Source organism: Equus quagga, chromosome 7 (genome assembly GCF_021613505.1).
Source record: "Equus quagga isolate Etosha38 chromosome 7, UCLA_HA_Equagga_1.0, whole genome shotgun sequence".
NCBI classification, from domain to species: domain Eukaryota; kingdom Metazoa; phylum Chordata; class Mammalia; order Perissodactyla; family Equidae; genus Equus; species Equus quagga.
This window is the reverse complement of record NC_060273.1, coordinates 2513721-2584173: the sequence shown is the minus strand read 5'-3', so window position 1 is coordinate 2584173 and position 70453 is coordinate 2513721. Positions and strand designations below refer to the sequence as shown.

At 49.4% G+C, this 70453-nt stretch overlaps 2 protein-coding genes and 1 pseudogene across 2 annotated transcripts; all 3 read left to right on the top strand.

Annotated features, from left to right (window-relative positions):
* Positions 1 to 24855: 24855 nt before the first annotated feature.
* LOC124241946 (twisted gastrulation protein homolog 1-like) lies at positions 24856 to 41764 on the top strand (annotated as a pseudogene).
* Positions 41765 to 46211: 4447 nt separating this feature from the next.
* Positions 46212 to 48241, top strand: LOC124242159 (zymogen granule protein 16 homolog B-like). Its single transcript, XM_046666843.1, has 4 exons — positions 46212 to 46262; positions 46354 to 46436; positions 46664 to 46769; positions 47766 to 48241. Exons 2-4 carry the CDS (start codon positions 46382 to 46384, stop codon positions 48112 to 48114), a joined length of 510 nt encoding a protein of 169 aa, XP_046522799.1. The 5' UTR covers positions 46212 to 46262; positions 46354 to 46381; the 3' UTR covers positions 48115 to 48241.
* Positions 48242 to 63225: 14984 nt separating this feature from the next.
* LOC124242161 (zymogen granule protein 16 homolog B-like) lies at positions 63226 to 65321 on the top strand. Its single transcript, XM_046666844.1, has 4 exons — positions 63226 to 63335; positions 63427 to 63509; positions 63736 to 63844; positions 64845 to 65321. Exons 2-4 carry the CDS (start codon positions 63455 to 63457, stop codon positions 65152 to 65154), a joined length of 474 nt encoding a protein of 157 aa, XP_046522800.1. The 5' UTR covers positions 63226 to 63335; positions 63427 to 63454; the 3' UTR covers positions 65155 to 65321.
* The last annotated feature ends 5132 nt before the right edge of the window (positions 65322 to 70453 follow it).

The following is a 70453-nucleotide window of genomic DNA, read 5'->3' as shown; positions in this document are numbered from 1 at the left end:
CCACTCATCAAGCCATGCTGTGGTGGCAACCCGCAAACAAAATATAGGAAAGATGGCAACAGATGTTAGCTTAGAGCGAAACTGCCTCACCAAAAAACAAGGAATATTTCAAATAAAAAGTCATAAGAATTATAATCATCCTCATCAGTTCACTTAGTCTCATGTAATCAACTCTTGATCTTGACCTTCTGTTAGCAGTTTCATGAAGTCATCAGTTTCTCTGTTAAAGTTCTGTGATTTCTTACCCAGTTAAGTTTTGTACTCTTAAGGTTTATCAGAAAGCTGCGTTCTAGAGCAAGTGTCAGAGTCCTTTCCATGAATTTCTCTGAAGATGAAATGTAATTTGCAAAAGCATCATGGGAAAACAATAACTGTCTGTAAATGACAAAGCACTTCAAAATGGCAATTGACAAAGTAATTTGGTTAATTTTGTGACATACAACACTTTGAAATAATAGCTAGTTTTATGGCTGACAACCAGGACAGATCATAATTTTAGGAATGTTATATAATTTTTTAAATATTTATGTCAATAAAATTTACCCACCTAATACCACCCAAGCAGGTTTATCATCAGTTATTTTACAGTGCTTCCCATGTAATTTAACATGCCAAATAAGCCTAACTAGTTTAGTATCTTCTTTATAGTAAGAGAGAGAACAAATTTCTTTGAGTAGTCCCAGGGTCAATTGGAAATTCTCAAAGTTTCCTTTTTTTTAAGTCAAAAGAAAGACTAATTTTGGGGGAAGCTCTTCAAAAATATCAAAAAGTTTTAAAACACTTCATCAAATAAGAAACAATATTTAGTTATCCGTTTAATCAAACTGACAACAGAAAGAATTTTTTAAAAGACCTTAATAGAACTCACAGTCTTTTTGAACATAGGAAATTATTCTAACAAAACATAGTTTTTCTGTCTTTTAGGTAGACTTACTCAAAAATAAAGAAAAACTTTTTATAACCTCTTTATCAAGAGCACACGAAAAGTTCAAGAAATTTATCCTCTAGGAGAGAGAAGACCAAATTCTAGTTTTTCACCAGCTTACTTTTGACGTTAAAACTCATTTACTTAATTGGACTTACTTTTAGTCTTAGCCAACTTGACTGTGCATAGAACTCCTCAGGGTTTTACTTTCACAAACTTTCTGTCACTTACTTTTTTACATTCAGAATTTGTACCAAGTTTTTTTCCCTTTTTATTTCCTAGTACTTTAGGGGAAAGTTATCTTTCTTAATAAACCACACTAAAATATCTCTATTCTTTACACCTTTTTTACTAGAAATGTACATCTTACTTTCCTTGTATACAAACTTTCTACAAATTTATACTTTCTCATTAAAAAAATCCCTCATCAAGTACAAGCCATATTTATCAACAAACCCAAGCCTTTTTTTTAGTTTTAGATAAGAAATCAAAAGCAAACAAATCTATGCTTAATTAGTAACTTCTAATATTTTCTCCTATGTGAAAATGATAAGATACTCAACACATTTTTATCACTTAATTTAATTTAGCAAAACTCTAAAGTTTTAAGTTACCAAAACCCATTTGGAAGCTGTTTTTTCAAGTATATAGACCATAAAATATAATCATTGTACCCCAAAACTCTTACCCATTTTCATCTATCTAAATCATTTGAAGAGAAAGTCAGAGTGATGTGATGAGAGAAAGACATGACCCACCATTGGGGCCTTTGAAGATGTTGGAAGGGCCAAAACCCAAGGAGTGCAGGCGGCCTCTAGAAACTGGACAAGGAGGATAGTGGGTCTTACTCTCAAGCCTCCAGGAGGAAGGCAGCCCTGTGGCACCTCGACTCTAGCTCAGTGAGATGCTCTTCAGTATTCTAGCCTACAACCTGCAAGACAATAACCTCATGTTCGTTTAGGCCACTCCATCTGTGGTCATCGGTACAGCAGCAAGGGATAGCTGGTGCATTACTTAAGCCCACATTCCTGCTAGTCCAGGGTGAAAACCAGGAAAAGGAAGGGGGAGAATAGGCAAAAAGGTCGCACCAATCCACGGGACATGAAAAGAGATTTAAGATGACAGTGGGGCAGGACCAGAGAGCAATCTGTCACCACTGACGCAGTGGGCTTCAGGCTGTGAACTGAAATGGATGTGAACAAGAGAATAAACAAGAAATTGCAAGATGGTAGAAATGAGGGGTAGGAGTCATGTTTTTATTCCCAGCAAGAAAAGAAAGAAGACAATCAGAACTCTAGGGTGACGAGTTAGCACAGGGCAGTAAACTCCAGGTCCAGAATTCAACAGTGTGGCATCCTCTTCTTGCCAGGAACCTGCCAGGCTGTCCCAGCCCTGCCAGGGAGAGTGAGGCCCACCAGATCCAACAGCACCAGGGACCCACATAAGGTTTCAGTTGGGGGAGGATTTGGGGTTCAGGGGGGATCTGAGCACAGGAGGAGCCCCCAGTGGCATCTCCCCACAAGTGCACAGCTCCAAGGATGTAAGAAGAAGAATCTGATGAGAGCCCATGTCTTGGGTGACTACGTCTCAGCCCCAGCTGGCTGGGGGGGCTTCTGTTACAGACATTCAATGTTGTCCTAGGTAGAAAGGGAAGCTCCTTGTGAGGCCAGAATCAGCCCCAGGAGCCAAGGAGCAGGAGGGAGAAGGAAGGCCCTTGGAGGCGGACAGCATGTCCCACTCATGTCACCAGCCCTGTTTTCCTAGGCCCAGACCTTGGGCACACTGTGTGTCCAGGAGGGGATGAGAGATGCCCAGTGATCCCTTCCTGGGCCTGGCTTGAGGCCTGTAGGGCCAGCAGGGCCCAGCCCAGGAGCACCTGAGTCAACAGCAGAAAGACGAACAGTCCCAGCCCTGTGTCCACGCTGGGAGAGGGTGCCCAGGACACGGTGGGGGGAAGAGAACAGGACAGCTGACCGGGCCCAGCCAGAGCCTGAAAGGACATGGGACCCAAGCTGAGGACCCCCAGGCCCAACATGGGCCCTACTGAGGGGTGAGGGTGGGTGTGGGAAGTGCAATCTGCTCTTCCTGGAGCTGATGACCCATAAGTGAGCAAGACAGACCTGAGTCATCCTCAGGAAGGCCACTCTTATTGGAGGAGAGTCCAGTCAATAAATGAACGAACAAAACCCAAGAAATACTCAGGCCTGGCCTCTTTCCAGGTTCCGGGGCAGGCTGGCTCAAGCCAGGCTGCATGAGGGGGGATGACCTGGGTGGGTGAGTCTTCCGGGCCTCCAGCTGAGCAGGGCTGGGGGCTGATTCCTGGGGTGCCCCCTGGACAAAGTCCAGGATGGCCTCTGAGGGCCTCATCTCCCCCTGACCCTCACTTTCAAGGAGGTCTCACACACCTGGACTACTGCATCCCTCCCAGGCCTCTCTACAGTTTGGGACCATACCTGGCCCTGGAGGAAGTCCTCATGTCACTCCTGGCTGGTACCTGGGGACAGAGCTAGAAAAGGAGAATCGCCATCCTGTGCAAACAGAATGGAGGATGGCGCTGCCCTCAGCCTGGCTGCTTCCTCCATGGGTAGGACACCCTGGACCCTGCCACTGTGCCCCTAACCCCCAGCAGGGGAAGTGGGCTGAGCCAGCCGTCCTTCATTCCCACCCTGCCCTGCCCCTCCCTCCCTCGCACCTGCCCCCCACTCAGTGTGCCCCTGGGAAACCTCAACTGAGAATGGAGGTCCACCCTTCTTCCTCTAGGTAGACCCTCTCTTATCTGAGAAACAGCCCCCTCAGGCCATCAGGAGACCCTGTGGGTGGCCCTTTGTGTATTATTTAGATTCAAACATGTCCCAAACCATGCAGTGGCCAGGGAGAGTGAAATACATAAAGTGCTGAGAACCATACCCGGCATAGAGGAAGCACTGTGCCTGTGCTAGTTACTGTCATCATCTGTCACCATCATCATCATCACCATCGTCATCTGAGCCCAGCCGGCAGGAGGGTGAGAGGAAGAGAGGTCCCAGCTCCTGAGGCCCCAGCGTGAGAACTGCGCCGAGAAGACCTTCGTCCCCCTCCTGCTGCAGGTGGGTCCTGGGACAGCCCCGCCCTCCTCCTCACCCTGGGTCCCCTTCAGCAGTGGTTCCCAGTGTGTGTTCCGTGGAGTGTTATTTCCAAGGGCTGCTAATGGACTTTGTTTGTGAAAGGATTCTAGGTCGCAGACTTTTGGGAAAGCTAACTTGGTTTCTGTGTGGCAGGGCTCTTCACTGACTCTGAGAGGCTCCAATGCATCAGGAATCTGTACGAGGGCATTTCCTGGGTGACATTCCCCAAACTCACGGGGCCCTGGACCCCTTGTTTTTGGAGAATTGCACAAGGGACTTGTGACATGCTGCCCCACGGTTTCGAGGGCCACCCTGGATCCTGGCGGTTCTCTTGGGCCCTCCCTCTTGTGGGATCCCCCGAGCTGACATCATCTCAGGTGGATTTTTCTCCAGTAAAGTCTCTCCTTTCATCACCTGTCCCTGCCATGTGCCCCATTGGACATGAGGGGGCGGTGGTGAGCTGAGACTTCACTGCCCAAGTTGTCCAGGTGTTCACCTAAGGTGAGGAAGTGACGTGGAGTCCTTGATTCCTCGTTGGATGTTTGCCAGATAAGGCAAGTACGTGAAAATGCAGGTAACTTAGGGTGCCTGAAACAAGGCTTATTTCCAGGCACTTATTTCTATGTCCTGCCAACACCCCTGCCCCACCCCCCGACCAGCTGCCATCACCTCCGTTCTCAGTCTCTGGGCTGAGCAGCTCTCTGTGTAGAGTCCGTCTTCACTGGGCCTCCGGTTCTCTCCACCCCCAGGAGGTCTCTGCTTACTGAGCCCTATAGACAGGTGCAAAGCCGCCATCCAGATCACCTGCCCACAAAGGAGGCTTGTTTTTCCTTTTAATGTGAGAGTTGGATCATGGCTGGAGAAGTTACATATGCCCTGTTTGGGCTGCTCATTCTCAGGCTGATCACACCACTGCCCTGGGCTGCTGTCTAAGACAACAAGAGAAATGGTTCCACACTCGCAGAGCCAGACTTCTCTGTAAGGTGAAAATGCCTTTACAATGATTATAAAAGTAATGCATTCTTGTTAGAAAATGAAAGTCAAGAAGAGGAGCCTAAAGAAGAAACTTAGAAATCATCAGAACCCCACTTTTACTGGACATTTGGGTTGTTGACAAATGTCATTAAAAATGATACCTTCATTTAAATACTTATTTACAAACCTTGGCAGACTTTCCTAATAATTTCTTGGGATAAATTTTCTATGAGAGCAGTGCTTTAGTCAAATGGGCTTTTTGTTTTAAGGGTTTTAACCATGAGAAGCTCCCCAGCACACTCCCCCAGAAATTTAAGAACCCATTTCCCATGCTGCTCCTGACACTGAAGACTGAACTCTTATGTCCTTTGAGAATTCAAAGGTTAAAAAATACATAACATTTTTATAAAGATTAATCACTTTGTTTTTGGAAAATTTGTACAATCTTACAAAAAAAATTGAAGTAATACAGAAAAGAACAGAGAAGAAAAGAGAAAAATGTCCTAAATCCCACCAACTGGAAATAGCTGTGGTTTTGTTTGAATGTCCTTCCAGAAATCCATCTGGAAAGGCATGTTCATGGACAGGAAGCTGGAAGGGAAGATAGGGTGTGGGTCGGGATGGAGGCCTGACACACAAGCCTGCTTCTCCCAGGCTCCTGCAAACTCTAGAGATCAATGAGGAGATGTTGACAAAGATAACAGTTCTCTGAGGGTGCTGCCCCCAGCGATGCGCTGGAGCCTTTCGAAGGAGAGAGGCTGATGGGCTTCAGTTGATCGGGGCAGGGGCCACCATGGGGCGGGAGGTGGGGCTCAGGGGACTTACAGGTGGGATCTGGTCCATCTGGGGTCCAGGAGAGGCTCCCAGGCAAACGTCAGGCTGACACTTGGGTGACTCGCGCAGTGGGTTGAATTGTGGCCCCCAAAAGATATGTCCATTCGGAACCTCAGAAGGTGACTTTCTTGGAAACAAGTCTCTTTGCAGATGTAATTAAGGTAGAGATCTTGAGATTATCCTAGATGGAATGGGACATAAATCCAGTGACAGGTGTCTTTAGAAGAGACAGAAAAAGAGAAGACACAGAGGTACAGGGAGGAGGCCGTGTGCAGACGGAGGCAGAGACTGGGGGGATGTGTCCACAAGCCAAGGAACGCCAAGGATGCTGGTGGCCACCAGAACCTGGAGGAGGCAAGGAAATGTTCTCCTTTAGAGACCTCCTGGGGAATATGGCCCTTCCTACAGCTTCATTTCAGATTTCTGGGCTCCAGAGCTGGGAGAGAATACATTTCTGTTGTTTGAAGCCAAGTTTGTGGTCATTTCTTGCAGCAGCCCTGGGAAATGAATATTCTCCCCTCCCAATTTTGGTGAGTTACATAATTGTTTGGATGTGGGTAATTTTTATAACTGTTCTGTTCTACTCTGTAACCAGGATTCCCACAGATATTTATTTGTTCCGTATTTAAACAAATTAAATCGGCCACAAAAGCTCTTTACGTTGACTCGTCTGAGTCCAATTAATTTGATTATTCATTTTCTTCCTAAAATGGCGTACAGTCGCAGTTCTCCCTACGTTTTCCTATGGTTAAGAATGTCTGCTGTGAGCAGCAGCTGCCTGGAGGCGGGAGGGGCGAGGTTACCTGGGAGGGAGCAGGAGAGGGCTTTCTAGGGGGAGTATTGTGCTCTGTATCTGGAAAGAAGACTGGGTTCCACAGGCATGAGTGTCTGTCAAACCCTGTGAGGATGCACTTCCAGATTTGAGATTGCATTGTACGCAAAGTGTACTTCCAAATGGAAAAATCTAACTATAAACCCATCTACTCAATGATACACAAGCTACAGAGTCTGAGGGGCAGTGTGCTGAAGATGTCTGCACTTTACATTGAAATGCATCAAGAAGTGAGATGGGTTGATGGATGCGTGGTTGGTTAGATGGACAGATACCCAATGACATAGACAGAATGCGATATCAAGACTTGGAAAGACAGTGAATATATGAGTGTTAGCTGTAAAGATCTGTCACCTTTGCAATAAGTTTGAAAAGTTTTATAGTGAAATGTTAGGAGGAATGTCCGTTGAGTTTGTATTTGAAATATAACTCACCCAGGTGTGTACTCATCTTCTGCCATCTTGGTCCATCTGGACCCTCTGCCTTTGCTGTGGTCTGGAATGTTCTGAGTGCTCAGCATGGGCAAAGTGCAGTTGGCGTTGGCTTGCTGTGGGGACTGAAGTCAGGAGTGGGTCCCCACTCCAGTGTCGTCCTCACAGGACTCCTACCCTCTCCAGCCTACATAAGTAGGGCTTGACCATTCCTAGGAAGGAGATGAGCACCTTATTGAAAAGTGGATTGATGTGGGCCCAGCTTTGAAACCATTTAAAGCCTGGCTCTGAAAAGGAGGGCGAGGGCTGTCTGGCCCAGTCCTCAATAATAAGGAACCCTCCTCCAAAAAAGTTTGCTAATAACCTGCACAGAAGCTCAATTCTCCCTCACCATAACCTCACCCAGTGGGGTCTGTTGGGGATACATTTACAGGGGAAGAACCTGAGGCTCAGAGCAGCAAGTGATGTGCATTGAAGGACAGGGTCAGAATCTGTGTGACGGATCAGACCCTCAGGTCAATAATAACGTAGGGGGCAGGCAGAATGCTGAGCCATGACATTTATTACTTCATCCAGCAGAGGATGGTCCCAAGCAAGGAAGTGGGAGCTTGCCAGCAGAAGCAGTGTGGAGTTTCCCCCAGTCACAGGCAGTTCCCCAGGCCCCAGGAGCGGAGGTCAGGGTGATGAGAGGACCTGAGGTGCCAGATAGGAACCAGCCCCAGGGGTGGCTCTGGAGGGTGCTTTCTAGTGTAATGGACAGAATGTCTGCAACCCCCCAACACTCATACACTGAAGCCCTAACCCCCAGTGTGATGGGATTTGGAGGTGGAGCCTTTGGGGGTGATTAGATTTAGATGACATCATAGAATGAGCCCTCGTAGTGTGATTAGTGCCCTTCTAAGAAGAGAAGGAGACCAGAGCTCTCTGCCATGTGAGGGCACTGTGAGAAGTCACCATCTGTGACTAGGAAGAGAGCCCTCACCAAAACCACCTCTGTTGGCACCTTGATCTTGGACTGCCCAGCCACCAGAATTGTGAGAAATAAATCTCTGTTGTGTAAGCCCCTAGTCTGTGGCATCATTACCGAACACAAACACAGGTTTGTTTACCCACTGCACAGTAGGGCCAATAAAGAAAAAAACTGAAACACTATGCTTGTGGCAACGAGAGATTTACTATTTTTGAAAGGCAGCCAGCTGAGGAGATAGGATTTAGAATTCAGATCCACCATCTCAAAAGGAAAAAGGAGTTTTTATCTGGGGTTTTAGGTAGGGGAGGGAGAGCATGTGGCCATGCTCATTGGCCCCTTCCCACCAGCCTGTGTTTGGCCTTGAAGACTGAGTTTCTTTTCCCTTGACTGCCTGGACTTCTCTGGTTGGTTTTCACCTTCAGCTTGCATTTGGTCTTGTGAGGCTGAATCTTGATGTCTGGACCTTGACTTCCTGGGAAAGACAGCTCACTCATATACTAAGGAGGGACAGAAAGACCTGGTTAGTTTTAAACAACAGTTGATTATGGTGAATATGCACAGCTGCAGTTATCAAAGCTCATCTCAAAGTTTTTGTTCTCTTCTTCTGGCCCAGGGAAGATTATTATCTTCTTTGTGCTTGGTTTCAATCCCCACTTTCTTATGATAATTCCTCAATCTTGGGAAATGGGGGCAAAGACCATTTGAGCTACTTCCTGCTGTGAAAGGACCACGAGCAAGATCAGAGGAACAAAACAGTTTTACCTTTATTTTAAAATATTTTTGGGTATGAGGTGGGAAGAGAACAATATGCTTTGCATGACTAATATTTTAGTATTTTGATCAATGACTTTGTAATAACATTTAAGTTTGCATTTTGTAATTATATAGGTGACCACACAGATTAGCAAAGTAGACAGCCCAAATTTAGTATCCCTTCCATAACTGACCCCAGTCCGTGGGGAATCTGGGAGAAGAGGTCTGTAAACCAATCAAGGTTCATGCCTGGAATCTCAGGTGAAATCTGATGTAGCCAATTAACCTGTGACTAACAGTCCAACAAGTAAGGTAAGAACCTAGGAGCCATTTATTACTTATCTTTAGAAAACTGCCTTTTGAGCAGCAAATTGCAGTCTGTCATGGATTCACTTGACCATTCGGAGAAGTCCATGTCTAGAGTATGAAGTCACCCAGGGTTTGGGTGATCCCACTTGTGATGTACTTCTATGGCATGCTTCATGTTCCCTGTGGTATTCCTTATATGGTCCCATCCAGCAGGGATGAAGTCCAGGATTTCAATAGAACCCAGTCTATATGACAAAGACGGTGCAGAGAAACATCTGACAACGTTTAGCTCCTTAATTTGAGTTCCTCCCAGGTCTTTTGGATCATCTCTAGAACATAGAAAGGGTCTCCCAAAGTTAGGCCTAATTGTGTAAGCAAGTAGTCAGGTATTTAATCACAAGCATTTCTAAAGAAACAAAAAGAAAAACAGAGTTAATGGTGGGAGCAAGTTATAACCAATTTCTGAGCACAGGGTCAGTCAGTCAAGAAGATCTCTGGAAGTCAGGGTTGATGCATCACCCGCAACTTAAAATGTCTCCAATGATGTTATCAAGCATTCAAGTAAACCTTTTGAGGGGCTTACACAGAAATAGGCATGAAGGTGTTACCGAACCTGAAGTGAGTTCACTCACCTGTTGCGCAGCAAGCCAATCTCTGACACCGGGTGTAGTGGAAGAAAGTAGGAATTTTATTTTTGCACAGTGCTGAGCAAGGAGAGAGGGCAGCTAACACTGAAATCCCAAACTCCCTGAAAAGCTAAAAGGAAGGGTTTTCATTTGGGGTTTTAGGTAGGGGAGGGAGAGCATATGGCCTTGCTGGTCGGAGCTTTCCCACTAGCCTGTCTTTGACCATGAGACTACTTGCAGAGAGGAGGAAGCCTGTGACCTTGCTGGTCACCAGCTTTCACACCAGCCTGTATCTCTTTGCGGGGGGGAGATAATCCAGGTGCTGTCTTTGACAGTGTCTGTCTCCATGGAGCATAGTGGATTCTGGAGCCAGGAAGCCAGAGAGTAAGCGGGGAATGAGTGTTTCGGTTTTAACCCCATATATGCTGGGTTTAATGTGGGGAAACTGATATCAGGGTTGGAATCAAAGGTTGTCCAAACATTGGGTATCATGGTGCTGTCTCTTAGGTTTATATCAAGTTGTCCAGCTTCAGTTTGCAGGGCTTCAGTGAAAAGGGTGGTTTTAGTTCTCACTGATTCCAAGTGAAAAGGACAGAAAAAATTGAAAACATTAACTTGGAGACCTGTACTACATACTTGAGGAAACTAGAAGAATTCAGGACCCAATCCAGTTCACAAACAGAAAACAAAAACCTTGAAGACAATTAACAGAACTAGAATCCAACATCCACAAATGTGCATTATACTCTCTATTGAAATATACTTTTCTACTCTAAAATCACCCTCATTTTTACCAAAGATAACCAAATGAAGACTCATTGGTTTTCAAAATAAGTCTAGTTTCAATAAATGTGGCCCAATTATTTACATAAGTACAGCAAGAATAGCAATTGACATTATAGGCTCTTTTAAATCTGCTCTGTGGAACTTTTCCAGGGAATCTCAGATTGAACTTTAAAGGCCTCTCAAGGCCCAGAAAGCCAAGCTGAGGACTTGTCTTTAGACTCTGCCTGCAATACCTACAAATTTGGATGAATTCCTCTCTTGTGGAGGTCCCCCAAAATTTCCTCAATTTCTCTGCACCTGCCAGAGAAGTGACTTTCCTTATTCACCTGGTAAGATCACAGGGAACCCTGGAAGCAAGGTCCCAGACCAATATTTCCAAGTGGCTTTATTTGACAGAGTCCAATTTTTGTTCCTCAAAAGCTGTCTGGTCATATCTGAGTTGCATGTTTCTCTCAAATTTGACATTCCAATCAAAGCCTTGGTAATATAACCTGTGTTTCCAATTGTGTCCTGCTATGAGGAGAACAGATTCTTATTGAACTTTTGCAAATAACTATATTGCCATGAACATAATAATACTTACTCATCAAGAGTTTTCAAATTCTGGAGTGATCAGATAGGGAGAAAAAGATAAATGATTCAATTTTGCTTACAAATGGTTAAAGTCATAGTTCCTTAAGAGAAAGAGAAAAAGCTTTCCTTAAACCTAAAAAACCAAAACATTAAAAAATCAACAATCTTTCAAACAAAAAGTCACAAAAATTATAATCATTCTCATCAATTCATTCAGTCCCATATCAACTCTTGATCTTATGTTAGCAGTTTCATGAGGCCATGAGTTTTTCAGTTGCAGTTCTGTCATTTCTTACCCAGATCAGTTTCATAATGTGAAAGTTTAGCAGAAACTCATATTTTAGAGCAAGAATCAGATTCCTTTCCATGAATCTCTCTGAAGATGAAATATATTTGCAAAAACATCAGAGTAAAACAACAACTGACTGCAAATGACAAAACATTCAAAATTGGCTATTGACAAAGACACTTGGCTATTTATGTAACATAGAACTCTTTGAGATAATATCTAGAATTATAATTGACAACCAGGACAGATAAGAATTTTTGGAATGTTATAAAAACAATTTTAAGAATACTTATATTAGTAACATTTATACAAACAATTTAACTTAGGAAGGCTTATTATAATTTATTTGGTAATTTAACATACCAAACAAGTCTAATTAGTTTAATATCGTCCTCTTTATAGAAAGAAAGAAAAAATTCTGAGACAGAAGTGTCAGGCCTGGTTGGAAATTCTCAAAGGTTCCTTTTTAGGTCAAAAGAAAGATTTTAATTTTGGGAGAAGTTTGTCAAAAATATCAAAAAGTTTTAAAACATTTGGTCAAATAGGAAACAATGTTAATTATCCATTAATCAAGGTGACAACCGAAGATGTCAAAGGCAGAGGGTTCACACAGTCAAAAAAACCTTAATAGAGAGATCTCAGTCTTTTGCACATGGGAAATTATTTTAGGAAAACATAGATGTTCTGTCTTTTAGGTAGACTTACTGAAAAATAAAGAAAAAGCTTTTATAACTTCTTTGTCAAAAACAGACCAAAGTTCAAGAAAATTATCTTTTTAAGAGAGAGAAAGCCAAATTCTAATTTTCACTAGCTTACTTTTGATATTGAAACTCATTCAGCCAACTTGCCCATGCACAAAACTCCTCAGGATTTTACTTCCACAAACCTCCTGTCACTTACTTTTTACATCCAGAATTTGTCCCATGCCTTCTTTCTTTCCATCTTTCCTAGTACTTTAGGACAAATTGATCTTTCTTAACAAAACAAACAAAAAAAATCTCTATTCTTTATACCTTCTTAACTGAAAACATACATTTTACTTTCCTTGTACACAGACTTTCTAGGAATATGTGCTTTCTCATAGAAAATTTCACAGCATGAACACAACATGTTGATCAACAAACTTCAGCATCTTTCAGTTTCTTTGAGATAAGAAAGCAAAAGCAGACAAATCTCTACTTAGTAATCAATTTTTAACATTTTATCTTGTGTGGACATGACCTATATATTCAATAAATTTTAATCAATTAACTTAATTTAGCAAATCTCTGAAGTTTCAAGATAAAAATATTTTAGAAGCTGTTTTTCAAGCGTATATACCATAAAACAATTACACACAAATACCCTTAGTAATTTTTATGTATCTGAATTATTTGTTTCCAGGAATTATGTTTATATTGCTCTCAAAAACTTCATCTGACAATAAGGAGTGAGTCATCATCTTGTTTTATGTACATACACCATAACACATAATTATCATTTAAAAATTCCTCCAAGAACTTTTATCTTTTTCACATTTATTCACTCTACTTGTTCCCTACTAATTATATTTAGATTATCTACAAAACCCTCATCAGACAGAATCAGTTATTACTCTAACTTATTATTTTTTCCTGGACAAATTTTATAACAGAGATAATATATTTGCATCATATCTAATGTTAATAACTCCAAAAACATATTTATTTTAATTCAACCAACAAACTTAAACAAGCTCTTCATTTATCAAAGATCGTTTTGTATCACTTTAACTTGAAAGACATCTGGGCTAGTTTCTATTACATTTAGAAATAACTTGTAAAAGTGTTTACTCTAAGCCAATTTAATGGAGCTCCTTGGAAGAAGACAAATATGTACAGAGACAGATAGGCACAGACAGAGATCTTTAAAGTTTTAACTAGGTCTCAGGTACAAAACTCAGAAGAATAGTTGAGTCCAAACTATTTTTTCAGGCAGATGGACCTACTCAGATGGTCAAAAATATTTACTAAAGATTCTTTTTGTTGTTGTTGTCAGGATCCTTTCTACAGCTGTTTTTGAAAGAACTTTGTCTTTTAGAAGTTTCTGTCTATTAAGCAAAGATAGCATCTCATCGTGAGAGGTTTTGAATGCTCTCTTATAAGGGTAACCCCTTAAGGTGGCCTCGTCTAAAACAGAGGTTGCCCAGAACAATCATTATAATTCCCAATTATCACAAAAGTTACTTATTTTCACTTGATTAACTGTAGATCAGGAATTTCGGGGGAGTTGAAGTGGAGAAGCTCCGTGAGAGAGCAGCTTTGGTTTCGTTTCACTGGCAGGGCCACTGACACCCTCCATTCTGGCATGTTTAATTATGTAATTATTTTCTTTTAAAGAGGCAGTAATGTATTCCTGATTTCATTTAGAAACCTCAAAAAATTAAAATAGGCTTCCCATTGGTTGTTTAATTTTATAGCTCCCTTTTTCCAATTGCAAATGCAAATACAACAGTTTGAGTAAACTGAAATTGCCCCATTTTGGCAATTCTCTCTGGAGTGTAAAGAATATTGTGGCCATGTGGTGTAACAAAAGAAAACTATCTTTTTCTTAGGCATGGGCTCATAGGTGAAGTCAGCCCATTAGCCAAGAGGCAGCCCAGAGGGCTTTACTTGAGGACAGATGGAGTTCCCCCTATTTCAGCACTACAAACATGCAGACACTCACAGACAGGATCCCAAACAGAACTGATACTCAGACAGGATCCCACACAGAACAGACAGGTGCACCCAACAGATTCCGGGTAGTCCTACACCATGTCTCTCGTTAGTCGGCACCCAGAATCACACAGGACTGTCCCTCCAGGATTTCCCCTTCAAGACTCAGGGAGTTCATGGCAGGCCTGGCTGAGGTGACTTACCCTACTCCAGATTGAGCCCATCAACTCAGCAGAAGCAAAAACAAACAAACAAAGCTAGAGCCTGTTTCATTTCTCCAGCCACTGGGGAAGGATTGAAGGCAGTCAACAATTGGGAGAACTCAGGGGACAGTCCCCGGGAGAGAGATCATCCTGGCAGCCACTGGGAGAGTCCCAAGATTTCTCCTCGAGTAGACTAGCCACCAGCAGAGGCAGGTACCATCTGGGCTCAAGAAATTTGTAACGGAGCTAAAAGGGGCTCAGTCTTCTCACCTCAATCCCGTGTCAGTCAGTTTCGAACAAGTCAGTGGTTGAGAAAGTCTAGTTGATAGGATTAGCTGGCATAAACAGAAGATGGCGGACAAGCGCCCTGAAGAACCATCTTAAAATCATACAGAATCTTGAGGCAGTTATATAGGGGAAATGGACAGGGAAGGAGGGGGTTTAGGGATATCAAGAATCAGGTGTGATCAACTTCAAGGCACCATATTATCTCTTTCTTTTATCATTCATGATGGATACCAATGCAGAATTTTTCTTTCTGGAGGTTGTCGTGTTCCTGGGGAAATCAGAGAATAAAGTTATTGCCTTATCACAACTGGGAGATACATGTAAAGAGTCAGAGACCTAGCAGATCATGTATTTTGCAAAATGAGAGGTGCTTAGTCATCTAGGCTACATGCAGGCTAGAATGCATTCACAGAGACTAGAGAGCCAGGATCATATAGAGTTACAATACTGCTTCCTTTCCCTGTGATGGCTTCCCTCATGATAACTTAAGATCTAGCTGTTACAGGGTTTGTTGTCAGGGCCAAAGCAGAGATAACAGATACGTGTGCCAGGGAGCCTCAGGGAACTGGTTCATAGGCTTCCTGCCTTCCTCAGTCAGGCGCCTGGGTAAAGTTCATTTTATTTTCAACACTTGCACTAAGGGAATTTTAATGACGTAACAGATTAGATAAAACGTGTGGTTGGTTGCTCTAGTTTTCCAATAAAAGTATTGAGTTTCTCTGAGGAAGAGTGGAGAAAAAATTCTTAGCTTAGAGTGCGTCACCAGGAAGAATCCAAATGAAGGAGAAAGTAAATGGGGGCAGGGGAGAAGAGAGTTTCCACAATGCAAAGCCAAATTGTCCCTCAAGGTGGGCCTCCTGACCTGGCTGTAGCCACTCAAGGGTGAGCATGGGCACAAAGGCCAACTGTGGGCTTCACTTGGGTCAGAACAGAAATGCTTCTTTCCTCTTGATCATCCCCTCCCTCACCCAGCAGGATCTTCCTTCTGACTCCTGGGCCCAAGGGATCAGAAGAGGCCACACGGAGGAGCCAGCTCTCCCATTTGGCCCCATGGGTCTCAGCCAGGCCAGACCAACCACAGGACCTGATCCAGGCACACAGGCTCCAGCCCCAAACGAGGTTGGGACTCCTCCCAGAGGGTTTCAGGGAAACCCTGGCCAGCAGCAAGTGGGCTGGGGATGGAGGCCTTCTTCTGTGCTGTGCCTCAACCTGAAGAGTTCAGAAGGGTATCCCTGAGCCCTACATCTAGAAAGCGGGGCTACCAGGAGTGCCAGCCCAGCCAGCCAGCCCAGGGCCCACCTCTTCTGGGAGGACAAGACCCCGTTATTCCCCTCCAGGCAAAGTGAGGTCTGGTGCACGCCTGAGGAAGGGATTATGGCCTTGTAAACGCTCAGTACATCCCCTTGTGGGGAACCCTGATACCAAGGGACAAATGGCCTGTGTTCAGTGTCCTGAGCAGGTTCAGGGCCACCACTAGGCCAGAGTGGATGAGGAGGCAGGCCTTCCCCAGGATCGGGGACTCCATGCAGGGGTGCATGAGTGTTTGCATGTTGCAGGGGAGCTTGTGCAAGCGGCTGTGTGTAGGGATAGCTGGGCATGTGTGTGTGTGTCTGAGGGTGCACACATGTTTGAGCATGTGGTGCACATGTGCATTGCCAGCACATGTCACCACCTCCCTTGTCACCATCCTCATGTACTCTATGACGATGTGCCTCCTGTGTGCCATTGGGCACGTCCCCTCCTCCCCCCGTCCAGGCTGGCAACTGTCTTATCCTCCAACTCCCACCCAGGATGTGCTTCCTGGAGTGCTGGCGCGGAGATCCTCCTTCTGGGTGCCAAACCCTGCTAGCCTGGAGCTGCAGAGAAGGCACCTGAATTGGCAGCAGTAGCCACATTCGTGCCCAGAGGCTGGTCTGGGACAGGACCACAACCATCTTTGTGTGGCCAGTCCGCTTCCTCAAGAGCTGTGCTTGTGAGCTCTGGGCCTCTCGGCCTCCTCCCCACAGGAGGGTCCTGGGGCCGCAGGAGTGGAGCTGCCGCCCCTCTGCAGGCCACCAGCTGCTGTGCCTCCCTGGCCCAGCTTCTGCTGCATTTGGGGACCCGAAGGCTGCTGGGGAGGTGAGGGGCATCGGGAGGAAAATGGGGGCCCTCACCTTTGCAACAAGAGGCAGTGGAGTCCTGGGCCCTAAGGAGCCTCTACAGGGAGGCCAGTGCAGGGCCAGGAGGAAGGGCATGGTAGTCAGGACCAAGCACCTCTCTGCTCTGGTCTCCCAGAACGGCCAGTTTCTCATCCCACCCACAAGGCCAGCACCATGGACAGGGCTGCGTCTGTGCCAGGGAAGGGAACAGGCACCCAACAGGGAGCGGCTGGAGGGCCCGAGAGCACACATTTTAGGTTTCCCGGGTCATAGAGTCTGTCACAACTACTCAGCTCTGCCCTTGTAGCATGGGAGCAGCCCCAGAAGACATGGGTGTGGCTGCACCCAGAACACTTATTTATGGGCGATGGCACTGGATTTCATAGAATCCTCCTGTGTCACGAAATGTTATTCTTCCTTGAAGTTTTCCTAACCATTGAAAAATGTAACAAGTGTTCTTAGCCCCTAGGTTGAGCACAAACAGACGGAGGGCACAATTTGGCCTGCGGGCAGTACTTTGCTGGGCCTTGGCCTAGGTACCTGGTGCAGATAATGGAGGTACCAGCTAGAAAGGGCCTCCACCCAACCCCCAGTACTCCCAGCACTGCCATCCTGATTATACCAGTGTCCCCAGTTCCTAGTGAGACAGCACTTCCGGGGTGAGTCTGCACACACACAGCCTTCCTGTGCACCCCTTTTCTCTTGTAACCAAATGGGGGCATTCTAAACCCTCCAGTCAACATCAGGCCTGTCTCCTTGGGCAACGTATCAGAACAGCAGGTTGTGGCATCCCTTCTTCACGCCTGTGTAGTATTCCACAGTAGTGATGACTGTCATTTATGTAATGGGTCCCCTTTAGAGGGATAATCTGTTCTTTCTAAGCTTCTGCGATTTTAAAGGATGCTGCAAGTAATAGCCTTGCACACCTGCCCATAGGGCATGAAGTCTTAGGTGTCCAGGCCCTTAGATGGAGAAGGATTGTACCTAATTCCCATAACACCCCAGGACTAGGTTCTATCGTTACCCCATATATTGGATGAAACAATCAAAGTGCACAGAGGTGACAGGCTCCCCAGATCTCTTGCCTCATCAGTAGGAAAGACACAATTTGGGCCACAATCTGGCTCCAGTGCCAACAATCACCCCCTATTGTGATGACTGTGACCCTGTGCTTCTTCCCAAACGTCCATGGGACCTGCAGACAGCCTTGGTTGCAGCCCAACAAGGAATCCTGGACATGCCCCACCAGCAGGGCCAGCAGGACCGAGCCTCTGAGAAGCAGCCTGTCACCTCCCAGATAAAGTCTGACCTTGGCCTGGCCCCGGGCACTCTAGGAAGGACTGGCCTGGAGATCTCCCTCTTCCTATCCTCTGTGCCTCCTGTCTCAGCACTATGGCTGTCCCGTCATCCCACACCCCCGAGCTGGTCATCTCCAGCTATGCCCAGACTCGTCACAGAGGGAAAGTCACTGACATCTCCAAGTGACAGACCACGGAAGGCCAGTACCTGGAGTGTCTTTCCTACCTGGTGCCAGGCACATAGGACTGGATTGCCCAATCTGGTTCTCTGAGGGTCAGTGGGGAGCTAGCCTTGGCTCCTCAAAGCCCATGGGACACAAGGCTCTGCCTAGGCCTCAGTGAGGTCCTGACCCCGCTTCTGTATAAAGCAGGAACCCTGGGTCCCACAGAGCTTCCATGGGCATCTGATCTACAGCCCCCTCCCCCCATGGCATTGACCTGTCTGGCCAAGCTGGGAAGGGCTCTCAGCAAACCCCTCCTCCTCTGAGACAAAGATCTAGTCCAGGTGCTGAGGAGAGAGACCCACAGGTGACAGTGAAATGTCTGCCAATGTCCCATCTTGTTTGTGCAGGCCACGGGGCCAAGAAAACAAACACAGCAGGTCCAGGAGCCTCTCCCAGGATGGCTCTGGAGATTCCCCAGGAAGAGTCCTCACCTCCCAGCCCCTTCCTGTCCCTTGGTGCCCCTTGCTCCTTCCTTATGGATGGGCGCCCACAGAGTGTGGGAGGGTATAAAGGGCTGGGTGGAGGGCGCTCAGGTACAACCAGACTGCCCAGTGACAGGACTCTCCTGTCCAGGTAAGATGGGGCTCCTTCTCCATGGATGGGCCTGGTGAGATCGGGCGGAATCCCTCTCTGAGAGTCGGGTGGACTGTCCTCCTCTCTGCAGGAGCCTTGGGACCTTCCAGCCAGAAGCCATGCTGCTGTGGCTGACCCTTGCCCTCCTGTGGAGCACCACCTGCTGGGCACAGCGTTAAGTCTGGCTGGGTCAGCCCCCTCCAGCCTATCCCTCTGGTGGCCACCCTCCCCTCTCTGCATCCCAGAGATCCAAGGTCTGGGCCCTGCCCTGGTCACGGACTAACTCTAGTCTCAGGACTGTCCCACTTGCCTGGAGGGGCTGCATCCAATTCTGGGCAGAGATAGCCTGCATGTCACCATGTGGTTTATTTTCTCTCCCTGCCTGCTTCTTTCATCATCTAGAGAATTATGAGCTTGGAGAAGACCTGTATTTCAGTAGCACTCCAGACTATGAAAACGACATCACTGGGATTCGGGTGTCTATAGGTGATTCAGATGTGATTAAGAGGTGAGTAGGAGCCGGGCCATGAGCTCTACGGCTGTGCCCCACTCATGACAAATCTCGGGAAGGTGGGGAGGGGGCTTAGCGCATCTTCTCCCAACATCCACACTGGGTCCTGATGACTCTTTGAGGCCTGTTGGGTCCTTGGAGTCATGGAGCCACCAGCCATCACATTTCCCTTTGTCCCTTTTCCTCAGCCGCCTCCTTTCCAGCAAACCATTCATATCAGAACAGGTTAGGGTCAGAGAGGAAAGGAAGTGAGGTTCCGAGTGGACTGCTGGCTGAACACAAGTCGGCAGAAGTGTGTAGAGGCACAAAGCCCAGGGAAGCTCCCCAAATGTTGGGGTGCTGTCCTTGCTCAAGGCCTGGGGCAGGTCTTGGCTCTGCACTGACGGGGTCCCGGGGACCTGGGAGAGGGAATGGGCCAGAGCAGCCAGCACCAAAGGGGACAGAGTGTGGGTGGAGTGAGGTGAGGACAGGTAGGTCACAGGAGAGGCACCAAAGTGGGGCAAGGACACAGAGAAGGCCAGATGGGCAGAGCTAGTGGGACTCCCAAGGTGAGTGTGGGAAGTCACCTGCTTCTCAGGCCTTTGACCTAGGCAGCCTGACTCGGGCTCAGGAAGTCCAAGCTGGGCCCAGGGACAGCTCCCCGCAATGACAGAGACTGGCACCCCCTGAGGGTCACGGGGACTGGGCACTGGGTCCAGCTCTTCTTACGGATGATCCATGAATGTTCCAATAATCACTCCCACTTGGAAGATGAGGAAACTGAGGCCCAGAGAGGCTGGGTAACAAACCCAAGATCACAGAGCCCAAAGGCAGCAGAGCAGGGTTTCGAGACCAGCATGTCTGTGTCAGCACCCAGATTCATGTGCTCAGGGACTCATGCTGCAGTGACAGCCCTGAGCTCTGGTGGCCAGGGAGGGGTGGCTTGGGGTCAGACGACGCAGGGAGCAGTGAGTCTCCTGGGTCCCAGGTGTCCAAAGCTCCCCCTTTCTCCCAGCATCCAGCTGAGATATGGATCCTCCTGGAGAGGAAGTCATGGCGTCCGAGGTGGGAAGACCCAGGAATTCCTGCTTCGGCCAAGGGAACACATTATAGGTGTCTTTGGTGCTCACAAGCGTTATCTCCGGCACCTGGTCATATACACCAACCAAAGGCGCTTGGCCGAGTTTGGGCAGGCAGTGGGCAGCAGATTCTCTGCCCTCCCAGGCCAGACTGAGATGGTGCTCGTGGGAATCTTTGGCCTCTATAATTCCCTCGGCATCACAAGCATCGGCTTTCAGTGGGAGGTTCCTCGAGTGGAGTAGGCCACTGCAAAACAAGTACCACCTGATAGCCGGAGAAATGAGTGCTCCTGGGTTCCCAGGGATGGGGCACAGGTCACCCTGCTGAGGCCCTCTGGCACATGGTGGGCTGACAGCACTGGAGTATCTGAGTGGGGACCCTGAATCAGAATCCACCAATAAATGAAGTTTTTGCAGGAACAGTGCGTCCAGGCATGGTCCTTGGGTCTGGGGTACAACCCAAACCTTCTGAGCCTGTGGAGGGTGAGGCTCTGGGGCTGAGCTCAGTGATCTGAGCTGTGGGATGAGGCAGGAGGTGGGTCTGACACCACAGGCCTCTGTGATTCTGCCGAGGATGCGGGACCTGCCCATGCAGACCCTGGGCCGATCCAACAAACTTTGAGGATTCCGGGCTCCAAGGATGCCCTGTCCCCATTCCCCACCCCAAGCCCATCCAGCTGGCCTCTGCCGGCCCAGACTCAGGTCCAGGCTTCCTGGAGTGTGCAAGGGGCCCCAGGGAAGCCACTCATTCATTCATTCATTCAGTCAGTCAGTCCCTCACTCACTTAGCACACAGTTGCCAAGGCCTCACCCACACCAGGCTCTCCTGGGCACTGAGGGTGTAAAGAAGAAGACGCTGGGCTTCCAGCTGAAGGGCACCCCAAGGGACAGAAGCAGAAGCAGACGGAGACTGTTGGTTGTGGCATCTGCATTGATGGGGACACAGGCAGGGCGTTGTGCAGAGGCACCTGCCCAGAGGTGGGGAGGTGGGGTGTGCCTCAGGGAAGCCTTCCTGGAGGAGGCAACGTCTGACTAAGTCCTAAAGGCTTCGTGAGAAGTGGACAGGTGGAGACAGGGGAGCAGGGCATCCCAGGGGAGGGGTCAACATGGGCCAAGGCCAGAGCCAGAGATAGCCACGGACTGGGCCACTCCATGTGCGTGAATTTGTTATGGAAGCATCGGGAAACAAATGTAGCCCCAGACCTTGCATGTTCTGTGTACCCCATCCCACACCTGGATGCCCACGGCAGCAGTCGCGAGGCCTGAGTCCCCGAGTCCTCCAGGGACCAGGCTCCAAACATTGGACCACAACCCACAGGAGAAACACACCGTACACTGTGACACGAGCACGCACCCGTCCAGAGAACTGTGACAGCCAAACTCTCAGGGATCCTGCCAAGTGCAGCCTGTCCCCTGAACCCCTGCTCACAGCAGCCCCACGAGGACAGAACTGCCAGTATCCTTGTTTCCAAAAAGGAGGAAACTGAGGCATAGGGAGCACAGGGGCTTGTAGCAGGAAGTGGCAGAGTTGGGATTCAGTGTGACATGGTCTAGTTGCAAAGTCCAGGCTCGTGACCCCAGATCAAGGCAATGATTTCCCTGAAGATCCTCATCTTTCTGCCTGAGGTACAGGATGACATTTTTCTCCTCTCTAATTTTAAAGGCTGGTTGAGAGCTCTTTGTGGTTCTCAACCTGGATTCTGTGGGAAAATTTCAGGAATTCATGAACTTGGATGGGGAAAAAATTACCTCTTCTATTTCATTGTCTGCTATAGGAAATTTCATATTTCCTCCAAGTATACATGTGACCTCATATACCCCATCAACAGCACCCGTGACCTTCTTGTATCAATTACAGTTCAGTTGTTCCAGACATTCTGAAATCTACACACATCACTCCTTCACAATTGAGGGTGTTTTCAGACCTGCCTGTTCACCTGCCGATAACAAGAGCGCCAGTGTTTGTAGAGCGCACGCAGGTGGAAACACTTGACCAGCCATCTGAGGCTGCTTTGCAGGGAGCTCCTTTCTTCTCATGGGGGGCGAAGCCATGGACGGGCAGGGGACTCTCATCCCACCCTCACAGCTGCTCTGGGAAGCCCAGGGCCAGGTCTGGTGCATAATTCCTTTCCTGCCCCTGGCTTTCTAAAAGGGAATCTGTTTGCAACACTAGAGATTCTTGACCCCTTTCTCAGGCACCCATCTTTCTTGGGGCTGGCAGCTGCCAGGGGGACCTGCCTCCTTATGCCTCCTGGGGTGGCAACAAGGAGGACCAGAAATGGGACAATGTTGACCTGAATAGAGACAGCACTGATCCCCACAGCAGTCACTGCCTTGTGACCTGATCAGATAGGATGAGAGGAGGAGGGGGAGGACAGTGGGAAGAGGAGGGGGAGGGGATGGAGGAGGAGGAGGGGGATGAGGCACAGGAGAGAGGAGGTAGAGGAAGAGGGGGAGGAGAATGCAGATTGGAAAAAGGGGGGGAGAGGGGAAGCATGGCCCAGCTCAGGTGCTGTTTGCAGACTAACGGCAAAGCATGCACACTCCGTGGCCCAGCGGATCCATCCTCGTGACAGTTCTTGAGATTTCCTTCAGAATGGCTCCCAGGCAAACACTGAGCGCATCCTCTGAGCCAAGCCCTCCCGGGGACCACGGAGACAGGCGGTAGCGGAGAGGATCCTCATGATGCAGTCCTCGCCTAGTGCTCTGCCAGGGGTGGAGGGGGAACAGGGGGAGCTGGGGGCTTCCGGACCACACCCCTCGGTGACAAGGACCACCCCGGGCCACGTGTGTGTGAACCTTTATTCAACACGGTAGAGCATTCAGGGTCGCTCTGGCCTTGCCGCCCGGTACCAGCCCAGGGTCACCTGGTCTCCGGCCCCGCCGCTGACCCAGCGCACCTGGCTGGAGGAGGCCGCGCCCCGGCACTCAAAACTGCGCAAGGTCGGACCTGGACGTCGCAGGCGATCCCGCTGAGACTTCCTTCCCCGCGCGGTGGTCGGCTGTGCGGTCACCGCGGCGGGTCCCTCTGCAGACAGCTGCTCCGGGGCATTCTCCACTTGAAGCCGATTTCCCAGAGGCGGAAGAGCCGGGTGCCCGAACGTGGCCTCGCGTCCCCTGCTGGGGGTCCAGCGCAGGGGCCGGATGCAAGCGCGCGCGCTGCTGGCCACCGCGGTGATGCGCTCGCCCGTCCACAGCAGGAAGTCCTGCGCGCGGCCGCCAGGGGCTCCGTACCGCGGGCTCCACTGCGCCCCAAACCTCAGCTGGAGGCTGGGAGGGGGGCGGCCTCCGCTGGCCCCACCTCCGCCACGCCTCCGCTCCATCTCACCTTCCAGCTCTGCCTGCCCTGGGCTAGGAAGTCCATCCTGCCGTCTACCCAGTGCTGGCTGGACTGGCAGCAGGCTTAACCCCCGGGAGTGGCCATGTCTTTCCCTTATGTGTCAATTCTCTGGCCCTGGGGCTGCCCCACTGGGTCTTCTTCCCATTCCTAAGGTCCCCTTCTGTCTCCCAGAGGCTTTGTCACCTATCCTCAGACCAGTGATCACAGCCCCTCCCTCTCCCTCAGTCCCCAAAGAGTCTGGCCCTGCTGTGGTCAGACTCTGGGTTCCCTGGCTGCTTCTGACATTATCCTGTGTGTCCTAGTGGCCAGGGTGGACCGCTGTGAGGTGGCTGGGGCAGAGGCCGCGGCGAGGGTGTTCTGGACAGTGACCTGCTGCACCAGTGGGAAAAGAGTCTGTAAGATGGTGGGGCAGCTTTCCCACTGCGGCCCTCCTCCTGGGGCTGCATCTTCCCCAGAGTCTGCCCAGCTCACACTGTCCCCTCTCTCGGCCCCTCCCCCAGTCCACCTGGAGTGAGGGGGAAGCAGCCACACTGAGACTCTGCCCCCTCACCTAAGCCCAGTGGACCAGAGGTGGACCGTGACCCAAGCTGGGCCCTCATTCTCAGGGCCAGAGATGGGCAAGCCAGGCTCTGGGTGGGCCTGGTGTTGTGACCTATGAGCAGGGACTCATGGGACAGCCATGTCTCCTTGGTGGGAGGGTACACCTATGAACCAAGAACAGCAGAAGAGATGGAGAGGCGGCCTGATGGCTCTAGCCAGGGTCTAGTCCACTCTGGAGCCAGCTGCTTCCTGCTCTTACATGCAAGACACACCCCAAGAATGTTGCCAGATAATATGCAGGACACCCAGTTAAATTTGAAATTCAGAGAAATAGCAAATAATTTTTTAGTGTAAGTATACATCAAACATTGCATTTTTAAAAGTATAACTATGTCCCAAATACTGATTTTTTTTACTGTGTCACAAATACTGCATGATACATACTTATACTAAGAAGAATGCATGCGTATCTGAAATTCAAATTTAACTGCATGTACTGTATATTTATTTAGTGGGTTTGGCAACCCTACCCCAAGATACCTTGGGCGTTGGGGAAGAAGGAGAGGCCCCTGGAGGCAGAAGCTGGTGGGCGAGGTGAGGATGGGGCCTGTCGGGGAGACGGCCCTGGAGGACAGAGCAAAGGAGCAGTGGGGGAGACAGAGCTGCAGGTGACGAACCGGGGGAGACGCTGGTGGTCTTCCTAGCCTGAGCGGGTTTCTGCCGTTTACTAGCCAGGGAACCTAAGGCAGCCAGAAAATTCCAGAGAGGCGATCCTCCAGATGGCACCATCCTGACACCGTGAAGCTGGTCCTTGGGAACTTCAAGGCTTTTTCAGCAGCCTCAGTCAGAACTGGCTACCCATCCCCTCACCCCCAGCCTGTGTCGTTCCCTCTCCCTCCAGCATCCTGGCCCTGGGTGGTACATCAGGCCAGGCCACGGGGTTGAGTGTGAGGGCACAGGGGTGAGGTCGGGAGGAAGCAGAGGTGGAAGGGCAGGGCCTGCTCTAGGGGCTCCGGGGGTTTGAAAGCATCCTCGGAGAAGCAGTGTGGAGTCAGCACATTCGGGGACCATGTGCGGACTCATCCCAGGGCCCCGGGTCTTACTCACCCCTTGATGAGGCCCATTATCCCCACGAAGACCCGATGGCCTGGGTCTCCCCCGCTCTTCCCCTGATGTAGGGGTAGGAGCCGCCTGGGCCCTGCATCTCTGGAGGACGGTGTGTACCAGGAGAGAGGGAGCAGGAGGGGAGGCAGCAGCACAGCTCCTGGGCCCGAGCCCGCCGCTTCAAACGTCTGCTCCAGCGCTGTAGGGGGCAGGTGTGGAGGCCAGGGCTGCGTGCTGGGCTGGGACGGGAGGGGCTGGGACGGGCTGGGTCTTACCATGGGTGCCGCAGGCAGCCCCTGAGAGGAGTGGGAGGGCCAGCAACAACAGCATGGCTTCCAGGCAGTGTCCAGGGACTTGGGCCTTCAGTCATGAGGGGTGGGACGTGGAGAAAACTTGAGAGAAGTCTCTGGGAGGAGAGGTCAGGGGTGAGGGGTCGTGCGGCCCCTGAGGCTGCGTGAGGAGAACTGAGGGAACCTTCTTTTCCTACAGGCTTCAAGGGCCAAATGAGAAACAGCATCCAGGGCTATTTCTCGGATGTGCCACCTGCTCCGTCGCTCAGAAGGGCGTCTGCCTGACTGGATGCTCCGATGTCCCCATGTTACATGCACCACTCAAGGTTGACATAAGGGAAGCCAACTGTAGGGAAAAAAAAACCATATTGTAACTTTGAATGACCTTGTTAACTAATCCAGCTGGCTATGCGCCCTCCGGGAGATATTCGTGCTCTGTAGGTTTTATGGCCTCTCCCAGCTGCTCTAAGTTGATAAGTGTCTTCTTTCAAGTTCCTTAGAAATGTTATGAGCCCTGGGCAGAGAGTCTATGCTGAGAGCCATCATCAGTGACAACTGAAAGATCCGGGTATAGGGCCTTGCTGCAGTCTCAGATGCATAGCCTGATAAAAGATTATCAGGAACTAAGACCAGATGCCTTCCCCACCCGGAGACCATCCCCCTGTATAACTGCCTGTAGTCCTTGTTGTGTAAGATGGTTCTTTCTGATGTTAGTCAGCCATGTTCCCTCTTGCTAGCAAACCGTAAGAAAACCCTTTCTCTCTTACCACCTTGCCTCTTGATTATTGGCACATCTTGCGGCTGGCAGATGACCCTCCCCTTTGGGCATAACAAATATGGCACCCTATATGGAACCTTAAGTCCTGCTCATGGCCAGTCCATCTTGGGTGGGCAACTGGTCAGATAAGCCCCTTGTGCCTGCCGAGGCTCTCCTTGTCCTGGGGATCTGACCTTCCTGCTTTCCCATACCAACACCAGCTGCCTCCTACTGACTGTGGTAGGAAGAGAAGTGGCTACATCTGGGGATTCCACAAGCTCAATCTGGAATAGGGTAAGTTGCCTTAGGGACAGCTGTGAACTCCCTTCCCCTCCATCTGGGGTCTTTCCATTTATGGCAGGACCACCTGGGGTCCAATAGGACCATCTGGGCATGCATTCAGAGTGGGAACAGTTGTAGGACTTGTTACCCTAAATCTGAGGATTAGTTCATTGGTGTCTGGTTTTTCTGTGTCTGTGTCAGTAAACAGCTTAAAGTCGGCAGTTTGGGGACTGAGTTTCTCAGTGATTGCCACAAACTCTCTTTAGAAATTACCTTGTTCGTTATGGCCGCCTTGGGAAATGTCCCTTAAAATGGGGATAACTGTAAACAGCTGGCAAGACAACCTGGGATAATTTAAAATTACAGTGGCCATTTTGGGCTCTTTTTGAGCCTCCAAACCAAGGAACAAGGAAAAGTCTTTAATCTTTCAAGAGTCAAAGGCTCCACCCCTGGGAACTCTCCTGTGGTTTCCAGGCCTGATCACCCCAGCGACCCCGAGAGAGGTGGCCTCTCTTGACAGTTCTTGTTTCTGGTTTCTGTCAATCTGTTTGGCACGAGTGATTCCAGGTTGGCCCCTGGGTCGGTTATTTAACTGACAATATGAACTCTGTTTTGTCTCCTGTCAAGAGCCTGTGAGGATTTTAGGCACCTACTGAGTCAGTTATGAGGACAGGAGACCTGTATTAATTCTGTAAACTGTCCCGCTGGGGTTGTGTGCCCCAGCACGGGAACTGTTGTTTATGTGACCCTTATCTTGATAACCTTTGGAAAGAAGCCATGAGGGTGGGGCCTGATCACCTCTTTCCCTTATTTGTCTGTATTGTTCGTCGCCTCCTTTGTTGTCACCAAGTCAAGGTTAAGTTCGAGCTGGACCTCCTGTAAAAATCGAAAACCTGAAAACCTTTTGCCAGGGACTTAACTCTTGACCCTGGTGTTGGGAGCCCCAGACCCAGACCTACTCCAGGCCTTTGCCTTTTGCCTCCCTGCCTTCCCTTCTGCTGGCTCCAGGATGAAGTGCCTGGGCCACGTGGGACTTAACTAAATCTTATAACTGTGTTGAGGGCCACAGTTGGGCTCTGCGCCCTTCTCTGAGCTGCTGTCTTTTGGATGCCTGCTTTACTGCCATGGGGAATGCCCCAAGCATCCCCAGAGACTCATCCCCTTGGGGGGATGCAATTTTAACTAATTGCAAACACTTTCAATTGTGTGGGTTACACCCCAGAAACCCCATCTTGGAGAAAACTTGACTGCTTTCTCTGTGCCTTTATGATGTACATTTTCTGCTCCCATCTTCTCTAGGACCTGAGAGCCATTCTTTGAAATGCAAATGTTTCTCATAAACTAGTAAGTTTTGTATTGCACCTAATTCACAAAAATTTAATGGAAGCTATGAGGTCTCTGTCTCTGTTTACCTGTGTGCTCGTGTATGTCTATGTGTATGTCATATATGTGCGGTATTTTGCCTCCAGAAGATGTGGCCAAAATTAAGAGCTGTATTGAAATTGGCTTAAAGTAAGTGCTTACATAAATTATTTCTAAATGTAATAGAAACTAACCCAAATGTCTTTCAAGTTAACATGATATAAATTAATCTTTGGTAAAGCAAAGCTTGTTTAGGTTTGTTGGTTTGATTGAAATAGGCGTGTCCTCATAACTGTCAGTATTTGGAATGATGCGGACATGCAGCCTAGGTATACTAGTCAAACAAGCTCATGTTGCCCCGTTACAGATTCATCAGCAAAATGACAGCTTTAAATGTTAGCTAATGTCTAATGGCTCATGAAGTTTTCATGGGTAATGTAAACATAATTGTCAGAAACAAATGATTTAGACATATGAAAATGGGTAAGAGTTTTCAAGTATAATAATTATGTTTTATGGTCTGTCTACTTGAAAAAAGGCTTCCAAATTCTTTTTGGTAACTTAAAACTTTAGAGTTTTGCTGAATTAAGTTAAATGGTAAAAATTTGTTGATTATCTAGGTCATTTCCACATAAGATAAAATATTAGAAGTTGATTGTTAAGCATAGATTTGTCTGCCTTTGGTTTCTTATCTCAGAGAAACTAAAAATGCTTAGGTTTGTTGATAGATGTGATTTATACGTGCTGAGGAATTTTCTCTGAGGAAGCATGTATTTCTAGATAGTTTGTATACAAGGAAAGTAAAATGTATGTTATCAGTAAAGACAGTATAAAGAATAGAGTTATGTGTTTGTTTTCTTAAGAAAGATAAATTTGTCCTAAAGTATTAGGAAAAGAAAAAAGGAAAAAACTTGGGACAAATTCTGAACATAAAAAAGTGACAGAAAGTTTGTGAAAGTAAAACCTGAGGAATTTTATGTATGTCCAGTTGACTAAGAGTAAAGTAAATCCAATTAAGTAAATAAGTATTTTTTTAAAGATTGGCACCTGAGCTAACATCTGTTGCCAATCTTCTTTATTTTTTCTTTTTCTTCTTCTCTCCAAAGCCCCCAAGTACATAGTTTATATTCTAGTTGTAGGTCCTTCTGGTTCTTCTACGTGGGATGCTACCTCAGCATGACCTGACCAGTGGTGCCATGTCCATGCCCAGGATTTGAACTAGTGAAACCGTGGACCACTGAAGTGGAGCAGGTAAACTTAGCCACTTGGCCATGCAGCCAGCCCCAAGTAAATGAGTTTTAATGTCAAAAGTAAGCTGGTGCAAAATTAGAATTTTCTCTTCTCTCTCTTACAAGGATAATTTTCTTGAACTTTTGAAGTGCTGTTGATAAAGAGATTATAAAAGATTTTTCTTCATCTTTAAGTAAGTCTACCTAAAAGAGAGAAAACTATGTTTTGTTAAAGTAATTTCCTATGTTCAAAAATCTGAGGTCTCTCTATTAAAGTTTTTTTTTTTTTTTTTTTTTTTTTTTTACTATCTCTGTTGTCACTTTGATTGAATGGATAACTAAGCTTTGTTTTCTATTTGACCAAGTGTTTTAAAACTCTTTTTGATATTTTTGATGAACTTCCCCCAAAATTAAAGTCTTTCTTTTGACTAAAAAAGAAAAAAGGAAACTTTGAGAATTTCCAATTAGCCCTGGGACTATTCACAGAAGTTTGTCCTCTCTCTTCCTATAAAGAAGAAGATACTTGGGCCAGCCCTGTGGCCAAGTGGTTAAGTTCGCAAGCTCTGCTTCAGCAGCCCAGGGTTTCACCACTTTGGATCCTGGGTGTGGACATGGCACCACTCATCAGGACATGTTGAGGTGGCATCCCACATAGCACAGCTAGAAGGACCCACAACTAAAATATGCAACTATGTACTGGGAGGATTTTGAGAGAAAAAGCAAAAAAAAAAAAAAGAAGAAGAAGCAGATACTAAACTAATTAGGCTTATTTGGTATGTTAAATTACATGGGAGGCATTGTCAGATAAGTGATGATAAACCTTCTTAGGTGGTATTATTTGGATAAATGTTATTGATATAAATGTTTTAAAAATTATGTAACATTCCTAAAATTCTTATTTGCTCTGGTTGTCACTATAATTCTAGTTATTATCTTGAAGTGTTGTATATCATTAGAGTTAACCAAATTCCTTTGTCAATTGACATTTTGAAGTCTTATCATTTACAGACAGTTATTGTTTTACCCTGATGCTTTTACAAAGTATGTTTCATTTTCCGAAAAGTTCCTGGAAAGCACTCTGACACTTACTCTAGAACACAGGCTTCTGATAACCTTTCAGATTATAGAACTGAACAGGGTAAGAAATTACAGAACTCTAATCGAAAAACAGATGACTTTGTGAAACTACTAATGGAAGATTAAGAACAAGAATTGATTGCACAGGACTGAATGAACTGATGAGGATGATTATAATTTTTATGACTTTTGTTTGAAATATTCCTTTTTTTAATGTTTTGTGGTTTTTTCCATATTTAAGGAAATCTCTTTCTCTCAAGCTAGCTATAACTTATAGCAATTTAGTAAATTATACCTTTGTAGCAGAAGTGAAACATTTATCTTTTTCTCCCTACCTGATCCCTCGAGAATTTTGAAACCCTTAGTGAGTGAGTGAGTATTGTTATTTCCATGGCAATATAGTTATTTGCATAAGTTCAGTAAGAATCTGTTCTCCTTTTAATAGGACACAATTGGAAACATTGGTTATGTTACCAAGGCTTTGACTGGAATGTCATATTTGAGAGAAACAACCATAGGCTCAGATATGACTGAGCTTTAAGAGGCAAAGGTTGGACTTTATGAAATAAAGCCACTGGGAAATATTGGCCTGGTACCTTATTTACAAGGTCCAAACGAACTTACCAGATGAGTAAAGAAGGTCACTTCTCTGACAGGTGCAAGGAACCTCAAAATATTTTGGGAACCTCGAGAAGAGAGGAATTCACCCAAATCTAAGGTATTCCACATGGATGACAAATACTTTGTCTGCCTTTCCTGGCCCAAGAGGCCTTTAAAGTTCAATCTGAGATTCCTTATAGAAAGTTCCAACAGAGCAGATTTAAAAGAGCCTATATGATCAATGGCTATTTTTGCTGCACTTATATAAATAATCAAATCAAGTTTTATTGAAACTAGACATTTTACAAACCAGTTGGCCTTAATTTTGTTATCTTCTATAAAAAATGAGGGGATTTCAGGGAGAAAAATTATGTTTCAGTAGAAACTATAGTACACATTCATATTAGATTCATACACATTCATATAGATATTAGATTCTAGTTCTGTTAATTGTCTTTCAGGTTTTTGTTTTATATCTGTTAACTGGACTAGATCCTGAATTATTCTAGTCTCCTGAGGTATCTGGCTACAAATATCCAAATTAACATTTTGAATTTTTCCATCATTTGCATTTCAATCATTGAGAATGGAACCAGCCCTTTTTCCTGAAGCCTTGCAAACTTAAGCTGGAGGTCTCGATAGAATCTTAAGAGAGATTCATGTCTGTCACTACTTAAGCCACTCAGAAAGATACCTAAATACCCAATGATATCATCATACATTTCAACCTGCAAAAGATGCTTCAACTCTGACATCTAGAAATCTTCTTGCCGGGCTGCCCCCTGGGGTCAGAAACTGGTTTATAATTTGCTCCCACCATTAACCTTGTTTTTCTTTTTGTCTCTCTAGAAATGCTTCTTATTAAATACCTGTTTACTTGCTCACACAATATAGGCCTAAATTTGGCCTATAAACCTGCATCACCATCTTACTAAGAGACTGGTTCAGTGAGATGGAACAACCTATGCCCCTCATCAACAGGATATCCCTCAAGATTGAGGATGAACAACAGAAGGGGGAAATTGATAGCAGCTCAACACAAAGTTGACATAAGGAAAGCCATATTGTAGGAAAAAAACCATATTGTAACTTTGAATGACCTCTGATTAACTAACCCAGACACGCTCTGTCAATTTTATGGCCCCTCCCAGCTGCTATTAGTTGATAACTTCGTTCTTTTGAGTTCCTCAGGAACGTTATGACCCCCAGTCAGAGACTGTATGCTGATGGCCATCATCAATGACAACTGAAAGATCAGGGTATAGGGTGTTGCTCTGGTCTCTGATGCATACCCAGTAAAACAAAAGATTATCAGGAACTAAGACCAGGTGTCTGGCCCACCTGGAGATCAGATGGATCCCTCCATCTGGAGACCAACCCTGTATATAACTAGCCTATAGTCTTGTTCTGTAAGGTGGTTCTTACACACATGAGTCAGCCATCTCCCCCTTTGCTAGCAAGCTATAATAAAGTCTTTTCTCTCCTACCACCTTGCCTCAGGACTATTGGCATGTCTTTTGGCAGGCAGACAGCCTCCCTTTTGGGCAGTAACACCCATCCTGAAGTTCTCAGTCAGTTTTGATCAGGGGTCCCCATATTTTCATTTTACACTGGGCTCCCCAAAGTATGCAGCCAGTCCTGGAAGAGACTCTGTCTCGAGTACCCCTCTGGTCTCAGCTTCCCCATTTAGTCTCCATATGGTCAGCTTATACCTCCCCTTCCCTTCTGGCCCCCAGCCTCTCTCTTACCTGCTCTGTGTGGTTTGAGCCCCTCAGCCTGCCCATTTATGTCCAGGCTCTGCCCAGCCATGACCACCACAAGTGGGATCTTGAAGGCTCCACCCTTATCAAGGGCTCCAGTGAGAACCCAGGAGCCCACCATCCAGGGTGACCTGGCAGAGGTGCTGGGTGCTCAGTGTTTGTGTTCCTGTCCACAGCCTCCAGACAAGGGAGCTCCACAGCCCAGGCCAAGCCCATGGGACATATGAAGAGCCAATGAGGGGATGAGGAGAGATGGTCACCCACCAAGGCAATGGATGGTCCAAAGCCAGGGACCGATGTTAGCTCTCAGCACCCAAGAGGCACAGAGCACTGGGCATGTGGGGAGAAGGAAATCAGACAGGTCCTGCCCAAGAGGACCCATAAAGGTTGGAGACACAGCAGCAACTGCCCTGAGCAGAAGGCCAGGAGGAGAGAACGTGCGGGACAAGCCCTCACCCTTTCCTCATTTGGGTGCGTTGCCTAAGCTCCTTTTAGATTCCTCTCTTAAAAGTCCACTCCCTCCTGCCCAGTCAAGGACTCATAACAACAACCATTGTTGGAGTGCTCACTTGGGCCAGGCCCCCCACGAGTCCTCTTAATCTCCTCCTCACACCACTGCTTGATTCTCACTAACAGCTGAAGAAGCCCAGACTCAGACAGGCTGAGCCCTTGCCTGAGGACACTAGGGGAGATGGTGGCCAAGGCCAGACTCCACCCCAGGGCCAAGTCCTGAGCCTGCCCTCATCACCACAGCTCACTGGCCCCAACACCATGGAGATGCCAGAGGAGGGATGTCCCCTGCTGAGCTCTGGGCACCTTGGGCTCCTTCGTCTCTCCCCTTCCAGTTTCTGCCCCTTTCTTGTCTCTGGTTCTCTTAAATGTCCCCCATCTAATGGCCACGTGTACAGTTCAGGTCATCCAATGCACCTGCCCAGGGGCACCACATAGAAGGACAGACCACCCCCACTTATCCTCTTGGGACCTGTGGGGAGCTAACCTGAGCCCACAGCCCCCTGGCACTCCTAGATGAGGGGAAGGGGCAGTGAGCCCTGGGAGGGTGGTGGGGTGAGGGGCAGCCTCCCCCCAAAGCCTGGGAGAGACTCCTCACAGGTGCTGTGATGTGGGGTGGGGGAGGGAGGGGGACCTTCAGAGGAGCCACCAGCCTGCTGAGCCCTCAGCACACAGCAGGGAAAGGGCACTGGGCAGAGGCAGACACAGGGCTGCGGGTGCCCTGGGCCACGCCTGAGCCTGGGAAAGCTCCTGTGTGGGCTTTGTTGCTCTTCCAGGTTCCTTCCTTCTGCCTCCCCAAGGAGGCTTCCTGGGAGGAGGGAAGGCTGGGGGAGCAGGTCTGTCTGGGAGTCCAGAGCTTCACTAGGGCCCAGGAGGCCCAGGTCTCCTTTATAACCACCGTGTGCCAGTCACGAGGCAACGGCTAGGACAGCCATGATGTTTGATACTACAGGAAAGTAAGAGAACAGGAAACGGGTGGAGAGAGGGAGACCCTGGTGGCATCTCCCTACAAGTGCACAGCTCCTTGGATGTCAGAAGGGGAATCTGAAGAGAGCTCATGTCATGGGTGACTGCACCTCAGCCCCAGCTGGCTGGGGGTTCCTGTTACAGACACTCGATATTTGTCCTAGGGAGACAGGAAAGCCTCACGTGAGGCCAGAGTCAGCCCAGGAGCCAAGGAGCAGGAGGGAGGAGGAAGGTCCTGGCAGGTGGGCAGCATGGCCCAGTCTTGTCTCCAGTCCTGTTTACCCGAGCTGAGACCTCAGGCACGCTGCGTGTCCAGCAGAGGATGAGAGCCCCCCACTGATTCCTTGCCGGGCCTTGTTGGAGGCATATAGGGCCAGCAGGGCCCAGCCCAGGAGCACCTGAGTCAACAGCCAAAAGACAAACAGGGCCAGGCCTGTGGCCACCCTGGGAGAGGGTGCCCAGGACACGGCGGGGCAGAACAGGACAGCCAACCAGGCCCAGCCAGGGCCCGAGGGGACACAGGAGCCAAGATGAGGACCCCCTGGCCCAACTCAGGCCCTGCTGTGGGGTGGGCATGAGGGTGGGAGTGAAATCCTCTCTTCCTGGAGCTGGTGACCCACGAGTGACCCAGGCAGACCTGAGTCTGTCCTCGGGAAGTCCGCCTCCTCATTGGGGGAGAGTCCAGTTTCTAAACAAGTGTACAAAAATTAAGAAACACTCAGGCCTGGCTTCTTCTCCAGGTTCTCTGGCAGGCTGGCCCGAGCCAGGCTGGGTGAGGGGGGAAGATCTGGGTGGGTGAATCTTCTAGGCCTCCTGCTGAGCAGGCAGGATGAGAGGGCTGTGGTTCCTGCGGTGCCCTCTAGACAAAGCCATAGTGCAAGTAGCCTTGGCTCGCTTTGAGGACCATAGTCAGGAGCTGGCCTCCAGTCCAGCGTCATCCTGACAAGGCCCCTGTCCTCTGCAGTCCACCTAGGTAGGGGTTGACCATTGCTGGGAAGGGAAAGAGCATCTTGTTAAATACCAGATTGATGTGGTCCCAGCAATGAAACCGTTTAGAGCCTGCTGCTGAAAATGAGGGCGAGAGCTGCCTGGGCCAGTCCTCAATAATATGGAACCCTGCTCCCAAAAAGATTGCTAATAACCTGCACAGTCTTGATCCTCCCTCACCACAAGTTCACGCAGTAGGGTCTGTTAGGGGTCCATTTACAGGGAAAGAAACCGAGGCTCAGAGCAGTGAGCAATGTGCACTGAAGGGCAGACTCAGAACGTATGTGAAGGATCCCCATTTTCTTCTGATCGTTTCTCAGTCTTGGGGAATGGCAGTGAAGACCGTTCTAGCTACTTCCTGCTGTGAAAGGGCCAAGATCAGGATCAGAGGAATGAAACTGTTTTACCTTTATTTTAAAATATGTTTGGGTACCAGGAGGGGAGAGAACAATATGCTTTGCATGACTAATATTTTAGTACTTTGATCATGTACTTTGGAATAACATTTAAGTCTACATTTTATAATTATATAGATGGCCACAAAGATTAGCAAAACAGAGAGCCCAAATTTTAGTATCCACTCCATAATTGACTCCATTCCTTAGGGAATCTAGGAGAAGATTGTAAACCAATCAAGGCTCATGCCTAGAACCTCAGGTGAAATCTGATGTAACCAAATAACCTGTGTCTAACAGTCCAACAAGTAAGGTAAGAACCTGGGAGCCATTTATTATTTATCTTTAAGAAACTATCTTCTGAGCAGCAGCTTGCAGTCTTTCAGGGATTCACTTGACCATTCGGAGACATCCATGTCTAGATTATGAAGTCACCCAGGGTTTGGGTGAGCCCACTTGTGATGTACTTCTATGGCATGCTTCATGTTCTCTGCGGTATTTCTCATATGGTCCCATCCAGCAGAGATGAAGTCCAGGATAGGACCCTGTCTCCATGACAAAGATGGTACAGAGAAACATCTGACATTCAGTTCCATAATTTGAGTTCCCTCCAGGACTTTTAGTTTCTCTCCAGAATGTGGAAAGGGTCTCCCAAAGTTAGGCCTATTTTTCATAAGCAAGTAACCAGGTATTTAATAAGAAGCATTTCTAGAGAAACAAAAAGAAAGATAACGTTAATGGTTGGAGGAAATTATAAACCAATTTCTAAGCCCAGGGGACTGTCAGTCAAGAAGATATCAGGAAGTCAGGGTTAAAGCATCCCCTGCAGTTTAAAATGTCTCCAATGATGTCATCAGGCATCCAGGTAAACCATTTTAGTGGCTGCACAGCAACAGGCATGTAGGTTGCCCAAACATGGGCTTTCATGGTGCTCTCTCTTAGGTTGATATCAAGCTGTCCAGCTTCAGTTTGCAGGGCTTCAGGAAAAGGGTGGTTTTATTTCTCAATGATTCTAAGTGAAAAGGACAGAAAAAATTGAAAACGTTAACTTGGATATCTGTACAACATACTTGAGGAAACTAAAAGAATTCAGGATCCAGTCTAGTTTACAAACAGAAAACAAAAACCTGGAAAATAATTAACAAAACCAGAATCCAACATCCACAAATGCACATTATACTCTCTATTGAAATATACTTTTCTTCTCTAAAATCACCCTCATTTTTACCAAAGATAACCAAATGAAGACTCATTGGTTTTCAAAATAAGTCTAGTTTCAATAAATGTGGCCCAATTATTTACATAAGTACAGCAAGACTAGCGATTGACTTTATAGGCTCTTTTAAATCTGCTCTGTGGAACTTTTCCAAGGAATCTCAGATTGAACTTTAAAAGCCTCTTGAGGCCCGGAAAGCCAAGCCGAGGACTTGCCATTAGACTCTGCCTGAAATACTTACAGATTTGGGTGAATTCCTCTCTTGTGGAGGTCCCCAAAATATCCTGGATTTCTCTGACCTGCCAGAGAAGTGACCTTCCTTATTCACCTGGTAATGTCACAGGGAACCCTGGAAGCAAGGTCCCAGGCCAATATTTCCAAGTGGCTTTATTTGACAAAGTCCAATCTTTGTTCCTCAAAAACTGTCTGGTCATATATGCGTTTGCATGTCTTTCTCAATTTGATCTTCCACTCAAAGCCTCCGTCACATCACCAGTGTCTCCACTTGTGTCCGGCTATAAGGAGAACAGATTCTTATTGAAGTTTTGCAAGTCACTATATTGCCATGAATATAAGACTTACTCATCAAGAGTTTTCAAATTCTGGAGTGATCAGATAGGGAGAAAAAGATAAATGATTCAATTCTGCTTACAAATTGTTGTAAGTCGTAGTTCTTTGAGAGAAAGAGAAAATGTTTTCCTTAAACACAAAAAAAACATTAAAAAATCAGCAATATTTCAAACAAAAGTCATAAAAATTATCATCATCCTTATCAATTTATTCAGTCCCATGATATCAACTCTTGATCTTTTGTTAGCAGTTTCATGAGGCCATCAGGTTTTCATTTACAATTCTGTAATTTCTTACCCAGATCAGCTTCGTAATCTGAAAGTTTATCAGAAACCCATATTTTAGAGAAAGCGTCTGAGTCCTTTCTGTGAATCTCTCTGAAGATAAATATACTTGCAAAAACATCAGAGTAAAACAACAACTGACTGCAAATGACAAAACATTCAAAATTGGCAATTAACAAAGACAAGGCTATTTCTGTAACATAAAACAGGTTGAGATAATGACAAGAATTATAACTGACAACCAGGACAGATCAGAATTTTTGGAATGTTACATAATTTTTTTTAAAAAATCACTTACATTAATAACATTTACCTACACAATATAACCTAGGAAGGCTTATTATCATTTAGTTGATAATGCTCCCCATGTAACTTAACATAGCAAATAAGTCTGATTAGTTTAATATCTTCCTTTTTATAGAAAGACAGAACAAATTCTGAGAGATACATTTCAGGCCTGATTAGAAATTCTCAAAGGTTTCTTTTTAGGTCTAAGGAAAGATTTTAATTTGGGGGGAAGCTTGTCAAAAATATCAAAAGTTTTAAAACATTTGGTCAAATAGGAAACAATGTTAATTATCCATTAATCAAGGTGACAACCGAAGATGTCAAAGGCAGAGGGTTCACACAGTCAAAAAAACCTTAATAGAGAGATCTCAGTCTTTTACACATGGGAAATTATTTTAGGAAAACATAGATGTTCTGTCTTTTAGGTAGACTTACTGAAAAATAAAGAAAAAGCTTTTATAACCTTTTTGTCAAAAACAGACCAAAGTTCAAGAAAATTATCTTTTTAAGAGAGGGAAAGCCAAATTCTAATTTTCACCAGCTTACTTTTGATATCGAAACTCATTCTTTTTCATCTCAGCCAACTTGCCCATGCACAAAACTCCTCAGGATTTTACTTCCACAAACCTTCTGTAACTTGCTTTTTGCATTCACAATTTGTCCCATGCCTTGTTTCCTTTCCTCTTTCCTAGTATGCTAGGACAAATTTATCTTTCTTAACAAAACAAACAACAATATCTCAATTCATTACACTTTCTTTACTAAAAACATAGACTTTACTTTCCTTGTATACAGACTTTCTAGAAATATGTGCTTTCTCATAGAAAGTTTCTCAGCACAAAACGTGTTGATCAACAAACTCCAGCATCTTTCAGTTTCTTTGAGATAAGAAAACAAAGGCAGACTAATACATGTTTAGTAACAATTTTTAATATTTTATCTTGTGTGGAAATGACCTAGACACTCAATAAATTTTTATCATTTAACTTAATTTAGCAAAACTCTGAAGTTTCAAGTTAACAAAAAGATTTTGGAAGCTATTTTTCAAGTGCATATATCATAAAAAATAACTACTGCACCCAAAACCTCTTAACTATTTTTATTCATCTAAATTATTTGTTTCCAGAAATTATGTTTAGATTACTCTCAAAAACTTCATGCGACGTTGCAGCGGCGAGCCGTCCTCTTAGGTTGTTTTACTTACGTACTCCGTAACACGTAACCATTATAAAAAGTTCCTCTGAGCACTTCTATCTTTTTCACATTTATTTAGTTTACTTGTTCCCTAATAATTATATTTAGATTGTGTACAAAACCCTCATCAGACAGAATCAGCTATTATTCTAACTTATTATTTTTTCCTGGACAAATTTTATAACAGAGATGATATATTTGCATCATATCCAATGTTAATCACTCTGAAAACATATTTATTTTAATCCAACCAACAAACTTAAACAAGCTCTTCATTTGCCAAAGATCATTTATATCACGTTAAGTTAAAAGACGTCTGGACTAGTTTCTACTACATTTGCAAGGAACTTATAAAACTGTTTACTCTAAACCAATTTAATAGAGCTCCTTGGAGGAAGACAAATACGTACAGAGACAGACAGGCACAGACAGAGATCTTTAAAGTTTAACCAGGTCTCAGGTACAAAATTCAGAAGAATAGTTGGGTCCAAATTATTTTTTCTGGCAGGTGGACCTGCTAAGATGGCCAAAAATATTTACTAGAGATTCATTTTGTTGTTGTTGTCAGGATCCTTTCTACAGCTGTTTTTGAAAGAACTTTGTCTTTTAGAAGTTTCTGTCTATTAAGCAAAGATAGCATCCCATCGTGAGAGGTTTTGAATCCTCTCTTATAGGGGTGACCCCTTAAGGTGACCTCGTCTAAAACAGAGGTTTCCCAGAATGACCATTAAAATTCCAGATTATCACAAAAGCTACTTATTTTCACTTGCTAAATTTTAGATCAGGAATTTCGGGGGGGTTGAAGTGGGGAAGCTCTGTGAGAGAGCAGCTTTGGTTTTGTTTCGATGTCAGGGCCACTGACACCCCCCAATCTGGCATGTTTGCTTATGTAATTATTTTCTTTTACAGAGGCAGTAGAGTATTCCTGATTTCCTTTAGAAGCCTCAACAAATTAAATTAGGCTTCACATTAGTTGTTTAACTTTATAGCTCCCTTTTTCTAATTGCATATGCAAATACACCAGTTTGGGTAAACTGAAATTGCCCGATTTTGGCCATTTTCTCTCTGGAGTCTAAAGAATATTGTGGCCATGTGGTGTGACAAAAGAAAACTATATTTTTCTTGGGCATGGGCTCATAGTGATGTCAGCCCTTTAGCCAAGAGACAGCCCAGAGGGCTTTTCTTGGGAACAGATTTAGTTCTCTCCATTTCGGAATTATAAACATACAGACACTCAGACACAGACAGGATCCCAAACAGAACTGATACTCAGATGGGATCCCACACGGAACAGACAGGTGCACCCGACAGATTCTGGGTAGTCCTACGCTATGTCTCTTGTTACTCAGCACCCAGACTCAGACGGGGCTATCCCTCAAGGATTTCCCCTTCAAGCAACAGGAAGTTCATGGCAGGCCTGACCAAGGCAACTTACCCTACTCCACATCGAGCCCATCCACTCGCCAGAAGTAAAAAGGAACAAACAAATCTAGAGCCTGTTTCCTTTCTTCAGTCACTGGGGAAGCATGGAAGGCAGTCGACAATCAGGAGAACTCAGGGGACAGTCCCTGGGAGAAAGAACATCCTGGCAGCCACTGGGAGAGTCCTGAGATTTCTCCTGGAGTCAACTAGCCACCGGCAGAGGCACATCTCATCCAGGTCGCCAGAAATTTGTAACTGAGCAAAAAGGGGCTCATTCTGCTCACCACAATCCCTTGCCAATCAATTGTAAACAGGGTTGGTGGTTGAGGAAGGAAAGTTGATACCATTAGCTAGCACAATCAGAAGATGGCAAGGCCAAGGGAAGAACCTCAATGGCACCCACCAGGGTCTGTGTCAGCACACCTGGACCAGTCAGAACAATGGCCCCCACCAATGTCTCAGTCTCCAGAGAGGTCCCTCCTCTCACCAAGATGCCTCCAGAGCCCACCAGCTTCCTGGAAGTGACTGATTCTCTTTGAAGAAACGTGAAGTCACACCGTGTTGTTATGCTTACTCTAGCCGTCCTGGGGTTGCTGACATGGGTCCCCGTGTCACTGAGTTGCAATAAAGCTCTCTGTGCTGGTGATGTGAGCAAATGCCTAATTCAGGAGCTTTGCCAGTGCCGACCCGGAGAAGGGAATTGTTCCTGCTGTAAGGAGTGCATGCTGTGTCTTGGAACCCTTTGGGATGAGTGCTGTGATTGCATTGGTACGTGTAATCCTCGAAATTATAGTGACACACCTCCAACTTCAAAGAGCACGGTGGAGGAGCTTCATGAGCCCATCCCTTCTCTCTCCCGGGCTCTCACAGAAGGAGATACTCAGTTGAACTGGAACATCGTTTCCTTCCCTGTTGCAGAAGAACTTTCACATCATGAGAATCTGGTTTCATTTTTAGAAACAGTGAACCAGCCACACCACCAAACTGTGTCTGTTCCCAGCAATATGTTCACGCACCTTATTCCAGTGACAAAGAACACATGTGTATTGTGGTTTACTTTGATGACTGCGTGTCCATACATCGGTGTAAAATATTCTGCGAGTCCATGGGGGCAGCCAAATACCGCTGGTTCCATAACGCCTGCTGCGAGCGCATTGGTCCAGAGTGTATCGACTATGGTAGTAAGACTGTCAAATGTATGAACTGCACCTTCTAAAGAAGGAAATAAATGCCAATCAAAGCAATTTAGTTGAAAAAAAAAAAGCATGAAAAGCTATTCATTGAGGTCTACTGGTTACACCAGAATGCTAGCAGGTTAAGAAGATGTAAAGCATTTGGACTGAATTACTTTTAAAGTATTACAAATCCAATAATGTGTTAAATTATGGCCATAACTGCTCTTTTTTTATTTTACTGCCGCTAACAATAAGCTGTTTCCTCTAAATACACGTACAACTGTGGTCATATGAGAAGCAAGTGCACAGAGAATTCCTTGCAAGATCTGAGATTTCTAATATAAAGCCTGATGTCATTAAAAAAAAAAAGAAGATGGCAGACTAGTGCCCTAGAGAACCGTCTTAAAATCGTACAGAATCTTGAGGCAGTCATACGGGGGAAATGGACAGGGAAGGAGGAGGTTTCAGGGTGTTGACCATCTGGTGTGACGAACATCAAGGAGCCACATTATCTCTTTCTTTTATCGTTCGTGATGGATACCAATGCAGAATTTTTCTTTCTGGAGGTCATCATGTTCCTGGGGAACACAGAGAACCAAGTTATCATCTTATCACAGCTGGGAGACATATGTAAAGAGTCAAGAGACCTAGCGGATCAAAAGCGAGAGGTACTTAATCATCTAGGCTACGTGCAGGCTAGAATGTCTTCACAGAGACTAGAGAGCCAGGGTCATATAGAGTTACAATACTGCTTCCTTTCCCTGTGATGGCTTCCCTCACGCTAACTTAAGATCTAGCTGTTACAGGGCTTGTTGTCACAGCCAAAGCTGACCAATGCCCCAGGTAACAGACACGTGTGTCAGGGAGCCTCAGGGAACAGGAGCCTGGGCTTCCTGCCTCCCTCAAATGGGCACACTTATTTATAAAATAAAATGGGGATTTTATTTTTAACACCTGCACTAAGAGAATTTTAGTGGCATAAAGGTTAGACAAATTGTGTAGTTGGTTGTTCTGGCTTTCCAATAAAAGTATTGAGTTTCTCTGGGGAAGACTGGAGAAAAAGTGCTTAGCTTAGAGTATGGTGTCCATAATAATCCGAACAAATGACAGAGTAAATCGGGGCAGGGGTGGAGATTGGAGAGTTTCTGAAATGCAAAGCCGAATTGCCCCTCAACATGCTACTCCTGGCATGGCTGCAGCCACTCAAGGGTGAGCACAGAAGGGTGTCACCTGGGTCAGGGGCAGAAATGCTCCTTCCCTCCTGATCATCCCCCTCCCCCACACAGCAGGGTCTTCCCTCTGACTCCTGGGCCCGAAGAATCAGATAAGGTCTCGCAGAGGAGTCAGCTCCCCAACTTGGCCCCGAAGTCTCAGCCAGGCCAGACCTACCCCAAGACCCGATCCAGGGACACAGTTTCCAACCTCCAAGCCAGGCTGGGGCTTCTCCCAGACGGCTGCAGGGAGACCTCAGCCAGCTATCGGTGGGTTGGAGATGGAGGCCTTCTTGTGTGCTGTGCCTCACCTGCAGAGAGCAGAGAGGTCTCCCCAAGCCCCACACCCAGAGAGCAGGGAGACCAGGGGTGCCAGCCCTGACCCAACCCAGACAAACTAGCCCAGGGCTCGCTTCTCTTGGAGAGGGCCACATGGTTCCCCTCCTGGCAGAGTGAGGTCTGGGGCATGCCTACAGAGGGGATTATGGCCTTTTAAACGCTCAGTAAATCTCCACATGGGGAGCCCTGATCCCGAGGGACAAAGGGCCTGTGTTCAGTCTCCTGAGTAGGCTCAGGGCCAGCACTGGGCCAGGGTGGACGAGATGGGGGTGGTTCATCCAGGATCAGGGCCTCCTATGCAGGTGTGCATGAGTGTATGCGTGTTATGGGGCGAAGGGAGTTGTGAAAGCTGCTGTGTGTAAGGAAAACTGGGCAGGTGTGTGTGTCTGAGGGTGCACACCTGAGTGGACATGTGGTGTACACATGCATTTTCAGCCCACGTGTGTACATGTGTATCCATTGTCAGTGTTCTTGTGTGTTCTATGAAAATGTGCCTCCTGTGTGCACGACGTGCATTGGGCACATCCCCTCCTCCCACCTGTCCAGGCTGGCAACCATCTTCTCCTCCAACTCCCACCAAGACGTGCTTCCTGAAGTCCTGGCACAGAGAGATTCTCCTTCTCAGTGCCAAACCCTGCCAGCCTGGAGCTGCAGAGAAAGAATCTGAATTGGCAGCAGTAGCCACACTCGTGCCCTGAGGCTGAGCTGGGACAGCAATATGGCCCCCTTGGTGCAGCCCATCCCCTTCCTCCATAGCTGTGCTTGTGAGGTCTGGGCCTCTCGGCCTCCTCCCCTGCAGGAGGGCCAGCTGCTGCGCGTCCCTGGCCCAGCCTCTGCTGCATTTGGGGGCCTGAGGGCTGCTGGGAGGGGTGAGGAGCATCGGGAGGGAAATGGGGGTCCTCACCTTTGCCACAAGAGTCAGCGGGGTCCTGGGCCTTAAGGAGCCTCTCCAGGGAGGCCAGTGCAGGACCAGGAGGAAGGGCACGGTTGTCAGGACCAAGAGCCTCTCTGCTCTGGTCTCTCTGAAAGGCCAGTTACTCACCCCACCCACAAGGCCAGCACCATGGACAGGGCCGCGTCTGTGCCAGGGAAGGGAACAGGCACCCAACAGGGAGCCCCTGACTTGTGGCTGGAGGACCAGAGAGCACACATTTTAGGTTTCCTGGGTCATAGAGTCTGTCACAACTACTCAGCTCTGCCCTTGTAGCGTGGGAGCAGACCCAGAAGACATGGGCGTGGCTTTACCCAGAACACTTATTTATGGGCAATGGCACTGGATTTCATAGAATCCTCCTGTGTCACAAAATGCTATTCTTCTTTGAATCTTTCCTAACCATTGAAAAATGTAACAAGTGTTCTTAGCCCCTGGGTTGAGCACAAACAGACGGAGGGCACGATTTGGCCTGTGTGTCATACTTTTCTGGGCCCTGGCCTAGGTACCTGGTGCAGGTAATGGACATGCCAGCTAGACAGGACCTCCAGCCATCCCCAGTCCTCCCAGCACTGCCCTCCCGATGAGACCAGTGTCCCCAGATACGGGTGAGCCAGCACTTCCGGGGTAAGTAGCACATACGGGGCCATCCTGTGCAACCCTTTTCTCTTGTAACCAAATGGGGGCATTCTAAACCCTCCAGTCTACACCAGATCTGTCTCCTTGGGCAATGTATCAGAGCAGCAGGTTGTGGCATCCCTTCTTTACACCTGTGTAGTATTCCACTGTAATGATGACTGTCACTTATGTAATGGACAAGTCTGTTGTTTCTAAGCTTCTGTGATTTCAAAGGATGCTGCAAGTAATAGCCTTATACACTTGATCACGGGGCACGAAGTCTTAGGTGTCCAGGCCCTTAGATGGAGAAGGATTGCACTGAATTCCCATAACACCCCAGGACTAGGTTCTATCATTACCCCATATATTGGATAAAACAATCAAAGTGCACAGAGGTGATGCAGGCTCCCAAGATCACTTGCCTCATCAGTAGGGAAGACAAGATTGGGCCCCGATCTGGCTCCAGCACCGACACTCATAATCACCCTTTATTGTGACGATTGTGACGCTGTGGTTCTTCCCAAAAGTCAGGGAGGGCCTGCGGACAGCCTTAGCTCCAGCTCAACATGGAAGCCTGGACAAGCCCCTCCAGCAGGGCCCGCAGGATGGAGCCCCTGAGAAGCAGCCTGTCACCTCCCAGATAAAGTCTGACCTCAGCCTGGCCCCGGCGCTCTGGGAAGGATTGGCCTGGAGAATGGCCCTCTCCCCCTCCTCTGTGCCTCCTGTCTCAGCACCATTGCCATCCAGTCATCCCACAGCCCAGAGCTGGTCATCCCAGCTATGCCTAGACCTGGCACAGAGCCAGACATCACCAAGTGACAGACCACAGAGGGCCAGTGCCTGGGGTGTCTTTTCCAGCTGGTGTCAGGCACACAGACTGGATCGCCCACTCTGGCTCTCTGAGTGTCAGTGGGGAGCTACCCTGGGCTCCTGAGAGCCTGTGGGACACTAGGCTCTGCCTAAGCCTCAGTGAGGTACTAAAACTGGTTCTGCACAAGGCAGGAGCCCTGGGGCCCACAGAGCTTCCACGGGCATCTGACCTACAGCCCCCCCATGGCATTGACCTGTCTGGCCAAGCTGGGAAGGGCTCTCAGCAAACCTCCTTTCCTCTGAGACCAAGATCTAGTCCAGGTGCTGAGGAGAGAGACCCAGAGGTGACAGCGAAATGTGTGCTGCCACTGTCCCATCTTGTTTGTGCAGGCCACAGGGCCAAGACAACAAACAAAGGAGATCCGGGGGCCTCCTCCAGGATGGCTCTGGGAATTCCCCCAGGAAGAATGCTCACCTCCCAGCTCCTTCCTGTCCCCTGGTGCCTCTTGCTCCTTCCATCTGGATGGGGGCCCACAGGGCCAGGGAGGGTATAAAGGGCTGGGCAGAGGACACCCAGGCACAATCACACTGCCCAGTGCTGGGACTGGGCAATAAGACTCTCCTGTCCAGGTAAGATGGGGCTCCCCTCTATCACATGGGGCTGACGAGGTCAGGCGGAATCCCTCTCTGAGAGTCGGGTGGGCTGTCCTCCTCTCTGCAGGAGCCTTGGGACCCTCCAGCCAGAAGCCATGCTGCTGTGGCTGACCCTCGCCCTCCTGTGGAGCACCACCTGCTGGGCAGAGCGTAAGTCCGGCTGGGTCAGCCCCCTCCAGCCCATCCATCTGGTGGCCACCCTCCCCTCTCTGCATCCCAGAGACCCAGGGTCTTGGCTCTGCCCTGGTCACAGACTAACTCTTGTCTCAGGACTGTCTCATTTCGTGGAGGGGCTGTGTCCAGAGATGGGGAGAGAGAGCCTGCATGTCACTGTGTAGTTTATTTTCTCTCCCTCACCTGCTTCTTTCATCATCTAGAGATTTATGGGTCCGGAGGAGGCCAGTATTTCAGTACCTCTCCAGACTATGACAATGACATCACTGGGATTCAATTGTCAATAGGTGATTCAGATGTGATTAAGAGGTGAGTAGGGCCGGGCCATGAGCTCTATAGCTGAGTCCTACTCATGCCAATTCTCAGAAAGGTGGGGAAGGGGCTTAGTGCCTCTTCTCCAAACATCCTCGCTGGGTAGTGATGACTCTTTGAGGCCATTGGGTCCTTAGAGTCATGGAGTCACTAGCCATCACCTTTCCCTTTGTCCCTTTTCCTCACCCACTTTCTCTCCTGCATACCAGTCCTATCAGTCCAGGTTAGGTCAGAGAGAAAAGGAAGTGAGGGTCAGAGTGGACCACTGATGAACAGAAATTGCCAGAAGTCTGTAGAGTCAGAAAGCCCAGGACAGCTCCACTAATGTTGGGGTGGTGTCCTTGCTCAAGGCCTGGGGCAGATCTTGGCTCTGCACTGATGGGATCCTGGGGACCTGGGAGAGGGAATGGGGCAGAGCAGCCAGCAAAAAAGGGGATGGATTGTGGGTAGAGTGAGGCGAGGATGGGGAGGCCATGGGAGAGGCACCAAAGTGGGGCAAGGACACAGAGAAGGCCAGATGGGCAGAGCTAGTGGGACTCCCAAGGTGAGTGTGGGAAGTCATCTGCTTCTCAGGCCTGTGACCTGGGCAGCCTGACTCGGGCTCAGAAAGTCCAAGCTGAGTCCAGGGACAGCTCTCCACTCAGAATGATGACAGAGGCTGGCACCTCCTGAGGGTCAGGGTGTTGGATGCTGTGCCAAGCTCTCCTTTCAGATGATCCTGAGTGTTCCTACAGTCACTTCCATTTGGCAGATGAGGAAACTGAGGCCCAGAGCGGCTGGGTAACAAACCCAAGATCACAGAGCCCAAAGGTAGCAGAGCAGGGTTTCAAAACCAGCATGTCTGTCAGCACCCAGATTCATGTGCTCAGGGACTCATGCTGCAGTGACAGCCCTGAGCTCTGGTGGCCAGGGAGGGGTGGCTCAGGGACAGGGGACGTGGGGAGTGGTGAGTCACCTGGGTCCTGGGCGTCCAAAGCTCCCCCTTTCTCCCAGCATCCAGCTGAGATATGGATCCTCCTGGAGTGAAAGTCACGGTGTCCAAGGTGGGAAGACCCAGGAATTCCTGCTGCGGCCGGGCGAACACATTGTAGCCGTCTATGGCACGTACACGTTTTACCTCCGGCACCTGGTCGTACACACCGACCAAAAGCGCTCAGCCTCATTCGGGCGGGAAGTGGGCAACAGATTCTCTGAAATCCCAGGAGAACACAGGAAGGTGCTCACAGGAATCTTTGGTCAGCATAAGCTCCTCGGCATCACGGGTATCGGCTTTCAGTGGGATGATCCTCGAGAGGAGCTGACCACTGTACTAACAACTACCTTCTGGCACAGATTGAAATGAGTGCTTCTGGGTCCCCCGGGGGTGGGGCACGGGTCACCCTGCTGAGGCAGTCTCACTGGTGTTGGGCTGATAGCGCTGGGGTATCCGACTCGGGTCCTGAATTGGAATCCACAATAAATGCAGTTTCTGCAGGAACAATGTGTCCAGGCGTGGTCCTTGGGTCTGGGGTACAACCCAAACCTTCTGAGCCTATGGAGGGTGAGGCTCCGGGCTGGGACTCAGTGACCCAAGCCACAGGATGAGGCAGGAGGTGGGTCTGACACCACAGGCCTCTGTGATTCTGCTGAGGATGCGGGACCTCCCCATGCAGACCCTGGGCCAATCCCACAATCTTTCAGGATTCCGGGCTCCAAGGATGCCCTGCCCCTAACTCCCCACCCTAAGCCCATCCAGCTGGCCTCTGCCGGCCGAGGCTCAGGTCCAGGCTTCTGGGAGTGTGCAAGGGGCCTCAGGGAAGCCACTCATTCATTCATTCATTCAGTCAGTCAGTCAGTCCCTCGCTCACTCAGCACACAGTTGCCAAGGCCTCACCCACACCAGGCTCTCCTGGGCACTGAGGGTGTAAAGAAGAAGACGCTGGGCTTCCAGCTGAAGGGCACCCAGGGGACAGAGGCAGAAGCAGATGGAGACTGCTAGTTGTGGCATCTGCATTGATGGGGACACAGGCAGGGCATTGTGCAGAGGCACCTACCCAGAGGTAGGAGGTGGGGTGTGTTTCAGGGAAGCCTTCCTGGAGGAGGCAACGTCTGACTAAGTCCTAAAGGCTTCGTGAGAAGTGGCCAGGTGGAGACAGGGGAGGAGGGCATCCCAGGGGAGGGGTCAACATGGGCCAAGGCCAGAGCCAGAGATAGCCACGGACTGGGCCACTCCATGTGCGTGAATTTGTTATGGAAGCATCGGGAAACAAATGTAGCCCCAGACCTTGCGCATTCTGTGTACCCCATCCCACACCTGGATGCCCACGGCAGCAGTCGCCGAGGCCTGAGTCCCCGAGTCCTCCAGGGACCAGGCTCCAAACATTGGACCACAACCCGCAGGAGAAACACACCATACACTGCGACACGAGCATGCACCCATCCAGAGAACTGCGACAGCCAAACTCTCAGGGATCCTGCCACGTGCAGCCTGTCCCCTGAAACCCTACTCACAGCAGCCCCATGAGGACAGGACTGCCAGTATCCCCGTTTGCAAAAGGAGGAAACTGAGGCACAGGGAGCACAGTGGCTTGGACTAGGTCACGTAGCAGGAAGTGGCAGAGTTGGTGTTCAGCATGACATGGTCTGGCTGCAAAGTCCGGGCTCGGAACCCCAGATGGAGGCAAAGATTTCCCCACCGATGCTCGCCTTTCTGCCTTTTTCTCCTCTCTGTTTTACTTTTAATTTGAAAGGCTGGTTGAGAGCGATTTATAGTTCTTCACGTGGAGTCTGTGGGAAAATTTCAGGAAGCCATGAACTTGGATGGGGAAAAATTACCTCTTCATTTTCATTGTCTGCTATCAGAAATTTCCTATTTCCCTCAAGTATACATGTGACCTCGTACACCCCATCGACAGCACTGCAACCTTGTCACTTCACTACAGTTCTGTTGTCCCAGACATCCTGAAATCTACACTCATCACTCCTTCAAAATTTGGGTGTTCTCAGACCTGCCTGTTCACGAGCTGATAACAAGAACACAGGTGTTTGTAGAGCGCACGCAGGTGGAAACACTTGACCAGCCATCTGAGGCTGCTTTGCAAGGGGCTCCTTTCTCCCCGTGTGGGGCTGAAGCCACCGGTGGGCAGGGGCCTCTCATCCCAGCTTGGCAGCTGCTCTGGGAAGCCCAGGGCCAGGTCTGGTGCATAATTCCTTTCCTGCCCCTGGCCTCCTAAAAGGGAATCTGTTTGCAATACTAGAGATTCTTGACCCCTTTCTCAGGCGCCTACTTTTCTTGGGGCTGACAGCTGCCAGGGGGGACCTGCCTCCTGGGGTGACAACAAGGAGGATTAGAAAGGGGACAATGTTAACTTGAAGAGTGATAGCACTGATCCCCACAGCAGTCACTGCCTTGTGATGGATCAGATAGGATGAGAGCAGGAGGGAGAGGAGAGTGAGAAGAGGAGGGAAGGGGGGGTGGGAAGAGGAGGAGGGGCAGCTCAGGGGCTGTTGTGCAGACTAACCGGGAAGCACAGTCCGCAGCCCAGTGGATCCTTCCTTGTGACAACGTTCTCGGGATTTCCTTCAGGGCTCCCAGGCAAACCTTCAGCTAATTCTCGCTGTGGAGCCCTGCCAGGGATCCCTTGAAAGAGGCAGTGGTGGAAACGCTGCACCTGTTGGCAAGACCTTAGGCCCCCATGACGTAATCGTCGCCTAGTGCACGGCCCCGGGGGCCACATCGGCGCAGAGGCGGGGAGGGGGGGCGGCGGGCAGGGGAGCTGGGGCCCCAAGGCTCAGTCCCCTCGGTGACAAGGACCACGCGGGTCCACATGTGTGCAGAACCTTTATTCAACAAGGTAGGGCATTCAGGGTCGCTCTGGCCTGGCCGGCTGGTGTCAACCCAAAGTCACCTGGTCTCCGGTCCCGCCGCTGAGCGAGCGCGCCTGGCTGGAGGAGGCCGGGCGCCGGCACCCAGGACCCGCTCAGAACCGCGCAGGGCCCGCCCCGGACGCCGCAGGCGACTCCGCTGAGACCTCCTTCCCCGCGTGGGCCGTCGGCTGCGCGGTCACGACGGCGGGCCCCTGGGTGGACGGCTGCTCCGGGGCAAGTCCCTACTTGAAGCCAATGCCCGAGAGGCACAAGAGCCCGCGCTGGCCATTGGCGGACACGAGTTGCTGCCCAGCGGCCGGAGGCTGCGCGCCGAACCGCCGGCCCGCGGGGCGCCCGAACCTGGCCTCGCGCCCCCTGCTGGGGGTCCAGCGCAGGGGCCGGATGCAGGCCTGTCAATTTTATTTATCCTTTCAAAAAACCAGCTCAGAGTTTCACTGGTATTTTTCTATTGTTTTTTAAGTTTCTGTTTCATTTATTTCTGCTCTGATTATTATTATTTCCTTCCTTCTACTGATTTGAGGCTTTGTTTGTTCTTCTTTTTACAATCCCTTTAGCTGCACTGTTAGATTGTTTAGTTGAGATTTTTCTTGTTTGTTGAGGTAGGCCTGTGTTGCTATGAACTTCCCTCTTAGAACCACTTTTGCTGTATCCTGTAAATTTTGGCGTGTCGTATTTTCATTTTCATTTGTCTCCAGGTAATTTTTTATTTCTCCTTTGATTTCTTCATTGACCCAATCGTTGTTTAGTAGAATTTTGTTTAATCTCCACCTATTTGTGGCTTTTCCAATTGCCTTCCTGTAGTTGCTTTCTAGTTTATACTATTGTGGTCAGAAAAGATGCTTGGTTTTATTTCAATCTTTGTAAATTTACTGAGACTTGTCCTGTGGCCTAATATGTGATTATGCTGGAGAATGTTCTTTGTGCATTTGAAAAGAATGTGTATTCTGTGGTTTGGGAATGGAATGTTCTATATATATCTACTAAGTCCAGTTGTTCTAATGCGTCATTTAATGCTAACGTTTCCTTATTGATCTTCTGTTTGCATGATCTATCCATTGGTGTAAGTGGAGTATTAAAGTTCCCTACTATTATTGTGTTGTTATCTATTTCTCCTTTTATCTCTATTAATAATTGCTTTACATATTTAGGTGCTCCTATGTTGGGTGCTTAGATATTTACATTTGTTATATCCTATTATTAGATTGTTCCCGTTATCATTATGTAGTGCCCTTCTTTGTCTCTTGTTACGGTTCTTGTTTTAAAGTCTATTTTGGGGGCCAGCCCCGTGGCCGAGTGGTTAAGTTCGCGTGCTCCGCTGCAGCGGCCCAGGGTTCAGATCCTGGGCGCGGACATGGCACCACTCGTCAGACCACGTTGAGGCAGCGTCCCGTATGCCACAACTAGAAGGACCTGCAACTAAGATATACAACTATGTACCAGGGGGGATTTGGGGAGATAAAGCAGAAAAAAAAAATTTAAAAAAATAAAGTCTATTTTGTCTGAGATAAGTATACCTTTCCAGCTTTCTTTTCATCACCATTTGCATGGAGTATCTTTTTCCATCCCTTCACTTTCAGTTTCTGAGTGTTTTTAGGTCTGAAGTGGGTCTGTTGTACGCAGCAAAATATGGGTCTTGTTTTTTTTATCCAATCAGGCACCTTATGCCTTTTAATTGGAGCATTTAGTCCACTGACATTTAAACTAGCTAGTAATAAGACGGTACTTATTGCTCCTTTGTTACTTTTTTCTGGGTGTTTTAGTGGTTCTTCTCTGTTCCTTTCTTCTTCTCTTGCTCTCTTCCCTTGTGGTTTGATGGCTTTCTTTAGTATTATGTTTGGGTTCCTTTCTCTTAATTTTTTTGCGTTTATTATACATTTCTGGTTTGTGATTACCATGAGGTTCACATATAATGACTTACATATATAGAAATCTATATTAAGTTGATGGTCACTTTAGTTTGACCTCTTGCTAAAAACTCTACTCTTTCACTCTCCTCCTCACACATTTTAAGTTTTTGATATCAAATCTAACCTCTTTTTTGTGCATGTGCATCCATTACCCTCTTAAAATGGATATAGACAATTTTAGTACTTTTGTCTTTTGACCTTCATATTAGCTTCATAGGTGGTTGATCTGCTACCTTTGTTGTGTATTTGCCTTTACCACTAACTTTATTGCTTTTTTTAAAATAATTTTCTTATTCCTATTTGTGGTCTTCTCTTTTCCACTTAAATAAATCCCTTTAGCAATTCTTCTAAGGGTAGTTTCTTGGTGGTAAACTCTTTTAGTTCTTGCCTGTCTCAGAAACTCTTTCTCTGTCCTTTCATCCTGAATGATAACCTTGCCAGGTAGAGTATTCTTGACTATAGGTTTTTTCCTTTCCACACTTTAAATATATCATGCTACTCCCTTCTGGCCTGTAAGGCTTCTGCTGAGAAGTCAGCTGATAGCGTTATGGGGTTTCCTTTGCATGCCACTTGTTGCCTTTCTCTTGCAACTTTTAAGATTCTCTCTTTATCTCTAATTTTTGACATTTTAATTTTAGCGTGTCTTGGTGAGTGCCCCTTTGGGTTCATCTTGTTTGGTGCTCTCTGTGCTTCCTCTGCCTGGATGTCTGTTTCATTCCTTAGATTGGGAAAGTTGTCAGCCATTATTTCTTCAAATAGATTCTCTGCCCCTTTGTCTGTCTCTAGTCCTCCTGGGACACATGTAACACTGATGTTAGTGCACTTGATGTTGTCCCAGAGGTACCTTAGATTGTCCTTGTTCTTTTTAATTATTTTTTATTTTATCTGTTCAGCTTGGATGATTTCCTCTAGTCTCTCATCCAGCTCGCTGCTCCATTCTTCTGTATCATCTTCTCTACTGTGGAGTCCCTCTAGTGAATTTTTCATTTCCAGTATGGTATTCTTCATTTCTGATTGGTTCTTTTTTACATTTTCCAGTTCTTTCTTGAAGTTCTCACTGAGTTCATCCATTTTTATCCTAAGATCCGTGAGCATCCTTATGACTCTCTGTTTCATTTAGTTCTTTCTCTGGGGTTTTGTCCTGTTATTTTATTTGCAATGTGTTCCTTTGTCTCCTCATTTTGCCTCTTTCTCTGTGCTTATATCTATGTATTGTATAGGTCAGCTACGTCTCCCAATCTTGGAGAGATGACCTTATATAAGAGATGCCTTATGAGGCCCGGCAATGTGCTTCCCTCCTGTCTCTAGTTCAAATGTCCCAGGAGCTACCCCGTGCGGGCTGCTTGTGTCCATCTGTTATGGCATGGTTGCTTTTGCTGCAGGTGCCTGGGGAGTCTAGGCTGTCCCCCTTGCCAACTGGCTGTAATGCTCAGCTGTGTGTGGCTGCTATGGTCCTTTCAGTCACTTTATCAGGGTTGGGGAGCTACAGTACAGTTGGCTGAAAGGTCTAATAGCACATATCTGGTGCAGTTTTTCTGTAAAGTGAGTAGACACCAGTGAGACCAAATACTAGGCTCAGGGGCATACAACTGCTGCAGGCCTCCAGCCAGCAAGGCTGTTGTCAGCTCTCTCAGGGCTTCAGCTGAGTGTGGCCAACCCCAGGCAAGGGAGCACCCAAATGTTTCAGGCTTTGGAAGGTGGGGCCAATCCTCTGTGTGGCTATTTGAGAAGCACAAGTCTGCTGCAGCTGACAAGCCCCACTGCCCACAGGGCTACTCACCCCACCAACACAGCCCTGCCCCATGCACATGCACAAACCCACTGAAGCAGACCCAACCGCCCTGCTGCCGAGGCCCCACACACTCCACGACCACAGGCCCACTCCTCGTGCACTCCCTACCCTGCAGAGGGCAACCCACTTGCCCAGCTGCAGAGGCTTCCAGGCACCCCATGTAAGCTGGCCCAGAAGTTGCCAGAGGGCTTGCTGGTGGGTGGAGCCAAACCCCAGGGGTTAGCTGGATTAAGTCGGTGCTCTAGTGGGTGGGGCAGACCTCTGCAATAATGGGCCAGAAGAAGAACTCCAATGTTATCTGCCAGCATCTGTGTCAGCACACCTGTACTGGGTCACAATAAAGGCTACTGCAAGTGTCTCAGTCCCTGGAGAGGTCTCACCTCTCACCAAGATGCACCCAGAGACTATCAGATGAGTCTCTTCTCCCCAATGGACTATGCGTCTTTCTTTCTGGCTCTTTTAGGTGGCTTATCAAAACAGGTGAATTTCTGCATAGGCCCTTTAACAGCCTGCTCTATTTTCCCTTATGTCAATAGCTTTTCTGGGGGGTATTCCCTTTTGTAGTTAATAGCAAACAAAGCCAGATATTATGACACTTGTCTCAGTTGTGCTGAATCCAAAACCTACTTATTTTGGTAACACTCCCCCAGTCAGATCACCCACTCCTCCAGGGAAGGCTTCAAACCTTAGGGTTGCTCCTGGCCAGCCATGAAGCACTGTGGCTAAAAGGTGGCTTTCTACTCTCCAGATAGGAATTTCTGCCCCTTCTATCTGTTAGCGCTGTCCCTTGTTGTATGTGTTCTTTATATCCGGATTTCAGTTCTCTGTTATGGGTAATTATTCTTAGAGTAGTTGTAAGTTCATTTTGTCCATGGGAGGAGGGGAGCTCAGAGTCTGCCTACACCACCATCTTACATCGTTCTCTGTTGCTTTGATGCAGGACTTTTCAATAACTCTAAGAGGCTCAAATGCATCAGGAATCTGTACAAGGAAACTTACTGAGTGACATTCCCTGAAATCACTGGACCCTGGACCCCTTGTTTTTGGAGAATTGCACAAGGGACTTGTGACATGCTGCCCCACGGTTTCGAGGGCCACCCTGCATCCTGGCGGTTCTCTTGGGCCCTCCCTCTCGTAGGATCCCCTGAGCTGACATCCTCCATCTTCTCAGGTGGATTCTTCTCCAGTAAAATCTCCTTTCCTTTCAGCACCTGTCCCTGCCATGTGCCCCAGCCGACACAAGGAGGCGGTGGTGAGCTGAGACCTCACTGCCCAAGCTGTCCAGGTGTTCATCTAAGGTGAGGAAGTGGCCGGAGGCCCTGGTTTCTCATTGGCTATTTACCAGATAAAGCAGGTACGTGACAATGCAGGTAACTTAAGATGCAAAGCCACCATCCAGATCGCATGCCTACTGAGGAGACTTGTTTTTCCTTTCGACATGAGAGCTGGACCGAGGCTGAAGAAGAACTTACAAGCACCCCGTCTGGGCTGCTCGTTCGCAGCCTCATCACACTGCTGCCCTGGGTGGCTGTCTAGGACAACAGGAGAAATGGTGCCGTACTCGCAGAGTCAGACTTCTCTGCAAACTGAAAATGGCTTTATGATGATTATAAGAGTAATGCATTCTCATTAGAAAAGGAAAGTCAACAAAAGGAGCCTAAAGAAGAAACTTTTAGAAATCACCAGAACCCCACTTTGAGCCAATCTCTAGCACTGGACATTTGGGTTGTTGACAAATGTCATTAAAAATGATACCTTCATGTAAATGCTTATTTATAAACCTTGGCTGACCGTCCTAATCATTTCTCAGGATAAATTTTCTGTGAGAGCAACAAATTAGTCAAAACCTCCATATTTGAAAGGTTTTAAACCATGAGAAGGTCCCCAGCAGACTCCTCCAGCAAAGTCAGAGGGACCCATTTCCCACACTGCTCCTGACACTGACAACTCCACTCTTACATCCTTTGAGAACTTATAGGTTAAAAAATACACAATATTTTTATAAAGAATAATCAGTTTGTTTTGTAAAATTGGTACAATCTTACAAAAAAAGTTGAAGGAATATAGAAAAGAGAAGGAAAGAGAAAAATGTCCTAAATTCCATAATCTTGGAATAACTATGTTTCATTTGAATGTCTTTCTTGAAATCTGTTTAAAACTCAGGTTCTAGGACAGGAAGCTGGAAGGGCGGATAGGGTGTGGGTCAGGATGGAGACCTGACACAGGAGTCTGCTTCTCCCAGGCTCCTGCAAACTCTAGAGAACAACGAGGAGACGTTGACAAAGAGAACAATTCTCTGAGGGTGCTGACCCCAGCAATGTGCTGGAGCCTCTCAAAGGAGGGAGGCATGTGGGCTTGAGTTGATCGGAGCAGGGGCCACCATGGGGCAGGAGGTGGGGCTCAGGGCACTTACAGGTGAGATCCAGTGGATCTGGGGTCCAGGAGAGGCTCCCAGGCAAACGTCAGGCTGACACTTGGGTGACTGACTGCAGTGGGTTGAATTGTCGCCCCCAAAACATATGTCCACCCAGAACTTCTGAAGGTGGCGTTATTTGGAATACGGGTCTTTGCAGATGTAATTAAGGTAGAGATCTTGAGATTATCCCAGATAGAATGGGCTATAAATCCAGTGACAAGTGTCCTTAGAAGAGACAGAAAAAGAGAAGACACACAGATACAGGGAGGAGGCCATGTGCAGACGGAGGCAGAGACTGGGGGGATGTGTCCACAAGCCAAGGAACGCCAAGGATGCTGGTGGCCACCAGAACCTGGAGGAGGCAAGGAAATGTTCTCCTTTAGAGACCTCTAGGGAACATGGCCCTGCCTACAGCTTCATTTCAGATTTCTGGGCTCCAGAGCTGGGGGAGAATACCTTTCTGTTGTTTGAAGCCAAGTTTGTGGTCATTTCTTACAGCAGCCCTGGGAAATGCCCTCCCAATTTTGGTGAGTTACATAATTGTTTGGATGTGGTTAATTTTTCTAATTGTTCTATTCTACTCTGTAACCAGGATTCCCACAGACGTTTATTTGTTCCATATTTAAGTAAATGAAATCAACCACATAAGCTCTTTTCTTTGACTCGTCTCTTGGTCGGATTAATTCGATTATCCATATTCTTCCTAAAATGTCTGACAGTGGCTATGCTCCCTACTTTGTCCTGTGGTTAAGAATGTCTGCTATGAGCAGTGGCTGCCTGGAGCTGGAGGGTGTGATACCAGCCCTGATATCGGTTTCCCTACATTAAACCCAGCATATGTGGAGCTAAAACCGAAACACTCATTCCCTGCTTACTCCCTGGCTTCCTGGATCCAGAATCCACTATTCTCCATGGAGACAGACACCATCAAGGACAACCACCTGGATTCACTATCTCCTCCCCACAAGGAGATACAGGCCGGTGTGAAAGCTGGTGACCAGCAAGGTCACGGGCTCCCTCCTCTCTGCAAGTAGTCTCAAGGCCAAATACAGGCTGATGGAAAAGCTCCAACAAGCAAGGCCATATGCTCCCCCTCCCCTACCTAAAACCCCAAATAAAAACCCTTCCTTTTAGCTTTTGGCAGAGTTTTGGATTTCAGCGTTAGCTGCCCTTTCTCCTTGCTCAGCGCTGGGCAATAAGAAAGTCCTACTTTCTTCCACTACACCCAGTGTCAAAGATTGGCTAGCTGTGCAACAGATGAGCAAACTCATTTCAGGTTTGATATCAGGTGCAGATTACCGGTAGGGGGAGCAGGAGAGACATTTCTGGGGCAGGGTCGTGCTCTGTATCGGAAAAGGAGTCTGGAATACACAGGCATGTGTGTCTGTCAAACCCCATGAGGATGCGCTTCCAGATTTGAGATTGCATTGTGTGCAAATTGTTCTTCAAATTGGAAAAGAAACTATGAACCCATCTACTCAGTGGTCCACAAGTTGCAGTGTCTGAGGGGCAGTGTGCTGATGCCTGCACCTTACGTTGAAATGCATCAAGAAGGGGATAGGTTGCTGGATGGATGGATGGTTAGATGCATAGATACCCAATGACGTAGACACAATGCAATGCCAAGACTTGGAGAGGCAGTGAGTATATGAGTCTTTGCTGTAAACATCCTTCACCTTTGCAATAAGTTTGAAAATTTTTATAGTGAAATGTTGGGAGAAATGTCTGTTGACTTTGAATTTGAAAGATAACTCGCCTGAGTCTGTACTCAGCTTCTGCCATCTTGGTCCATCTGGACCCTGTGCCTTTAGCGTGGAGCCGTGGTCTGGAAAGCTCTGAGCCCTCAGCACGGGTGCAGTGCAGGTGGTGTTGGTTTGCTGTGGGGGCCACAGTCAGGAGTTGGCCTCCAGCCCAGCATCACCCCCAAAGAGCTCCTGTTCTCTGCAGTCCACACAGGTAGGTCTTGACCATTCCTGGGAAGGAGATCTTATTGAAAACTGGTTTGATGTGGTCCCAGCACCAAGACCATTTAGAGCCTGCCGCTGAAAAGGAGGGGGAGGTCCGTCTGGGCCAGTCCTCAATATGGAACCCTCCTCCCAAAAAGTTTGCTAATGACCTGCACAGAGTCCCAATCCTCCCTCACCAACCTCATGCAGTGGGGTCTGTTAGGGGTCCATTTACAGGGGAAGAAACCAAGGCTCAGAGCAGTAAGGGATGTGCATTGAAGGGCAGAGTCAGAATGTCTGTAATGGATCAGACCCTCAGGTCAGTAATAACGAGTGTACGGGGGCAGGCAGAGTGCTAGCCGTGACACGCATTACTTCATCCAGCAGGGGATGGTCCCAAGCAAGGAAGTGTGAGCTTGCCAGCAGAAGCAGTGTGGGGTCTGCCCCAATGACAGGCAGTTCCCTGGGCCCCAGGAGCGGAGATCAGGAGAGGTGGGAGGGGCTGAGGTGCCAGATAGGAACCAGCCCCAGGGGTGGCTCGGGAGGGTGCTGACTAGTGTAACGGACAGACTGCCTGCATAGCCCCAACATTCGTACACTGAAGCCCTAACCCCAAGTGTGATGGGATTTGGAGGTGGGGCGTTTGGGGGTGACTACTTTTAAAGGAAATCACAGAATGAGCCCTAATCAGGAGATTGGTGTCCTTCTAAGGAAGCTCTCTGCCATGTGAGGACACTGAGAAGATGCCTTCTGTGAGAAGGAAGAGAATCTTCACCAAAATCATATCTATTGGCACCTTGATCTTGGAATTCTTAGCTTCCAGAATTGTGAGAAATAAAACTCACAATGTATAAGCCCCGAGTCTGTGGGGTTTGTTGTCACAGCCAAAGCTGACTAATGCCGCATGTAACAGACACATGTGCCAGGGAGCCTCAGGGGACAGGGGCCTGGGATGCCTGCCTCCATCAATCAGGCACCTGCGTATAGTTCATTTTATTTTCAACATCTGCACTAAGGGAATTTCGATGACATAAGAGATTAGACAAAATGTGTGGTTGGTTGTCCCAGTTTTCCAATAAAAGTATTGAGTTTCTCTGGGGAAGAATGTTGAAAAATTGCTTAGCACCAGGAAGAATCTGAATGAGCGACAGAGTAAATGGGGCACAGGACTGGAGAGTTTCTGAAATGCAAAGCCAAATTGTCCCTCAGTGTGGGCCTCCCGGCCTGGCTGCAGCCACTCGAGGGCCAGGCCGGGCACACAGGCCTGCTCTCGGCTTCGCTTGGGTCAGGAGAGAAATGCCCCTGCCCTTCTGATCATACCCCTCCCCCACCCAGCAGGATCTTCCCTCTGATTCCTGGGCCAGAGGGATCAGATAACGTCACACGGAGGAGTCAGCTCCCCCACTTAGCCCTGGAGTCTCAGCCAGGCCAGACCTGCCCCAAGACTCCAGCCAGGGACACAGTTTTCAGCCTCCAAGCCAGGCTGGGGCTTCTCCCAGAGGGCTGCAGGGCCTGCAGCGAGTGGGCTGGAGATGGAGGCCTTCTTGTGTGCTGTGCCTCAACCTGCAGAGCACAGAGAGGTCTCCCTGAGCCCCACACCCAGAGAGCAGGGAGACCAGGGGTGCCAGCCCTGACCCAACCCAGACAAACCAGCCCAGGGCCCACCTCTGCTGGGAAGACAAAGCCACATGGTTCCCCTCCTGGCAGAGTGAGGTCTGGAGCACACCTACAGAGGGGATTATGGCCTTGTAAATTCTCTGTACATCCCTTCTGGGGAGCCCGGATCCCAAGGGACAAAGGGCCTGTGTTGAGTCTCCCGAGCAGGCTCAGGGCCAGCACTGGGCCAGGGTAGATGAGGGGGCGGGGTTCATCCAGGATCGGGGCCTCCTACGCAGGTGTGCATGAGTGTATACGTGTTGTAGGGGGACAGGGGGCTTGTGCAAGCTGCTGTATGTAGGCATGGTTGGGCAGGTGTGTGTGTGAGAGTGCACACATGTGAGAGCATGTGGTACACACGTGTGTTTCCAGCTCATGTGTTGTGCATGTGCATTCGTTATCATCGAGCTTGTGCACTTCACGAAAATGTGCCTGCTGTGTGTCATCGGGCACGACTCCTCCTCCCACCTGTCCAGGTTGGCAACTGTCTTCTCCAAATCCCACCCAGGACGTGCATCCTGGAGTCCTGGCGCAGAGAGATCTTCCATCTGGGCACCAAACCCTGCCAGCCAGGAGCTGGAGAGAAGGCACCTGAATTGGCAGCAGTAGCCACACTCGTGCCCTGAGGCTGACCTGGGACAGGAACACAGCCCCGTTGGTGCAACCCATCCCCTTCCTCCAAAGCTGTGTTTGTGAGGTCTGGGCCTCTCGGCCTCTTCCCCACAGGAGCGTCCTGGGTCCTCGAGAGGGGAGCTGCTGCCCCTTTGCAGGCCTGCCAGCTGCTGGGTCTCCCTGGCCCAGCCTCTGCTGCATTTGGGGACCTGAAGGCTGCTGGGAGGGCTGAGGAGCATCAGGAGGACAGGAGGGGGCCCTCACCTTTGCAACAAGAGTCAGCGGGGGCCTGGGCCCTAAGGAGCCTCTCCAGGGAGGCCAGTGCAGGACCAGGAGGAAGGGCACAGTTGTCAGGACCAAGGACTTCTCTCTGCCGCTCTCCTTGAAAGACCAGTTGTTCAATGGAGCAGCCCCCTCATCCCACCCACAAAGCCAGCACCATGGACAGGGCTGCGTCTGTGCCAGGGAAGGGAACAGGCACCCAACAGAGGGCAGCCCACTTGTGGCTGAAGGGCTAGAGCACACATTTTCGTTTGCCTGGGTCTGTTGCAACTACTCAGCTCTGCCCTTGTAGCGTGAGAGCAGCCCCAGAAGATATGCGTGTGGCTGCACCCAGAACACTTATTTGTGGGCAATGGCACTGGATTTCATAGAATCCTCCTGTGTCACAAAATGCTATTCTTCCTTGAATTTTTCCTAACCATTGAAAAATGTAACAAGTATTCTCAATTCTGGGGCTGTGCAAAAACAGACAGGGGGCACAATTTGGCCTGCGGGCAGTACTTTGCTGAGCTCTGGCCTAGGTACCTGGTGCAGGTAATGGACGTGCCAGCTAGACAGGGCCTCCAGCCATCCCCAGTCCTCCCAGTACTGCCATCCTAATGAGACCAGTGTTCCCAGTTCCTGGTGAGCCAGCACTTCTGGGGTGAGTCTGCACACATGTGGCCATCCTGTGCACCCCTTTTCTCTTGTAACGAAATGGGGGCATTCTAAACCCTCCAGTCCACACTGGCCCTGTTTCCTTGGGCAACGTATCAGAGCAACAGGTTGTGGCATCCCTTCTTCACACCTGTGTAGTATTCCACTGCAGTGATGACCGTCATTTATGTAATGGGTCCCCTCTAGACGGACACATCTGTTGCTTCTAAGCTTCTGCGATTTCAAAGCATGCTGCAAGTGATAGCCTTGCACACCTGCCCACAGGGCACAAAGTCTTAGGCGTCCAGGCCCTTAGATGGAGAAGGATTGCACTGAATTCCCATAACACCCCAGGACTAGGTTCTACCGTTACCCCATATATTGAATGAAACAATCAAAGTGCACAGAGGTGATGCAGGCTCCCAAGATCACTTGCCTAATCAGTAGGGATGATGGGATTGGGCCCTGATCTGGCTCCAGCACCGACATTCACATGCACCCCCTACTATGACGGTTGTGACTCTGTGGTTCTTCCCAAAGGTCAAGGGAGCCTGCGGACAGCCTTAGCTTCAGCCCGACACAGAAAGCCTGGCCATGCCCCTCCAGCAGGGCCCGCAGGATCGAGCTCCTGAGAAGCAGCCTGTCACCACCCAGATAAAGTCTGACCTCGGCCTGGCCCCGGGCGCTCTAGGAAGCACTGGCCTGGAGAATCGCCCTCTCCCCTTCCTCTGTGCCTCCTGTCTCAGCACCATTGCTGTCCAGTCATCCCACAGACCAGAGCTATGCCCAGACCCAGCACTGAGGGAAGGTCACAGACATCTCCAAGTGACAGACCACGGAAGGCCAGCCCCTAGGGTGTCTTTTCCACCTGGTGCCAGGCATGTTGGACTGGATCACCCACTCTGGCTCTCTGAAGGTCAATGGGGAGCTGGCCTGGGCTCCTCAAAGCCTGTGGGACACTAGGTTGTGCCCAGACCTCAGTGAGGTCCTGAAACTAGTTCTTCAGGAGGTAGGAGCCCTGAGTCCCACTGAGCTTCCATGAGCGTGTGACCTACAGCTCCCCCATGGGGTTGACCTGTCTGGCCAACCTGGGAAGGTCTCTCAGCAAACCTTCCCCATCTCTGGGGTCAAGATCTAGTCCAGGTGCTGAGGAGAGAGACCCAGAGGTGACAGCAAAATACTTGTCACTGTCTCGTCTTGTTTGTTCAGGCGATGGGGCCAAGACAACAAACACAGCAGGTCCGGGAGCCTCCCCCAGGATGGCTCTGGGGATTCCCCCAGGAAGAGACGTCATTTCCCACCTCCTTCCTGTCCCCTGGTGCCCCTTACTCCTTCCTTCTGTATGGGCGCCCACAGGGCCAGGGAGGGTATAAAGGGCTGGGCAGAGGACGCCTAGGCACAACCAGGCTTCCCAGTGCCAGGACTGGGCAATAAGACTCACCTGTCCAGGTAAGATGGGGCTCCCCTCTATCACATGGGGCTGGTGAGGTCAGGCGGGGTCCCTCTCTGAGAGTCGGGTGGGCTGTCCTCCTCTCTGCAGGAGCCTTGGGACCCTCCAGCCAGAAGCCATGCTGCTGTGGCTGACCCTCGCCCTCCTGTGGAGCACCACCTGCTGGGCAGAGCGTAAGTCCGGCTGGGTCAGCCCCCTCCAGCCCATCCATCTGGTGGCCACCCTCCCCTCTCTGCATGCCGGAGACCCAGGGTCTGGGCCCTGCCCTGGCCACATACTAACTCTTATCTCAGGACTGTCCCATCTGGTGGAGGGGCTGCGTCCAGAGTGAGGCAGAGATAGCCTGCATGTGACCATGTGGTTTATTTTCTCTCCCCACCTGCTTCTTTCATCATCTAGAGATTTATGGGCTCGGAGGAGGCCGGTATTTCAGTACCTCTCCAGACTATTACAACGACGTCACTGGGATTCGGGTGTCTGTAGGGCCTATCTTTGGCCTGATTAAGAGGTGAGTAGGAGCCACGCCATGAGCTCTAAGGCTGTGTCCCACTCATGCCAAGTCTCAGGAATGTGGGGAGGGGGCTAAGCGCCTCTTCTCCCAACATCCTCGCTGGGTCCTGATGACTCTTTGAGGCCAGTTAGGTCCTTGGAGTCATGGAGCCACCAGCCATCACCTTTCCCTTTGTCCCTTTTCCTCAGCTGCCTCCTCTCCCACACAGCAGTCCTATCAGTCCAGGTTAGGTCAGAGAGGAAAGGAAGTGAGGGTCAGAGTGGACCACTGACTGAACACAAGTCGCCAGAAGTGTGTAGAGGCACAAAGCCAAGGGCCACTACCCTAATGTTTGGGTGGTGTCCTTGCTCAGGACCTAGGGCAGATCTTGGCTCTGCACTGACGGGGTCCCGGGGACCTGGGAGAGGGAGTGGGGCAGAGCAGCCAGCACCAAAGAGGACAGATTGTAGGTAGAGTGAGGGGAGGAGGGGAGGCCATGGGAGAGGCCCCAAAGTGGGACAAGGACACAGACAAGGCCAGATGGGCAGAGCTAGTGGGACTCCCAAGGTGAGTGTGGGAAGTCATCTGCTTCTCAGGCCTGTGACCTGGGCAGCCTGACTCAGGCTCAGAAAGTCTAAACTGGGTCCAGGGACAGCTCCCTTCTCTAAAGGATGACAGAGGCAGGCATCTTCTGAGGGTCAGAGTGTTGGACACGGGGCTGAACGCTCCTTTCAAATGATCCTGAGTGTTCCTACAGTCACTCCCATTTGACAGACGAGGAAACTGAGGCCCAGAGAGGCTGGGTAACGAACCCAAGATCACAGAGCCTGAAGGTGGCAGAGCAGGGGTTTGAGACCAGCATGTCTGTGTCAGCACCCAGATTCATGTGCTTAGAGACTCATGCTGCAGTGACGGCCCTGCTCTCCGGTAGCCAGGGAGGGGTGGCTCGGGGAAAGAGGACGTGGAGAGTGGTGAGTCTCCTGGGTCCCAGGCACTCAAAGCTCCCCTTTTCTCCCAGCATCCAGCTGAGATATGGATCCTCCTGGAGTAAAAGCCTCGGCGCCCAAGGTGGGAAGATCCAGGAATTCCTGCTGCAGCCGGGCGAACACATTATAGCCGTCCACGGCTCGTACAGGGGTTACCTCCAGTACCTGGTCGTATACACCGACCAAGGGCGCTCGGCTGCATTTGGGCGAGAAGAGGGCAACAGCTTCTCTGCCTCCCCAGACCAACCGTGGAAGGTGCTCACGGGAATCTTTGGCCACCATAAGCTCCTCGGCATCACGAGCATCGGCTTTCGGTGGGATAGTATTCGGTCCTTTGGTTGACCATTGCACAAACAAGTGCAAACCCACAGGCTGAGAAATGAGTGCTCCTGGGTCCCCAGGGATGGGGCCCGGCTGAGGCCCTCTGGCTGGTGGTGGGCTGGTGGCACTGAGGTATCCTTTCTCAACCCTGAATAATAATCCACCAATAAATGAATCTTCTGCAAGAACAGTGTGTCCAGGCGTGGTCCTTGGGTCTGGGGTACAACCCAAAGCTTCTGAGCGTGTAGAGGGTGAGGCACTGGGGCTGAGCTCAGTGACCCAAGCCCAGGATGAGGCAGGAGGTGGGTCTGATACCACAGGCCTCCATGATTCTGCTGAGGATGCGGGACCTGCCCGAGCAGACCCTGGGCCGATCCCACAAACTTTGAGGATTCTGGGCTCCAAGGATGCCCTGTCCCCATTCCCCACCTCAAGCCCATCCAGCTGGCCTCTGCTGGCCCAGGCTCAGGTCCAGGTTTCCCAGATATGCAAGGGGCCTCAGGGAAGCCACTCATTCATTCATTCAGTCAGTCAGTCACTCCCTCACCCCCTCAGCACATAGTTGCCAAGGCCTCACCCACACCAGACTCTCCTGGGCACTTAAGGTGTAAAGAAGAAGATGCTGGGTGTCCAGCTGAAGGGCACCCCAGGGGACAGAAGCATAAGCACATGGAGACTGTTGGTTGTGGCATCTGCACTGATGGGGACACAGGCAGGGCCTTGTGCAGAGGCACCTGCCCAGAGGTGGGGAGGTGGGGTGTGTTTCAGGGAAGCCTTCCTGGAGGAGGCCACGTCTGACTAAGTCCTAAAGGCTTCGTGAGAAGTGGCCAGGTGGAGACAAGGGGAGGAGGGCATCCCAGGGGAGGGGTCAACATGGGCCAAGGCCAGAGCCAGGGATAGCCATGGGCTGCGCTGCTCCAACTGCGGCAATTTGTTATAGAAGCATCGGGAAACAAATGTAGCCCCAGACCTTGCATGTTCTGTGTACTCCATCCCACACCTGGAATCCCCCAGGAGCACTGGCCAAGGTCTGAGTCCCGGAATTCTCCAGGGACCAGGCTCCAAACATTTTGGATCACAACCTCCTGGAAGAAACACACTGTACACTGCGACACGAGCACGCACCCGTCCAGAGAACTGCGACAGCAAAACACTCAGGGATCCTGCCAAGTGCAGCCTGTCCCCTGAACCCCTGCTCACAGCAGCCCCATGAGGACAGGACTGCCAGTATCCCCATTTTCAAAAAGGGGAAACTGAGGCACAGGGAGCACAGTGGCTTGGCCTAGGTCACATAGAAGAAAGTGGCAGAGTTGGGGTTCAACGTGACATGTTCCAGGGGCAATGTCTGGGCTCAGGACCCCAGACAGAGGCAATGATTTCCCCATAGATCCTCATCTTTCTGCCTGAGGTACAGGGTGACATTTTTCTCCTTTCTACTTTTATTTTAATTTGAAAGGCTGGTTGAGAGCCATTCGTGGTTCTTCACCTGGCGCCTGTGGGAAAATTTCAGGAATCCATGAACTTGGATGGGTAAAAGTTACCTCTTCATTTTCATTGTCCGCTATAAGAAATTTCCTATTTCCTGCAGTACACCTGTGACCTCCAACATTCCAGCAACAGATCCTGCGACCTTGTCGTATCAATTACTGTTCAGTTGTCCCAGACATCCTGAAATCTACACTCATCACTCCTTCACAATTGTGGGTGTTTTCAGACCTGCCTGTTCATGAGCTGATAACAAGAGCACAGGTGTTTGTAGAGCGCACGCAGGTGGAAACACTTGACCAGCCATCTGAGGCTGCTTTGCAGGGGGCTCCTTTCTCCCTGTGTGGGGCTGAAGCCACGGGTGGGCAGCTTGGCAGCTGCGCTGGGAAGCCCAAGGCCAGGTCTGGTGCATAATTCCTTTCCTGCCTCTGGCTTCCCAAAAGAGAATCTATTTTCAGTACTAGAGATTCTTGACCCCTTTCTCAGGCGCCCACCTCTCTTGGGGCTGGCAGCTGCCAGGGGGGACCTGCCTCTCCATGCCTCCTGGGGTGACAACAAGGAGGATCAGAAAGGGGACAATGTTGACTTGAAGAGTGACAGCTCTGATCCCCACAGCAGTCACTGCCTTGTGACCAGACCGGATAGGATGAGAGCAGGAACGAGAGGAGAGTGGGAAGAGGACAAGCAGGGCTCAGGAAGGGGGGTGTGGGGAGCACGGCCCCAGCTCAAGGGCTATTGTGCAGACTAACCGCGAAGCACGGTCCGTGACCCAGCGGATCCTTACTTGTAAGTGACACATTTCTCGGCATTTCCTTCATCGCTCCCAAAAACTGAGCGCATCCTCCCTGTGGAGCCCTGCCGGGGACCCCGTAGACAGGCGGTGGTGGGGACGCTGCACCTGTTCTCAGGACCTCGGGTCCTCATGATGCAGTCTTTGTCTAGTACACAGCGGGGCCAGAACCGGCGCGTGGGGAGAGCGGAGTGGGGCAGGGGGAGCAGGGGGCGCGAGGGCCCGCTCCCCTCGGTGACAAGGACCACGCGGGCTCACGTGTGTGCAGAACCCTTATTCAACACGGTAGGGCATTCAGGGTCACTGTGGCCTTGCCGGCCGGTACCAGCGCACGACCACCTAGGCTTCGGCCCTGCGGCTGAATAGGCCCACCTGGCTGCAGGAGGCCGCACCCCGGCGGGACCCAGGACCCGCTCAGACCCGCGCAGGGCCCGCCCCGGGCACCGCAGACGACCCCACTGAGACTTCCTTCCCCGCGCGGGTGGTCGGCTGTGCGGTCACGGCGGCGGACCCCTGGGTGGACGGCTGCTCCGGGGCAAGTCCCTACTTGAAGCCGATGCCCGAGAGGCACAAGAGCCCGCGCTGGCCATTGGCGGACACGAGCTGCCGCCCAGCGGCCGGAGGCTGCGCGCTGAACCGCCTGCCCGCGGGGCGCCGGAACCTCGCCTCGCGCCCCCTGCTGGGGGTCCAGCGCAGGGGCCGGATGCAGACGCGCGCGCTGCCGGCCACCGCGGGGATGCGCTCCCCCGTCCACAGCAGGAACTCCTGCGCGCGGCCGCCGGCCGCCAGGGGCTTCATACCAGGGTCTCCTCTGCGCCCCAAACCTCAGCTGGAGGCTGGGAGGGAGGTGGAGTCAACGGCCGGGCCCCCCGCTTCCACGACACCTCCGCTCCATCCCACCTCCCAACTCTACCAAGTCCTCCTGCTGTCTAGCCAATGTCCAACCCCCGGGAGTGGCCAGTTCCTTCCCTTTTTAACAACTGTCCAGCCCTGGGGCTGCCCCGCTGGGGCTTCTTCCGACTCGTAAGGTGCCCTTCTGTCTCCCAGACAGGGGCTTTGTCACCTGTCCTTAGACCAGCAGTCAGGTCCGCTCCCTCCAAAAAGAGTGGAAGACTCTTTGGGACACCTCCTTCCCCCTTAGTCCCCAGAGACTCTAGACCCAGGTGTAGTCAGAATCTGGGTCCCCTGATGCCTCTGACTCTCTCTCTCACACACATCCTAGTGGCCAGGGTGGGCAGCTCTCAACTGGCTGGGACAGAGGCCAAAGCCGAGGTGCTGTGGCCAGTGACTTCCTGCTGCACCCGTGGGAAAAGATTCTTAAGGAGGATGGGCCAGCTTCCCCACTGCGGCCCTCCTCCTGGGGCTGCATCTTCCCCAGCATCTGCCCAGCTCACACTGTCCCTCTGGGCCCCGCCCCCACTCCACCTGGAGTGAGGGGGAAGCAGCCACATTGAGACCCTGCCCCCTCACCTAAGCCCAGTGGACCAGAGGTGGACCTTGACCCAAACTGGGCCCTCATTCCCAGAGCCAGAGATGAGCAAGTCAGGCTCTGAGTGGGCCTGGTGTTGTCACAAGTGAGTAGAGAGTCTGAGGCAGCCGTGTCCCCTTAGTGAAGGGGACACCTATGAACCAGAAACAGCGGAAAATAGATGCAGAGCCAGCCTGATGGCCTGCTTCCTGCTCTTACATGCAAGACACACCCCAAGTAGGTGGCCAGATAAAATACAGGACCCCAGTTAAATTTGAATTTCAGAGAAACAGCAAATGATTTTTTAGTGTAGGTATATATCAAACATTGCATTTTTAAAGTATAACTATGTGCCAAATACTGATTTTTTTTTAGTATAAGTGTATCCAAAATACTGCACGATGCATACTTACACTAAGACGAATGCGTGTGTATCTGAAATTCAAATGTAACTGCGTGTACTGTATTTTTATTCACTGAATTTGGCAACCCTACCCCAAGACACCTTGGGCATTGTGGGAGAAGAACAGGCCCCTGGAGGCAGAAGCTGGTGGGCGAGGTGAGGATGGGGCCTGTCGGGGAGACGGCCCTGGAGGACAGAGCAAAGGAGCAGTGGGGGAGACAGAGCTGCAGGTGACGAACCGGGGGAGACGCTGGTGGTCTTCCTAGCCTGAGCGGGTTTCTGCTGCTTACTACCCAGGGGCCCTAAGGCAGCCAGACAAACCCCAGACAGGGGATCCTCCAGACGTCGCCATCCTGACACCATGGGGATGCTCCTTGGGGAACTTCAAGCCCTTTTCAGCAGCCTCAGTCAGGACTCGCCTGTCGCGCCCCCCACCCCCAGCCTGTGTCGTTCCCTCTCTCTCCAGTATCCTGGCCCTGGGTGGGACATCAGGCCAGGCCAGGGGGCTATGTGTGAGGGCACAGGGGTGAGGTCGGGAGGAAGCAAAGGTGGGAGGCAGGGTCTGCTCTAGGGGCTCCAGGGTTTGAAACCATCCTCAGAGAAGCAGCGCAGTATCAGCACATTTGGGGACCATGTGCGGACTCATCCCAGGGCCCCGGGTCTTACTCACCCCTTGATGAGGCCCATTATCCCCACGAAGACCCGATGGCCTGGGTCTCCCCCGCTCTTCCCCTGATGTAGGGATAGGAGCCGCCTGGGCCCTGCGTCTCTGGAGGACGGTGTGTACCAGGAGAGAGGGAGCAGGAGGGGAGGCAGCAGCACAGCTCCTGGGCCCGAGCCCGCCGCTTCCAACGTCTGCTCCAGCGCTGCAGCGGGCAGGTGTGGAGGCCAGGGCTGCGTGCTGGGCTGGGACAGGAGGGGCCAGGAGGCGCCAAGGGGGCTGAGAGGGGCCAGGATGGGCTGGGGCTTACCCTGGGCTCTGCAGGCAGGACCTGAGAGGAGCAGGAGGGCTAGCAACAACAGCATGGCTCTGGGGCGGCACCCAGGGACTTGGGCTTATGGGTCAGGAGGGGCGGGACATGGAGAAAACTTGAGAGGAGTCTCTGGGCGGAGAGGTCAGGGGTGAGGGGTCATGCGGCCCCTGAGGCTGGGTGAGGGGAACTGAGGGAACCTT

What these genes read in the sequence shown, in the direction of transcription:
- LOC124242159 (XM_046666843.1), top strand. Translation starts at nt 46,382, where the DNA reads ATGCTGCTGTGGCTGACCCTCGCCCTCCTGTGGAGCACCACCTGCTGG. An exon ending in CACCACCTGCTGGGCAGAGC is followed by an intron (nt 46,437 to 46,663) that starts GTAAGTCCGGCT and finishes TTCATCATCTAG; the next exon opens with AGATTTATGGGTCCGGAGGA. An exon ending in GATTCAGATGTGATTAAGAG is followed by an intron (nt 46,770 to 47,765) that starts GTGAGTAGGGCC and finishes CCTTTCTCCCAG; the next exon opens with CATCCAGCTGAGATATGGAT.
- LOC124242161 (XM_046666844.1), top strand. Translation starts at nt 63,455, where the DNA reads ATGCTGCTGTGGCTGACCCTCGCCCTCCTGTGGAGCACCACCTGCTGG. An exon ending in CACCACCTGCTGGGCAGAGC is followed by an intron (nt 63,510 to 63,735) that starts GTAAGTCCGGCT and finishes TTCATCATCTAG; the next exon opens with AGATTTATGGGCTCGGAGGA. An exon ending in ATCTTTGGCCTGATTAAGAG is followed by an intron (nt 63,845 to 64,844) that starts GTGAGTAGGAGC and finishes CTTTTCTCCCAG; the next exon opens with CATCCAGCTGAGATATGGAT.